The sequence below is a fragment of the Daucus carota genome, chromosome 2 (assembly GCF_001625215.2).
Source record: "Daucus carota subsp. sativus chromosome 2, DH1 v3.0, whole genome shotgun sequence".
Lineage (NCBI taxonomy): Eukaryota > Viridiplantae > Streptophyta > Magnoliopsida > Apiales > Apiaceae > Daucus > Daucus carota.
In genome coordinates, this window is record NC_030382.2 from 20,522,047 (window position 1) to 20,594,135 (window position 72,089).

At 34.5% G+C, this 72,089-nt stretch overlaps 5 protein-coding genes across 5 annotated transcripts; 2 read left to right on the plus strand and 3 right to left on the minus strand.

Moving 5' to 3' along the window:
* Positions 1-8,390: 8,390 nt before the first annotated feature.
* On the plus strand, positions 8,391-11,776 carry LOC135150112 (uncharacterized). Its single transcript, XM_064086265.1, has 6 exons — positions 8,391-8,579; positions 9,517-9,908; positions 10,128-11,230; positions 11,318-11,449; positions 11,536-11,640; positions 11,712-11,776. Exons 1-3 carry the CDS (start codon positions 8,570-8,572, stop codon positions 10,350-10,352), a joined length of 627 nt encoding a protein of 208 aa, XP_063942335.1. The 5' UTR covers positions 8,391-8,569; the 3' UTR covers positions 10,353-11,230; positions 11,318-11,449; positions 11,536-11,640; positions 11,712-11,776.
* A 2,136-nt stretch (positions 11,777-13,912) lies between these two features.
* LOC135150165 (uncharacterized) lies at positions 13,913-15,234 on the plus strand. Its single transcript, XM_064086305.1, has 4 exons — positions 13,913-14,053; positions 14,119-14,265; positions 14,604-14,801; positions 14,892-15,234. The coding sequence occupies exons 1-4, from the start codon at positions 13,916-13,918 to the stop codon at positions 15,027-15,029; spliced, it is 621 nt and encodes a 206-aa protein (XP_063942375.1). The 5' UTR covers positions 13,913-13,915; the 3' UTR covers positions 15,030-15,234.
* Positions 15,235-15,966: 732 nt separating this feature from the next.
* On the minus strand, positions 15,967-49,612 carry LOC108207181 (protein FAR1-RELATED SEQUENCE 5-like). Its single transcript, XM_064086733.1, has 5 exons — positions 49,498-49,612; positions 18,331-19,264; positions 17,422-17,680; positions 16,771-17,328; positions 15,967-16,485 (listed from the first exon to the last, which is right to left on the minus strand). Exons 1-5 carry the CDS (start codon positions 49,610-49,612, stop codon positions 15,967-15,969), a joined length of 2,385 nt encoding a protein of 794 aa, XP_063942803.1.
* Positions 49,613-55,253: 5,641 nt separating this feature from the next.
* On the minus strand, positions 55,254-60,506 carry LOC108207182 (uncharacterized). The gene is made up of 9 exons (XM_017377642.2): positions 60,372-60,506; positions 59,281-59,919; positions 58,547-58,679; positions 58,142-58,453; positions 57,811-57,930; positions 57,553-57,691; positions 56,382-56,692; positions 56,124-56,153; positions 55,254-55,470 (listed from the first exon to the last, which is right to left on the minus strand). Exons 1-9 carry the CDS (start codon positions 60,401-60,403, stop codon positions 55,333-55,335), a joined length of 1,854 nt encoding a protein of 617 aa, XP_017233131.2. The 5' UTR covers positions 60,404-60,506; the 3' UTR covers positions 55,254-55,332.
* Positions 60,507-62,335: 1,829 nt separating this feature from the next.
* Positions 62,336-65,853, minus strand: LOC108207183 (uncharacterized). Its single transcript, XM_017377643.2, has 4 exons — positions 64,672-65,853; positions 63,274-64,580; positions 63,094-63,196; positions 62,336-63,016 (listed from the first exon to the last, which is right to left on the minus strand). The coding sequence occupies exons 1-4, from the start codon at positions 65,851-65,853 to the stop codon at positions 62,336-62,338; spliced, it is 3,273 nt and encodes a 1,090-aa protein (XP_017233132.2).
* Between the last annotated feature and the right edge of the window lie 6,236 nt (positions 65,854-72,089).

Here is a 72,089-nt window from a genome sequence, read left to right on the forward strand (position 1 = left end):
ATCTAGTTTACCGATTCTGTGTCCAAGTCTTCTCAGTGCCCGGGGAAAACTCTTCATTGTCTATCTAATTAACAGAAAGGACCTCCCTGTTTAGGAGTACATTTAATTTATCACTTATTATACCATTCCTAGTTTATACATGTGTGGTTCATGTCAGGATTCTAAGCAATTTACGGTAAGGACCTCCCTGTTTAGGTGTTTATTTATTAATTTAAAAATATATCTTTAAATTTGACTTCTGATGATGGTAATGTCTCATTAAGAATACTGTGATCTTATCTATCCAAATTAACAATATCTTAATTCATATTATTTTATCTGTTTCGTTCATTTAGTACAATAAATCTGTTAATGTTTAGGCTCAACTGAATAATGCAGCTCTAACTCTATTTGCTAGAAATCAAGCCAGGGCCTTGATAAAAACACTGCTGCAAAAATTAATTATATATAGCCATAAATGTGTAAAATATATCACATATATATGTACCCCCACCACAGTCCGCATATATACTAGAAAACAAACATCATTCACTAAACATGATCTCTATATCTTATACTTCACTACATCAATTCAGGTAAATGTCTTGAAACACAAAACTTATAACTAATTAGCTAGCTTGTGACAATTTTTAAACAAATAACAAAGTAATAAGCATAAATTTCACATATTCAAACATTCAATTAGCACAATCAAACAATCAATTAGACAATCAAATATTCTGAAAACAACCAAATAACAGTCAAAAATCCAATAATCGGCAGTCAAAACCCCAGTTCTTAAACAAATAACAAAGTAAAAAGAATAAATTTCACAATCACAAATTATCACGAGTCAAAAGCCCAATAATTAAACCCCTGTAAAGCATGCAATCAACTAAAACCCCAATTAACACCCTAATTTTGTAATTAAAGAAGGTACCAGAAAAAGCCCCAAATTAACCGCTGAAGAACCCTAATCCAAACTCAGTCGCTGAAGAACCCACCGCCCCAATTACCAGCTGAAGAACCCTAATCCAAACTCAGTAGCTTGAACCCAATTAATCCTGTACTTGAAACCCCTTTTCAGAACACGGCCTCGCTTACAACCCGCTGCTAGAGATCTTCAATTTAAACCCGCTTGAGAATTGAGCGAAAGTGAGTCCTGAGCGTGAGAAAGTTGCGAGAGAGAAAGAGCGAGAGATGTGCGGGAGGGATTGCAAGAGATATGTGCGAGAGAAGGTACGTGGTTTGAGAGGGAGAGGGTTCGAGAGACTGTGTTTAGAGTTTGAGAGAGACACTGTGTTTAGAGTTTGTCCGCGAGAAAGATTTTAAGTTTTATTTAACCCGCTGCAATGAAATATTTGTATATTTACTGAAACCCGCCTTTAGTAAATTATGTCCGGCCTATTTTTATTAAGTTTGGCTACATTTTTTATATGGAGCAATGGCTACACGTAATTCAGTGTAGCCATAGATATCAAATCTTGTATACGGTCACATTTATTTATGTTAATGGTAACAATAAAAAACAGTGTAGCCATAGATCAATTTTGATCAATTTTTAGGCATGTAAGGCTACACTTTTGCTTGTAACACTGAAAAAATTGTGGTTGAATCCAATATATGGTGTAGTGAAATTTTATCATTTAAATTTTAATATATTCGATTTATGGAAAATTTAATTTGAAAATTAAGTTCTTATAAAATATGATAACAAGTTAATCAATAATTAATAATACATAATGTTCATTACATAAAAAAAAGTCTATTACTAATTAAATTCAACTAAAACTTATATTAGAATTACTCTCTCTCTCTCTCTCACACACACACACACATATATATCATTAAGTTATATATAATTATATAATCATAATTTTTTTTAAAATAACAAAGAGAAAATGAAATATTTTCAAGTAATAAATAATGTAACTACAACATATTTACAATGGTTAGAAATACCTTACAAAATGGTTATAATACCATCTATAATACAATTTTAGATTAATAAATTATATTGTTTTTGAGTTTTGAATTTAATTTTAATATTCCCAAAAGTGGGGATGTTAGTTTCACAAGCTAAGCACTTGGCTTCAACTCCACATAATAAAATGGCTACGTTTGAATTCATATCCCAAGTTTGGAAAGCCCCTCTAAACAAAAAGAGTTGGACTTCTAAATTTCTACTTTTTGGTGCAAAACATGAAGATTTATTTTAAAAGATTTATATTTGTGGTATAGAGATATAGAATGGTATAAAGGATTATGATTAATTTAGAAGTAAGATTTCAAAAGGTAATCATAGATTTATGAAAATTCTTTCAAATAAATTTATGATAATATTTAGAAAAAAGAAAGGATTAAGATTATTTAACTCGGATTTTAATGGATTGGTAATAATCCATAGATTTTAATGGATTATATCTGATTTTGATTTTATGCGGATTTTTGAATACTCAAAATCTCAAAACTTATGATGGAATTTTAAACACTATAAAATAGCCCGAACAATCTCATAAAATTCATGTTTTCTAAGTATAATTAAAATTATAATAGAATATAACTAGATTTTATTGGATATAATAAGATCCCAATTGACTACCCCAAGATTTAGATGCAATTTTAAAAATTCGAGTTAAATATACCAATATTATGAATGATTTTTTCTTAATCTCAATTGAATAAGCCTATTTAATTCTAAAAGTAAGATTTATAGAAGGAAATTAAAGATTTGGGAAGCATTTTTGAAATAATTTTAAAGATAATGTTTAGCAAAAAGAATAAAAGATTAAGGGGGTGTATTAAGATGAAAGAAAGTTGTTTTTTCTATTGAGACAATTTTCCACCAGTTTTCAATTTTAGATTAAGTGATTTGTTATTTTTTGCTTAATATATATTCAGTTTATTTCATTTGAGTCGGATCATAAATTTTGACGAGGTCCTATTATGGACCACTTTATATATTGACAACTTTTCTCCAAAATAGAAATTTTTTTAATTAATTTTAACCGCATATTCAATTAAGAATTTAAATGTATGAGAGTAATTTATTTTTTTTGCCACTAAATGTAAAAGAATATTGGACGTATTTAATTGTGATTCTATATTATGCTACAAATTCAACCAGTATTCATTAAGGATTTTAAATTTTCCTTAAAAATTTATGATATTTGGTTGAGATTGTTTTAAATCCATCAAAATCTGTTGGTGAAATTATACAATATTTTTAAGATTTTTGAAATCGTTGTACCATATTTTATCAAAAAACCATACAAACTCAAATCATATACAATGTCTTAAAATTCATAGATTAAAAAAAATCTATGAAATCCTACTTGAATACACCCTCTTAATACTGCACCATTAAGATGTTGGTGTGCCAACTGCACCCAATGCCAACTTTATTTTTTGGCATTTGTCTTTATTAAGTATGCTAAGAGTTTAACGGGAGCCCGATACACGTCTAACGGAAATACTGTGAAACCTCAATGAATAACAGGTATATAACCTAGATCTCCCTTGGTTATTATCCAATTCATTGCCCCATTTTCGACAAGGCCAAACACCATATGTGATGCTACTGGATCACTCCAACTTTCCTGCACTAGTAGCTTCTGCCGATTGTGCAATTTTTCAAAATTTAGTCATAGTTTGATAATAACAAATAACAAAGATTATTCTATACTTGTACTTACCAAAATTTTAAATACCAAAATTTTAAATACGGTTACACCACTTCTAGGTTCTCGGTGAAGAGGAGTGTCGTGTATGGGATCATATGCATTCCCCTTTGCAAACAAGTCCCACTGTTGATCATCAAATATATGGATTCGGACTGAATGTCTTATAATTTTGTAAATAATCTTCGACATTGAGATTTGAGACTCGTGCACCACTAATGACAAACAAAAAACTCTGAAACAATCATAGTACAAATATACTTACCTCCGTTCGTGATCTGTTACTGCTGAAGAAATTAAACACCATTTTAGGTGGAATTGGGAGGAAAAAAGAGCTCGAACCACTTAGCAGGTAGCCATGTGGTAGGCCAGGATCATCGATGACTCTTCTGCTCATCAACTTCACGTTTTCACCAAAATTGCCCTGCAACTCAGTCAATTTACCAGCCTTTGGACCGGTAATCCCAAAATTGCACTTTTATCAGAGATCTTGTCTGAATACTTTTACATAATTGTGGAATATATAATTTATTTTTTTAAAAGAAACCAATAACTAGAGAAAGTAGGAAGGAGGGAACCCTGCATTCTAAACTGTATCTACACCTAACAAGTGATGTAACTAGATGGAAGAACCCTGCATTTTAAACTGTATCTACACCTAACAAGTGATGTAACTAGATGGAAGTCATAAAGCCATTGTTGTTTTAAGAGGTGATCTCCTCTATCGGCAAATGAAGAGGGTTTATAACCAACTACATAACTGATATTATCTTCTCAAGTCCAGCTTTTAATATTTACAATGATTGCCAATTAACAACCAGGTATAGAACTACAAAATCCATTGCTGTATAGTTATGTCAAATTTTAGGCAGTATCTCTCCAATAAGTGACTATACACATTTTGTAATTACAAATATAAAGACAAATGATTAATTAATAATTTATTGGACACAGAGTGTAGTTTTGCTCAGTGTAGTTTTACTAAACTAACTAGCATCAAATCCTGCAGAGACTTCTGAGTCTAGTTTTACTAGTTTTGGATTTCCAATTTTTAAATTATTTAAAAATATAATTATTTAATAAATTTTATATTTGAAAAAATTATTCAGTTTTAGTATTATTATTTTATTCATAATTAATTAGTTTCAGATTTACTACTTTTATAAGAATAAATTATTCTAAAAAGATGATATAAAAATTAATATTTTTTCCCAAATTTAGTGTTTTCATGTTTAATAGATTATATTTTATAAATTAATAATTTAGAATTAATTATTATAATATATTGTTTTCTTCTCAACCATGTCTAAATAATTGTTTGTTTCTTATGAGAATATGTCTTCCAAAAAGACCACCATGTCAGAGTCTAATGAGAGTACATCTAATCCCCATGGACCAGTTGATCCAACCATTAATTACTCAGATGCTAACAACTGCTATGTTTGCTTAGCCGCAGCAGTTTCAACAGCAACATAACCAACAAGAGCAAGAACGAGTAAAGCAACAACGACAGAAGACATATATACATATGGTAACTTTTAAGGCATTCCAAGCGGTGAGTCCTCCTGTTTAAGGGGTCAAGGATCCGCTAGATCCCAAGATATGGCCAAATGAAATGGAGATGTCCTTTGCCCTACTGAAGGAGGGATAATCAAAAGACAGAATTTGCGAGTTATTTTCTAAAACATGAAGCATATAATTGGTGGGAGTCGGTGTATGCAATGGAAGGTACGACCGAAGTTTCATGAGAAAGATATAAAGAATTGCTGTAGAAATATTTTCCTCATTATATTCAAGATCAAATGGGGATAAATTTTTTGGAGCTTAAGCAAGGCAACGGACTGTGGAAGAATACGAAGCTAAATTTACAGAACTAGTAAGGCTTGTGCTTGTGAGTACTGGAAGACAAAAAGGCAAAGAGGTTTTAGCACGGGTTAAAGGCACCATGAATTAACGGGTTACACCTTGCACACACACACACACATATATATATATATATATATATATATATATATATATAATCTTTCTTTTGCAATTATAATTGTTTTACTTCCATTTAATTGTCTTATTAGCATAACTGTTATATTATTCGCACCTATTTTACTCTTACATTCTACATGTTGTACTCAATTCATTTTGTCATATCTTGTACAGAAAAATTTGATCTGATGAAAAGTTTTCATTTGTTTTGTAAAACTAATATGTTAACATTGATAAAGTTGTTTTCTTCTCAACCATGTCTAAATAATTGTTTGTCACTTATGAGAATATGTCTTCCAAAAAGACCACCATGTCTATGCTCAAACTTTAGAGTCTAATAAGACTCCATCTAATCCACCTGGACCAGTTGATCGAGTGATTACTCAGATGCTACAAATGTTAGTTCAACAAAATGCTATGTTAGCTTAGCAGCAGCAGTTTCAAGAGCAACAGAACCAGCAAGAGTAAGAACGAGGAAAGTAGCAACGACATAAGACATATATACATATGTTAACTTTTAAGGGATTCCAAGCCGTGAATTCTCCTGATTTTAAGGGGTCAGCACATCCGGAAGATGCCAAGATATGGCCAAATGAAATGGAGATGTCCTTTGCCCTAGTCAAGGCGAGGGATAATCAAAAAAACAGAATTTGCCGGTTATTTTCTAAAACATGAAGCATATTATTGGTGGGATTCGGTGTACGCAATGGTAGGTACGACCACTCCATCTAATCCACCTGGACCAGTTGATCCAGCGATTACTCAGATGCTACAAATGTTAGTTCAACAAACTGCTATGTTAGCTTAGCAGCAGCAGTTTCAAGAGCAACAGAACCAGCAAGAGTAAGAACGAGGAAAGTAGCAACGACATAAGACATATATACATATGATAACTTTTAAGGCATTCCAAGCCGTGAATTCTCCTGATTTTAAGGGGTCAGCACATCCGGAAGATGCCAAGATCTGGCCAAAGACAGAATTTGCCGGTTATTTTCTAAGACATGAAGCATATTATTGGTGGGATTCGGTGTACGCAACGGTAGGTACGACGGAAGTTTCATGGGATAGATATAAGGAATTGCTGGAGAAAAATTTTCCTCATTATATGCAAGATCAAATGGGGATAAATTTTTTGGAGCTCAAGCCAGGTAACGGGATTGTGGAAGAATACGAAGCTAAATTTATAGAAATAGCAAGGCTTGTGCCAGCGTATGTGAGTACTCAAAGACAAAAAGGCAAAGACGTTTTAACATGGGTTAATAACCATGTTGCATTAGTTCAAAAAAGTGATGATCATAGAAGTGGAGAAAGTGAGAGATGGGAAAAAGAGAAAGCCACAGGCCGTTGAAGGCCAGGCTACGTTAGGAAGGTACCAAGGGTCATTATCTACTAATATGATTTATCATATTGTTATTGTGATATAAGGTTGGTGATGACCAAATCTTTGACCCGGATTTGGAGGGCGTCACATTTAACAAAGGGACCCAAACAAAGTATGAAATTTTAACCACGTCACCATATCTAGACAAATGCCATACCATGTACCTATATATAATATCTTCATAAATCTACACAACAAAGTATGTATAATATTAATGAATGAAAAAATATATTTATGTTATAATGTTATAACTAAAAGTTTATGTTATACTACCGGGAGAATATAAATTTAGAGAAAATTGGAGCATTTTCTTCCTTGTTTATCATCACCAATATGAGGATAGTTGCTGCAAACAAGCAATGAGCCACGTGTATATTAAAATGTTTAAGCTGTAATATTCAAATGTAATGGTACAAAGTTTAAACACAATAAAAATAAGTGAAAAATTAATAAATAACCTATATAACACATTCATAGACTCCTTATTTACTTATGCTATCTATTTTGCTTGCATAGTGGACATAAAAATAAGAAGTTTATACCACTATTGCTGTTTTGGATATTGTATAATGATGCAAAGAAGCATTATTCATATTCTTTTACCGATTTTTTTTCATATTAATAAGAATCAAACACATATTTATAATATATTTATAAATATAATATATTAAAACTAAAATTGAGGAAAATCAAGTTCTTATATGAATATATCAGGAGTAGATCTAGATCACAACAAAATCATCACATATGTATAGGGTAAATATACAATTATTAAGTAAGAGATACACCAAAGGTGATATATCTAGCTACTAAAACGAAGAACAACTAACACGCATATTTACCAAGCATGAGGACCATATATATTATATGTGTTCATGTGGTACATTTAAAATTGTAAAGAGTATATACGTATACCTGTATAACAAGGAGCAGCACAGTGAGATGGAACCCATGAGAGGAGAAGAGATCTGGAGGGGCCTCGGTGAAGAGATCTGGAGAAGGATTTTAGATGGAACCCATAAGATGATGAGAAGGGATGTGGAGAGGCGGGCTGCTACTTAGATTAGGGTTTTCCTGTCCTAGGTAATTATAAGTACCTCCCAAGGTGGGCTGGGCCTAGTCATAAAAAAGTTTGTAGTTAGTTATATTATTTTATAATAAAAACACGAATTATGTCCAATTAGATTAATTAAGTGTGAGTTGGGCTCCTTAGAGTACTTATTCTTTGGAGTACTTGGAGACCCCTTCTACAACCATTAGATTTAAAATAAAATGCACGGCAGAGATGGGTGACAGCTGGATTATTTATTTAAAATAAAAACCAACGTATTGATCTGTTAAAAAACATACGATACCGTATGTGAGAGAATGTCCCGCACTAATAGGGGGTGAACTGCAGTTACCTCTATCTTGTTCCCCTAAGATCGCTCCTCTAAATCAAAACCGACGATTTTCAGAAGATAACCATTGACGACAACCGCGATTCTAGTCGACAGAGGACTCTTCTTGATAAGCATCTACACCTCGAAGATAGTTGAAAACCCTACCAATGAGTTCAGGTCAGTGACAAGCATCCTGAGTTGGGGAACAAGTAAATTTGCTTTTTTTTTCAATTACATTGCTATTATTGTGCTCTGTCGATGCTAAAATTGTAATGCATGCCAGTTTATGTTGAGAAATCGTTGTTTAATTGAGTTACTGAAATACATGGTTGTTCAAGTATAAAGCTTCATTGTCTTGTGTTTGTGGGTAATGCATAATCAGTCTAATGCAGAAGACATTTCTCCGTAATAGTAGAATTGGAGTGTGTTTTTTGTGTAAGTAGGCCATTATCCTTTCCATACGCAGGAAATGTCAATTTTAGGGGACTGAGGAATTGGGGGACAAAGTAATGGGGTTGGGTATTTGATTTTCTGGTGTTCCTGTGAGGCATTAGACTAATTTAGTACTATGTATTAAGGGACAACAATGGATAAGCCCGGGTTGAGTTACATCAACAGTTTTTGATTTTACCCCCCTCAATTTCGGTGTTTACTTTTGTTCTTATGATTATTTTGTGTGCGTATGATGTAATTTTAGTGTTGTAGTATCAAACAGCATTGTGTTTGTGTTAGTAAAATTTGTGGATTGTGTTGTGCCCGTGTTGGTTTTTTGGATTGTGTGGTTATGTTGATTGCAATTTGGGGGACAAACATAAGGTTCATAATTAGTTTAATTATTTGCGCCCTCTCTGTTTTGTGAATTTAGGCGCTGTGCCTTTGTGAATTGCTCCTGTATGGAATGTTCTCTGCTTTTCCATGTTTGATAAAGGGTTTTTTATATTATTTGATATGTGAGGGAAACGATGGAACATGAGAGGAAATAATGCATTACTTTATGTGTTGTTTGGCACTTGGTTGTAGAAATCTATTTGTGCCCAGATTGGGTATTGGTGAAGTGTGATGTGCTTTTTAATCTAAAGTGTACTGTGTCCTTTGTTGCTATCTAATTGTGCAGAGCGAAGAAGGAGTGCTAGACTCATTGAGAGTCCTTGGGTGTACAACTGGCCCAAGAGACCACCGGTTTATATTGCTGTAGACGACGATAGCACAGGACCAGCACATAAACGGCGAAACTTTGAGAACAAAACCGGAGAAGAACAAGGGAAAAAAATGCATTCTGGAGCAGTGGTAACTGGGGTTAATGGAAGGTTAAAGCGTGCAAGTGTAGAAACCAAGGCAGACCGGGGCATTGGGGGAGTGAGCCTTGCAACAGAACTAACTGATGATGATGATGACTTTCAAACGCCAGCCGAGCATTTTGATAAGGTGAAGAGTATCAGAATGCAGAATAAATCCAAGAACAATGAAGGGGATAAGATCAGTAAAAAAAGGAACAGAGCAACCGAGGTAATATAAGTATTGGATCATGATTTCTAGTTTTGTTGTAATAAAGCATTTGATCTATTTCTCATATAGTATCATGATGAATTTGTTGTTGCTAATAAAAACCTGTAAAAGTAGTTGTTAAACGCAGACTATGAAAGTAGAGATAAACAGGAACTTGTACTTAGTTTGTGATGAATATCCATCAATGTACTTTAACTATATTAAATTTGTTTCTCTCAGGTGACAATAATTTCTGCGGTTGATACAGTTGCTGAGGGAAGCCGGAGAAGATGTGTGGACAAGGGCATAGGTCAAAAAGGGAAACATGTTGCCATTGTGGACGGTCGGAAGATTGTAACTTCTAAATATCCCTACAAAGCTAGGGATGATGGGGATCAGGCTCCACCTATTATAAATGACAAACCCAAAAAGGTTCGAGCATATGAAGGATACCTTGAGAAATAAATTCCGCCTTCTATTATCAAGGACATCATTAAGAACTTGACTGTTGAACAAGCTAACTGGGTAAGGAGTACTGGATTCGGTGAACTATTGAGTTTCGATATGTCATGCCATGCACATAAGCTAGGATATAATTTAGTGCAAGCATTTGATGTTGAGAGATGTGCGTTGGTGATGAAATGTGGCACCATAGAAATAAATGATAGGCTTGTTCACAGGGTGATCGGACTACCAAGGGGGCAAATTTTGTTGACAGAATCTGATAGTGAATCTGATGTCGATGTTTGGGGTGGCCAGTTTGGAAAGAAGGCGGGCTGTAAAATTCCTCCGCGTACGGTTAGAGACAGATTAAGTGAAAGTAGGAACGCTGATAGGATTTCAAGCTGAATTTCTTAGTCATGGTGTATAATTTTTTTATCGAGGGGCATCAGAACCGCTACGTGAATAGGGATGTGCTGAGATTGGGGCTAAATTTGGATGCTTGTGGACAATACAATTGGTGTCGTCTACTTATTGATAAGTTGCAAAGTTCATGTACTTACTGGAAAGCTGACATAAAGCGGATATTTACCGGATCTTTACCATTCCGTACAGTAAGTCACATATTTGTATTCACTGCAATTAGTGATACAAAACTTACTTGTCCCACAGGCCAGAAAACTGTTTTACTTTAATAGACCTGCGTTACATGTGCTTGTTTTTCTGTTGTATAGTACCTTTATCTCAGCAAGGTGCGCAACATTAAGTATGTCTACGTTCCTCCGGCGTTCCCTTCCTACAGAGGTTGGTCAGATACGTTGATAAACGAGCGACAGAAAATAGAAATAATGGAAGGTAGTTTCGGAGAGGGCGAAATAGTCCCTCTATCTGGTGAGATCGAGGTAAACTCTCCCAATATGCTAATGACTTTAAATTAAAAATAAACTGGCCTCCGGTGTTGACTGATAGCATGGTTGATTCACTTTCAGGAAGTTGCAGTTCCCGAGTCTCCTGTGCAAAACTTTGGAGATAGAGAAATGATTCATGACGATGAGGTCATTCAAGATACGGAAGACTCGGAGCCGAATAGTGAGCATGAAAGCACCGATGCCTCTGTAATGGTAAACTTGGAGACTATAAGGAGTAATTAGAATTATATGAGTAAGTTAGGTTTATTTAATTGTTGGTAACGTATGTTGAACTGCAGGATGCGATTAAAGAAGTAAATGATATACATACGGGAGGAAATACCATGAATGACCTGACTAAGAACAGTGAAAGTCAATCTTTGAAAACAGGACTAACTGGAAGTGTGAGTACTGTTCTTCTTAATACTATTATTATTCTCTCTCGACTAGAATAATTTAAGGCATTTTCATCCAGGCTGGGAATGGAGATGGGAGCATTCCTGTGGTACCTCAAGTGTCCACCTTAGGGACAAAGGAGGTACGTCTTATTCTATTATTTTGCACCCTAAGATTGATGTGCTGCTTCATCAGGGACATTGCAGTAATTTTGTTACTGTTTTAAGTATTATCGAATTGTGCATATCTTGTACCATTTTTCATATATATATTATTGAATTTATTTGCTTCATAATATTTATCAATTGTGCATATCTTGTACCGTATACAACTGTCTTCATATTTATGTTTGCTTGTAATTGGTAACGATGAATAATGGCGGTTACTTGACATTATGTAGACCGAGACAGTACACTACTAGAGTTTTTTTCTCTGGTCTGACATCAAAGAAAAAACCCATCAAATCTCCTATTTAACTGTACAATACTAGACTGATGGACATAAAAAATAATATAACATTAAACAATCTGTCAAAAGAATTGAAATGCTTCAAAATATAAAAATATGTTGTTCAGTTGGACGGCACTATAAACAATTAGATATTGGCTCAATGTAGGTTGTGGTACCGGGTAAGATAGATGATGTAACTGGTGCAACAAAAACTATCAACACGCCTAATATTGGTGTGAAGAACAGCAGTGTAAGATTCCAAGCATATAATATTTTCCAAGTCTTGCGTAGAACACGACATGGTACGACAAACCTCTTTCATATATTTTTTTTAATCCCTTAACGATTATGAAAATGTACAAAAGGGTAACGTGCTGAAAATTGTTAAAATCCTCCAGCAGGCTACCTTTAACAGAATGGTGATTGTGGTGCGAAATTTCATTGTCCCCCAGGGGACAGGAAACATAACACAAAATCCCTTGTTGCTCGACAATGTAAGAAACTGCACTTAACCATGGTTTTAATTGTACTACGATATATACGTGATCCTAGTTGTTGAGCCTTTATTTTCAGGAGACTGTGATACGTGGTGACTCGGGGCAGCGTGATAACATGGGAGAAAAAATTTCGCCTGGTGTTAGGGGGGGGGGATCATGCAAACCCCCTTTAGTGACACGTTGAGAGCATCAGTAAAATTCTACTTAAAATCATCTACTTGAATTCTGAAATTTAAAATCAACCAATAACATTTGGTTATTTCTAAAAATCAAATCTTATTTTTTTGGGTTTATATTTGTATTCGTAGGTAGCAAGGATTGAGGAAACTTCTTTGCAAGGAACCCAAGGGACAATTGAAGATGCTATTGACCAGCACTTTGAAGATGTAAGTTAGAACTGATTTCTATTTTTACAATATAATGTTCACAAAACTTGAACGGTAAGAAGAAATTTATTGTTTCCTTAAACAGAAATGCATGGGGGAGTTCCGCAAGAATTTTCATGATATGAAGAGTGCATACGAAAGATGTATAGATAACTTTGAGGTGCTATTAGCCTTGTACCCGAATAATGCAGAGCTTAGTAAACTACGGGATGAAAACCGCAAATTTTTCCAACTATTCGAGGAAACAAGTCCACTGTCAAAGATGATGATGGGAGGGAAAAGGAAGGAGAGGGACAATGCAGTGGAGAAACAGGTAGACGATGGCAGCTTCGCTCCAAGCTTCTCATTGGGCCTCTCACAGATCACACCAAAGAAACTGGGTGACATTATGGATGGATTTCATAATGAAAAAAATAAGGCAGCGGAAAACCAGTTGTTGCAGAGGCCACATAGAGGCATTAGAGTTTCAGAAATGTGCAGGTCGCCATATGTGAGTCGAGTCCTTGACATTTTAGGACACAAGGTAACAAATGAAGAGAGAATTGTCTGGGAGTGGTTGTTTGAGAATAGACTGAACAGAAGGTAATAGACAACATACAGATGACCCCTTGAAAAAATTCATTAGGCGTTACGGTTTTTCATTGGTTTGTAATCCTGAAAATTTTGTGATGTGTGCAGGGAGTATTTGTTTGAATTCCAAAACATAAAGTGCACAAAGGCTAATTTCCAATCTTTGCAGCCAAATTGCTTGGTAGACAGAGCGGTCATAGATGCGTGGACTTATATATTGAATGTCAATGAGGCTTTAAGGTCTAAGACCTCACCGTTTAGGCTTTTCCTAACAGCCAAAACAGCTGTGAGTAATTAGTAGTCAATAAGCCTATATTTGATTCTGTTGTTAGTCTATTGTTGATTTCTAACTTTCAAAATTATCTGGCCAATATGGGCCAATGAATTTGAAGAAGGAATCGTCTGAGCGGCTCTGGAAAATGACTCGTAATGCCATGTTCAAGGAGAATATGGATGTAGGGATGAAGACAATGTTTCATCTGCATAACCGCGTATATGCTGTGAAGGACTTTGACATGGTAAGCCTATACGTAGCGCACTGTGAACAATACAAATGCCTTAATGTTTACCATTGCTTTTGCAGTTCATCTTTCCAATCCATGACTCTTCACATCAATATATAATTTCAAACAACATGAAGAAGCCGATGTGGGATATAATAGACAACCGAGTGCCAATTGCAGGCTTCAATGGCTTTAAACGAATGTATGGCGACCTGCCTTATCGTCTGGTAAGTATAGTTAATGTACTAGCTTATCTTTATTCCTACTATTTATAATTGGTCTCTTAAGACTTATTATGTAAACAATTTGATGAAAAGTGATGAATAAAACTCATTTGTTTAAATGAGTTACAACATTGATGAATGCGACTTAACTGACAATGGAAGATGCACTCAGTATAAGTTAATACAGACAATTAATCTGTAAGTAGAAGTGTACATTATATGGTAATTGAAAATTAGGAGATAACACTGTTCTTGTCAGTTTAAATACTCTAAGGAGCCTATTTTGTCCATCTGAAGTCTCCAAACTTTTTCTCTAATTTGTTAATTTTATATTCCAATAGCATGAATGCTTCTGCGAGTGGATTTCCATGTACAAGCTACCTAAGGAGAGTGAAATTGTGAAGCTAAGCCCGAGAGTGGTGAGGATGGGTTGGCAAACAAAAGAAAACTCTGTAGATCGCAGTATATTTGTCATGCGAGTTATGGAGACGTATATGGGGACTCTGCTCGGATGGACCACCGGCCTAAGGACAGAGAACGTATGTCTTGTTTGTTGCTGGGGTAGTTTAATCTAGTTTATTCTGAACTAGTCTGCTTGTCGTCTAATGACGTTGCTTAAAAATGTGCAGGACAATCAGAAGAGCTTGCTGAACAAGTTGCGCGTGGTGTACGGACATAAAATCCTAACCTGGGAGCACAACAGTAAAAGGGAATATGTGATGGGAGGGGCGACATACTTGAACAAGGGAAAGAAAATTGCAGAATAGTTTTTTTTTTTTGGTATTTTCTTTATTGTTGAGAGAGGGATATTGTTTAAGGTTGACTTCATTTGATCTCTGTGAACTTTAAAGCAAAACGCTTTGTGGCAAAATACTTTAGTCTTGCTAAGCTCTGCCATTTCAAATTATGTTGTCGTTTGCTATGTTTAATAAAAGCTCTACGCGTTATTGCAGTAGTATTCTATGGCTGAAATGTGGTATTTGTACATTAAAGTTTGTATTTATTTCTTTTAAGCTTTCTTGAGAATCTGGCCAGTAGGAATTACATATCTTGGTTGATTGCTTTTGAGACAACATGTTTTCTATATAACCATAACATGGTGGATAAAACATAAGCTTGTCTGCTATCTGTGTAAGAAGAAAGGAACAGTTTTTGTGGCATTACAAGATTACAAAACTAAGAAACAAATGGACGGATCGAGTAATTTTTTGGTGAACACAGACATGAAGTAGATGAACAACTAAACATTAACACCAAGTGACTGCACACCAAGTTGTCAAGTGAACCCAATTTATGTGGAAAACAAAACCGAATCATAAGGAGCAAGGCAATACCAAATTTTCTCCAACCAGAGTAAGGAAGATTATTCTAATTACATAAAGTACCAGATTATTTTGTACAATAGTTTTAAATAAATAATGCCTTATGATTTTTATTTGCTTTGTTAATGATATAGTAGTAATGAGTCTACTAAAGGCACACTTCAAACTTTCACCATTTACACGTGTAGGAGGAGTTACTGCTATCAAATCAACGTTGTCTAACCTGCAGTGTACAAAATAAAAATTCATAAGGACGCAATCTACATTGTAGGGAGAATGTTTAAAATTCAGCAGCAACGAGGAAACGAACACTACAATGAGTTATAAATTTACCTGTAGAATGGAACTAGACTTCATTTGTCTTGCTTGGTTCAGGACATGTTCATGCATTGTGGCGTACAAGTTTACCACAGTTGCTGCATTTTCTTTTTTTCCGATCTTGCTGTGAGATCTCTCTACTGCTCTTGATTCTACTTCCGCACCCCTTGTTCCGACTTATGTCAGGATTCTGAATCATTACCCTGTCGCTTTCGGCAGGGGTGATGAACCTATCAGCTCTGTGAGCCAGACCATAGTCTGTCTGTGCCCTTGTTGTTTCTAAAAAGGAGGTGTTTATCTGTTTCAGATTGGATAGAATTATGTCCATCTTCTCTTCATCGTCCCCGGATATGTTCATTAGGTTCTTAAATTCAAACCACGCACGGGTTCGCTTAAGCTTACTCCTTTCTTTACTGCTACATTCTGCATCAACATGAGTTGAACCAAGGAACGAATGTTCTTGTAGGGCATTTTTTTTCCACCTGGCCTTAAGAAATTGCCGTGGTATAGTCTTTACACTACACTGATGCAAGGCAGCAAATGAATGACGACATAATAGCCTCGCCTGAAGTAAAACTTGCAGCTACAAGTAACATGATTATCACTATGTCTCAAGGAAACCTGTGATATTAACAACAAATAAAAAAAGTGGACGTCTGAAAGTAAGTCATAAAACCGTAATAGACAACTGGGCAACAGCTATTGCAACGGACAAACAAATAAACTTAGATGGACACAACCACATTTTCTAATTTTTAAAAAGAGGTGCTTATATAAAAACCTCAGTTCTAATGCAGCTTATTATTTCTTAAATTTAATTTTATACAATATCTGGGAAGTTTTCAGATTGAGAGAGAGAAATGTGTACCTCAAACACTTGATCATTAAGAAGGACATCTTTAAATTTAAAATGAGAGCAGTCATCATCCCTGAACATCGACTCGACAATTGTGTGGTAGCAGCCAGACTTTATCTCTTCTCGGACCAAATAAAAAAGCTCCATAGTATAAAGATTTGCTGCATCTGATTCAATGGCCAGTGAAATGTCTGTTAAAGGAATTTTTTGAGATTTCTTTTCGTCATCTGCATTCCTCATACGTTGTCTGTCCATAGCACTCTCAAAGCTAGACCAAAACTCTACTAATGTGTCTCCGCTGTCATGATAATGCTGGAAGAAAAAATTAGAGCTTTCAGATCTTGAAGTAGTTTTCAATAAACCAGCCATTTCAATGTCTGAGAAATAAGCTGGAATCCATTGATCTCGAATTCCAAACATTTCAGACAACCATTGGTTTGATTCCAGGTTAAACTCAGCAATAACGGCCTCCCAGCGTTCCTCGAACTGAACAGGCGTGAGATGATCAGAGTAAACCGCCTCCTTTAATTTGCTAACAAATTTTTTATTTGATGCTATCTTAGGACCAATCTAAAACATAAATAAGTATGTTTCAGTGTCCTAGTATATATCAAAAATTTGGAAATCCAAAAATGATAGACTTATGCCATTTAAAAACATAACCTTTGCCGGGAGCTTCGTCATTATGTGCCACATACATAGTCGGTGTGTTGAAGAACTCCACCATTTCGAAATTGCTTTCTTGATGGCTTTGCACTGGTCCGTAATTACAGTTGTGGGAGCACGACCCATGGCTTTCTTGAACGACCTCAACAGCCATTTGAAGTTTTTATAATTTTCCTTGGCTAATAAACCAGCAGCAAAGGTCACATTCTTCCAATGATTGTCCACACCGGTGAACGGTACAAAAACCATATGATACCTGTCATATTAGAGAACAACATGATAGGTAAAAGGTTAATTGGATACTACAAAAATGATAACAAAAAAACTTATTTTACTTACTAGCTAGGTGTGGGAACTTGTTTCTGTTTTTTCATAATTTACTATATCAAGTCCTGGTCTAGTTAAGCTACAGATATCTCAAAATTTGCTTATAGGGGAAAGGTAAATAATTAATTCAGGAGGACTAGATTTACAATCATCATCATTGAAACATGTCCAATATATAACAAAACATAAAAAAAAAGTGTTGCATGATGAGCAACATAGAGAAGACTGCAAACATGTAAAAATTATGGACATTAAGGTATGCAATTCAATGCGCAACCACATATAAATTTGAAGTTAATATATTTAAGTAATTCAAGGAAATGTAAAAAAAGATAATAGACAGAGGATGCTTGCAGAGTATAGGGAACTAATGATATGAAACACATGTCTAGTAGAATGAGCATATATGTTTTTGACAATGGTGACATTTGAAAGTAACAAGGAGAGGTCGAGCAGTTTTCTAACAGAACAATAGCAGAGCTATGACCTAACTTTCTTGGTATATAACTTGACATAATTTTTTGTAACAAATTATGAGGAAATTAAGAGGGTACCTAATGACAGGAACAAGACGTGTACCTGTTAGTTCGGAAGGTGGGATCAAAAGAAATTATGTCTCCGTATACATCATAATTTGCACGACCAATTGCATCTGTCCAGAAAAGCCCTGACAAACGACCTTTATTGTCAAGTCTATAATCATAATAAAAAGCATCGTCAGGTGAGGCCATCCTTGTTTTGAATTTGGACAACAGCTGGTCAGTGTCATGGTCTCCAATACGGACTTTAACATCCCGAGAGAAGTTTTTAAAATCAGCGATTGTGGCACCAACGTCTTCATAAGAACCTGTCATTTCCTTCACTAGACTATGTGCACGTGTTGGTCCTATATTAGCTCTACCACAGTCGACTATAAAATCCTGATAAGCAACCGAAACATTACGATTACAACGTAAGAACATCTTACTACGTCCAGTTGCAAGCGGGTGATTGTGCTCCTCTTCAAAACCCATAATCACAAACCCTCTGACAGCAGCTTGTTTAAGAGTTATCCGAGCCCTACAATTGCATCTTTGTGATGATGTCCTCCTACTCGGACCCTCTATATAATTACCTGAACGGTCCCTCAGCTTATTTGCATACGGGTCGCCACCACGGCTGCACAGCATGTATTTAGCTAAAATATTCCCCAAACGATCAGTTTTCTTGGTAAACTTACGCACATCAAAACCACATTGTCGGCCATATTCCTTGTAGTACAAATATGCATCTTCTAATGTCGGAAAATGCATATTAAGCTGAGGCTTATACTTATCATCACATTTAGGCGTCCATGTTTTTGTTCTGTTAGGAGACAAAACCAATGTAGCCTCAGAGCTATTATCAGCGAGAGGGACCTGGTCATTTTGCTCAGAATCTGACGAGTCCGAGTCACTAGATGGATTTTCATCTGGAGCACTAGATGAATCTTCGGATTCAGAGCTTTCAATGTGTGGAATAACATTATTGTCACCTACGAAAATAACACATATCAAATGCCGGGTGACGGGTGCAATGCACAAAAAAAAAAAAGGATGGCAACAATCTGCGTAGGATTATGTCACCAACAACCATATATATAAATGATTTCAAAACATTATATAAGAAAACACAAAAAATTATTGAACTAAAGAACAATGGAATGAGAATATAACATCAGAAGAATGAACAAGAAATCACGGATTTGTGTCCTAATTTCAGTATTCAGTCAGGAAAATCATGCAGTGAAAATGCTCCTCAAACATCTTCTTATACCTGGGATGATGAAAACTTAAAATAAACTGCTAATTACATCTTAACAGTAATCAATTCTTAATCGAAACCAAACCAACGAAATAGGATCATCACAATAATATTCCGAAAACATACATTTAGTACTAAAACAACGGAACAGCTAGCCGGCGCATTCACATACATAAAAAAACAGAAGATTATAACTATACCTGATTGCTTGTCTCCTCGAACCATTTGAAGATGAAGCACAATATAAAAAATAGGATTGAAAATTTTTAGTGAACACTCTACCACTGGACAGCAGAACAACGATCTGGGCAAGAGGGGAATGAAGTGGTGATGTAGTTTTTACGGGGGAGATTTTCAAGGGAGACAAGGCCATCCGAAAATGGCGCCCCTCCAGTAACGGGCGGCAGTTATGAGGGATATACATAATCTAAAATCAACATACGGCTGTTGTACGTATACAGTCTATTAAACATGTATTTAAAAATTTTAAAAAACCAAATTATGATAAGCGTTGGATTAACAAGAGATTAACGGTCAGGATGGAGTACTCCAGTACTCCAACAATTTACAGTACTCCACTGAACCTAAACCAATTAAGTGTCAATGCAAACTATTGGCAAATTTTTTGCTTTATAAACCATCTATTTTATATAAGTGTCAAACTATCCAAACACTCATAAATTAATTTTGATTAATAGAAAATAAACTATATGTTTATTATTAATAATTTTTAAAAAAAAATTAAAATAACCTTATAGGTTAAAGTTCGTAGTGGTTAGTAATAATATGTTACTATTTTTGAAGATACAAATAAATTATATTGTAGAAATTTTATCATTTAAATTTTAATATATTCGATTTATGGAAAATTTAATTCGAAAATTAAGTTCTTATAAAATATGATAACAAGTTAATCAATAATTAATAATACATAATGTTCATTACATAAAAAAAGTCTATTGCTAATTAAATTCAACTATAACTTATATTAGAATTATTCTCTCTCTATCTCTCTCACACACACACACACACATATATATATATATATATATATATATATATATATATATATATATATATATATATATATATATATAAATATCATCAAGTTATATAAAGTTATATATAATTAGGCTCATGATCAAATAGAAACCACTCTTAAAATAAAAACTAGAAACCAGTTTCCCTACCACTATTTATAACTACGAGTATCACTAATTTATACCGCACTAATCACTGTTTTTATACAGTATGTAAACAGTGATTTTTATTATCAAAATTGAGAAATTCTACTTATCTAAACTATTGATAATCGATTATAGATGATCAATTTCCACCGTAGTAAGGTTCTTGGTGGTAAGAAGCCGCAAGAGAAGTTGTATGATGATGGTAAGTAGTCATTAGTTTTGTAAGTTATGATAGAAAGTGTAGTGATGATAGACAATGGTGGCAAGTCATAGAAACCTCTTGTAATGGTGGTAAGAGGTCCATTACTACGATTTGGGTGAAGATGATGGTCATATACGTTGCATATATGTGTATATATATATTTATATTCGTGAGATTTGCTATATATAAGTTAGTGATATGTTATGTACAAATTAGTGATTTCTGTAGTTAAAAATAGTGATAAAAAACTGTCCAGAAACTGGTTTTTAGTTTTTAGGCTAATTTGGTATCTATTAGAGTAGGACTCTTATTATATAATCATAATTTTTTTAAAATAACAAAGAGAAAATGAAATATTTTAAAGTAATAAATAATGTAACTACAACATATTTACAATGGTCAGAAATACCTTACAAAATGGTTATAATACCATCTATAATAGAATTTTAGATTAATAAATTATATTGTTTTTGAGTTTTGAATTTAATTTTAATATTCCGAAAAGTGGGGATGTTAGTTTCACAAGCTAAGCACTTGGCTTCATCTCTACTTAATAAAATGCCTACGTTTGAATTCATATCCCAAGTTTGGAAAACCCCCCTAGACAAAAAGAGTTGGACTTCTGAATTTCTACTTTTTGGTGCAAAACATAAAGATTTATTTTAAAAGATTTATATTTGTGGTATAGAGATATAGAATGGTATAAAGGATTATGATTAATTTAGAAGTAAGATTTAAAAAGGTAATCATAGATTTATGAAAATTCTTTCAAATAAATTTATGATAATATTTAGAAAAAGGAAAGGATTAAGATTATTTAACTCGGATTTTAATGGATTGGTAATAATCCATAGATTTTAATGGATTATATCTGATTTTGATTTTATGCGGATTTTTGAATACTCAATATATCAAAAATTATGATGGAATTTCAAGCACTATAAAATAGCCCGAACAATCTCATAAAATTCATGTTTTCTATGTATAATTAAAATTATAATAGAATATAACTAGATTTTATTGGATATAATAAGATCCCAATTGACTACCCCCAAGATTTAGATGCAATTTTAAAAATTCGAGTTAAATATACCAAGATTATGAATGATTTTTTCTTAATCTCAATTGAATAACCCTATTTAATTCTAAAAGTAAGATTTATAGAAGGAAATTAAAGATTTTGGAAGCATTTTTTAAATAATTTTAAAGATAATGGTTAGGAAAAAGAATAAAAGATTAAGGGGGTGTATTAAGATGAAAGAAAGTTGTTTTTTCTATTGAGACATTTTTTTCACAAGTTTTCAATTTTAGATTAAGTGATTTGTTATTTTTTGCTTAATATATATTCAGTTTATTTCATTTGAGTCGGATCATAAATTTTGATGAGGTCCTATTATGGACCACTTTATATATTGACAACTTTTCTCCAAAATAGAAATTTTTTTAATTAATTTTAGACCGCATATTCAATTAAGATTTTAAATGTACGAGAGTAATTTATTTTTTTTACCACTAAATGTAAAAGAATATTGGACGTATTTAATTGGGATTCTATATTATGCAACAAAACCTACCGGTATTCATTAAGGATTTCAAATTTTCCTTAAAAATTTATGATATTTAGTTGAGATTGTTTTAAATCCATCAAAATCTGTTGGTGAAATTATACAATATATTTTAAGATTTGTAAATGTTGTACCATATTTTATCAAAAAAACATACAAACTCAAATCAGATACAATTTCTTAAAATTCATAGATTAAAAATAATCTATGAAATCCTACTTGAATACACCCTCTTAATACTGCACCCTTAAGATGTTAGTGTGCCAACTGCACCCAATGCCAACTTTATTTTTTGGCATTTGTCTTTATTAAGTATGCCAAGAGTTTCACCGGAGCCGGATACACGTCCAACGGAAATACTGTGAAACCTTATAACCTAGGTCTCCCCTCGTTATTATCCAATTCATTGCCTCATTTTCGACAAGGCCAAACACCATATGTGATGCTAGTGGATCACTCCAACTTTCGTGCACTAGTAGCTTTTGCCGATTGTGCAATTTTTCAAAATTTAGTCATAGTTTGATAATAACAAATAACAAAGATTATTCTATACTTGTACTTACCAAAATTTTAAATACCAAAATTTTAAATACGGTTACACCACTTCTAGGTTCTCGGTGAAGAGGAGTGTCGTGTATGGGATCACATGCATTCCCCTTTGCAAACAAGTCCCACTGTTGATCATCAAATATATGGATTCAGACTGAATGTCTTATAATTTTGTAAATAATCTTCGACATTGAGATTTGAGACTCGTGCACCACTAATGACAAACAAAAAACTCTGAAACAATCATAGTACAAATATACTTACCTCCGTTCGTGATCTGTTACTGCTGAAGAAATTAAACACCATTTTAGGTGGAATTGGTAGGAAAAAAGAGCTCGAACCACTTAGCAGGTTGCCATGTGGTAGGCCAGGATCATCGATGACTCTTTTGCTCATCAACTTCACGTTTTCACCAAAATTGCCCTGCAACTCACTCAATTTACCAGCCTTTGGACCGGTAATCCCAAAATTGCACTTTTATCAGAGATCTTGTTTGAATACTTTTACATAATTGAGGAATATATAATTTTTTTTTAAAAGAAGCCAATAACTAGAGAAAGTAGGAAGGAGAGAACCGTGCATTTTAAACTCTATCTACACCTAACAAGTGATGTAACTAGATGGAAGAACCCTGCATTTTAAACTGTATCTACACCTAACAAGTGATGTAACTAGATGGAAGTCATAAAGCCATTGTTGTTTTATGGGGTGATCTCCTCTATCTGCAAATGAAGAGGGTTTATAACCAACTACATAACTGATATTATCTTCTCAAGTCCAGCTTTTCATATTTACAATGATTGCCAATTAACAACCAAGTATAGAACTACAAAATCCATTACTGTATGGTTATGTCAAATTTTTAGGCAGTATCTCTCCAATAAGTGACTATACAGATATTGTAATTACAAATATAAATACAAATGATTAATTAATAATTTATTGGACACAGAGTGTAATTTTGCTCAGTGTAGTTTTACTAAACTAACTAGCATCAAATCCGTAATTACAAATATAAAGACAAATGATTAATTAATAATTTATTGGACACAGAGTGTAATGCAGACACTTCTGAGTCTAGTTTTACTAGTTTTGGATTTCAAGTTTTTAAATTATTTAAAAATATAATTATTTAATAAATTTTATATTTGAAAAGATTATTCAATTTTAGTATTATTATTTTGTTCAAAATTAGTTAGTTTCAAATTTACTACTTTCATAAGAATAAATTATTCTAAAAAGATGATATAAAAATTAATATTTTTCCCAAATTTAGTGTTTTCATGTTTAATAGATTAATTTTATAAATTAATAATTTAGAATTAATTATTATAATATTGTTTTCTTCTCAACCATGTCTAAATAATTGTTTGTTTCTTATGAGAATATGTCTTCCAAAGAGAGCACCATGTTAGTGTCTAATGAGACTACATCAAATCCCCATGGACCAGTTGATCCAACCATTAATTACTCAGATGCTAACAACTGCTATGTTTGCTTAGCCGCAGCAGTTTCAACACCAACATAACCAACAAAAGCAAGAAGGAGTAAAGCAACAACGACAGAAGACATATATACATATGGTAACTTTTAAGGCATTCCAAGCCGTGAGTCCTCCTGTTTAAGGGGTCACAGATCCGGTAGATCCCAAGATATGGCCAAATGAAATGGAGATGTCCTTTGCCCTACTGAAGGAGGGATAATCAAAAGACAGAATTTGCGAGTTATTTTCTAAAACATGAAGCATATAATTGGTGGGAGTCGGTGTATGCAATGGAAGGTACGACCGAAGTTTCATGAGATAGATATAAAGAATTGTTGTAGAAATATTTTCCTCATTATATTCAAGATCAAATGGGGATAAATATTTGGAGCTTAAGCAAGGTAACGGACTGTGGAAGAATACGAAGCTAAATTTACAGAACTTGTAAGGCTTGTGCTTGTGAGTAGTGGAAGACAAAAAGGCAAAGAGGTTTTAGCACCGGTTAAAGGCGCCATGAATTAACGGGTTAAACCTTGCATATATATACATATATATATATATATATATATATATATATATATATATAATCTTTCTTTTGCAATTATAATTGTTTTACTTTCATTTACTTGTCTTATTAGCATAACTGTTATATTATTCGCACCTATTTTACTATTTTACTCTTACATTCTACATGTTGTACTCAATTCATTTTGTCATATCTTGTACAGAAAAATTTGATCTGATGAGAAGTTTTCATTTGTTTTGTAAAACTAATATTTAACATTGACAAAGTTGTTTTCTTTTCAACCATGTCTAAATAATTGTTTGTTACTTATGAGAATATGTCTTCCAAAAAGACCACCATGTCTATGCTCAAACTTTAGAGTCTAATAAGACTCCATCTATTCCACCTGGACCAGTTGATCCAGCGATTACTCAGATGCTACAAATGTTAGTTCAACAAACTGCTATGTTAGCTTAGCAGCAGCAGTTTCAAGAGCAACAGAACCAGCAAGAGTAAGAACGAGGAAAGTAGCAACGACATAAGACATATATACATATGATAACTTTTAAGGCATTCCAAGCCGTGAATTCTCCTGATTTTAAGGGGTCAGCACATCCGGAAGATGACAAGATATTGCCAAAGCCAGAATTTGCCGGTTATTTTCTAAAACATGAAGCATATTATTGGTGGGATTCGGTGTACGCAATGGTAGGTACGACGGAAGTTTCATGGGATAGATATAAGGAATTGCTGGAGAAAAATTTTCCTCATTATATGCAAGATCAAATGGGGATAAATTTTTTGGAGCTCAAGCCAGGTAACGGGATTGTGGAAGAATACGAAGCTAAATTTATAGAAATAGCAAGGCTTGTGCCAGCGTATGTGAGTACTCAAAGACAAAAAGGCAAAGACGTTTTAACATGGTTTAAAGGCATGGATTAAGGGAAAGCGAGCTATTTTAGAGTTAGATAACCATGTTGCATTAGTTCAAAAAAGTGATGATCATAGAAGTGGAGAAAGAGAGAGATGGGAAAAAGAGAAAGTCACAGGCCGTTGAAGGCCAGGCTGCGTTAGGAAAGTACCAAGGGTCATTATCTATTAATATGATTTATCATATTATTATTGTGATATAAGGTTGGTGACGACCAAATCTTTGACCCGGATTTGGAGGGCGTCACATTTAACAAAGGTGACCCAAACAAAGTACGAGATTTTAACCACGTTACCATATCTAGACAAATGCCATACCATGTACCTATATATAATATCTTCATAAATCTACACAACAAAGTATGTATACTATTAAGGAATGAAAAAAATATATTTATGTTATAATGTTATAACTAAAAGTTTATGTTATAGTACCTGGAGAATAAATTTAGAGAAAATTGGAGCATTTTCTTAATTGTTTATCATCACCAATATGAGGATAGTTGCTGCAAACAAGCAATGAGCCACGTGTATATTAAAATGTTTAAGGTGTAATATTCAAATGTAATGGTGCAAAAATAAGTGAAAAACTAATAAATAACCTATATAACACATTCATAGACTCCTTATTTACTTAAGCTATCTATTTTGCTTGCATAGTGGACATAAAAATAAGAAGTTTATACCACTATTGCAGTTTTGGATATTGTATAACGATGCAAAGAAGCATTATTCATATTCTTTTAGCGATTTTTTTTCATATTAATAAGAATCAAACACATATTTATAATAAATTCATAAATTTATAAATATAATATATTAAAACTAAAATTCAGAAAAATCAAGTTCTTATATGAATATATCATGAGTAGATCTAGATCACAACAAAATCATCACATATGTATAGGGTAAATATACAATTATTAAGTAAGAGATACACCAAAGGTGATATATCTAGCTACTAAAATGAAGAACAACTAACAGGCATATTTACCAAGCATGAGGACCATATATATTATATGTGTTCATGCGGTACATTTAAAATTGTAAAGAGTATATACGTATACCTGTATAACAAGGAGCAGCACAGTGAGATGGAACCCATGAGAGGAGAAGAGATCTGGAGGGCCTCTGTGAAGAGATCTGGAGAAGGATTAGGATGATGGAACCCATAATATGATGAGAAGGGATGTGGAGAGACGGGCTGCTACTTAGATTAGGGTTAGGATCAGATGGAACCCATAAGATGATGAGAAGGGATGTGGAGAGACGGGCTGCTACTTAGATTAGGGTTTTCCTGTCCTAGGTAATTATAAGTACCTCCCAAGGTGGGCTGGGCCTAGTCACAAAAAAGTTTGTACTTAGTTATATTATTTTATAATAAAAACCCGAATAATGTCCAATTAGATTAATTAAGTGTCAATGCAAACTATTGGCAAATTTTTTGCTTTATAAACCATCTATTTTATATAAGTGTCAAACTATCCAAACACTCATAAATTAATTTTGATTAATAGAAAATAAACTATATGTTTATTATTAATAATTTTTAAAAAAAAAATTAAAATAACCTTATAGGTTAAAGTTCGTAGTGGTTAGTAATAATATGTTACTATTTTTGAAGATACAAATAAATTATATATTAGAAATTTTATCATTTAAATTTTAATATATTTGATTTATGGAAAATTTAATTTGAAAATTAAGTTCTTATAAAATATGATAAAAAGTTAATCAATAATTAATAATACATAATGTTCATTACATAAAAAAAAGTCTATTACTAATTAAATTCAACTAAAACTTATATAGAATTATTCTCTCTCTCTCTCTCACACACACACATATATATATCATTAAGTTATATATAATTATATAATGATAATTTTTTTTAAAATAACAAAGAGAAAATGAAATATTTCCAAATAATAAATAATGTAAGTACAACATATTTACAATTGTTATTTTACACCAACTATAAGAAAGATTGTAGAAGGGGGTTGAATACAATCTTTTACAAATTAAAAGATTCAAGGAACAATACACTTAATCACAGTAAAACAGAAAACACCAAGTATTTAAAAATACGGGTGGATTGAATGATCCACCCGTGAGATTTTATATAGAAGAATCTGTGGATTGATTACAATTCGCACAGCTGCTGGTTCATCACTCAAACAAGTTCTAACTCTCAGATTTTTCTCTCAAGTAATTTGAACAAGTTCAACTGATGCTTCTAACTTGGTTATATACTCCAAGTTTTACAAAGCTTTTAGCTAGATTACAAAATGCACTCTAATCTAAAAACAATGCTGCACAACTTTGTCTTATGCATGCTTTCTGAGATGTCTTCATCTTTGACCATCATCTTGATTTGATCCAGATTGCACTGCATGAGATAAGTATGTTTCTGCTTCTTCTTTATTTTCCTAATTAGGCTTCCATGTCTATTTTAGTGTAATTCGATCCATGTGATTTGTCAGACTTAAGCTCTAGTCACTTTCAACTACTCTTTGCTTCATCAGTTGAAAGTTCTGGTTGCTTTCAACTGCTCTTGACTTTATCAGTTGAATGCCAGGCTCATCAGTTGAATGAATTACAAACTCCATCAGTTGAATGCTGTTCCAGTCTCATCAGTTGAATTCCTCAGCATCATCAGTTGAATACTTTGTCTTCAGTTGAATGCTTGATTTTCATCAGTTGAAACATCATCCAGTCTTCATCAGTTGAATAGTTACATCTCATCAGTTGAATATCCTTCACTTAGATAAAATTACATGGCATTGGATATTTACAATTAGCCATCCTATTCTACCCATCCGTTGATAATTCCCAAAGATAAGAAATATAACAATTACAACTGAAATTTGATAAAGATTCTAAGTAAGACATGTTACAAAATGTTTATGTTATCATCAAAGATTATTGATTCCTAACAACCTCCCCCAATTTATGACTGGAGAAGATGCAGACATAAATTCTACACTTGATGATAACAAAACATTAATAAAATGAAATGCAGAATTTAAATACAAGAGTTAGAAAAGTTTACAGATGATTATGCTCCTCTAGACTGAGCAGTTACTTGTTCCTAGAAGATCTTCTTCTTCTGGACTTAAGTTTTTCTTCAAGAATATTAATCTGTTTCTGAAAGATCCTGTAGAACCATTCTTCATCACTATCTTGTCTGTTGAGCTTGGATTGGAGAGTCTTCAGAGTATTCAAGCTAGCAACCTTGAGTTGATCTTTAGGTCTGAAAAATCTCCTAACACCTTGATTGTCCCTAAATTCCATGACTGGAGTAGGTTCATGGTGAATTTTCTTTCCAGTGTAGGGAATTTTCAGCCTTCTTTGCAGACTAGCATCTGAGGACCATTCCTTCCTGATCTCAAGGATTCTCTTTAGTACCATTTGCTTTGCAGGTGGTGTAAATCCTCCTGTCCTCTTCATAGATCCATATATTTTTGTTAAAGAGCCGAATCCCTCAGAATTCAGAACTCTGTGAAGAGGCCAGATGACATCACCTTTGTTTTTGTAAGAGAACACCAATCTTTCAGGTAATTTTGAAGTTGCTTCTATTCCTCTTACTTCTTGAAGATCATCCAGCTCCAGCTCCAACTCAGAAATTTTTTCAATGTTAGCAATAATGAGATAGTCATCAGGATTTTCAGGTTCTTTTGGAGGTTTAGGAGGGTTAGCCATCCTCTTAGCCACAGACTTGACTTTCTTCTTAGGCTTGGAAGTTTCTTGAACAAGAAAAGCTGGAATTGGGATATCTTCCAAGTCAATTGGCTCCTCCTTTGGCATTATTGGCTCATCATGGAAGTTGACATCTGGATGTACTACTGTGGTGTCCTTGATTGGATAGGAAGGCTTTGAGATAGGCTTTTCTGGCACTTCTTCTCTTCTCTTGGCTGCCTCAGGCATCTTAGTTAGATTTGACTCTCTTTTTCTTTGGAGAAGATTCAAGAGGCAATCTTTTCTCATTTAGAAGCTCAGCTGCCAACTCCTCTTCCAGCTCAATAGCATACCTTTCATCAACCTCTATTTCTTGATTCAAAGAGAGTTGAGATTCAAACTCCTCTTTTTCACATTCTCTGGCTACCTCTTCAGCTTTTGCAAATGAGTAGTGAGGATGGCCAGTTCCAATAAACAGCTTTTGGCCTTCTCTGTAGATGATGGCAAAATGAGCTTTTAAAGCCACATCTGTACAGTCTTTGTAACTTTTGATCTCTTGGCCCAAAAGCTTGTATTCATTTTTGTCAGGCCTGGCTAGTGGAAAGTAGATTGAGCTTGAGTCTTTTCCAGGCCTGGAGTAACCACAATTGTTTGGAAATAGAATGGCCTTGAACTCATTCAAAAATGATGGCTCACCCTTTTCTTTCTTGGAAGGAATAACAATCTCAGGTGTAATCACCCTGAGAATTGTAGTTGTGGTTGGAAAAGAGATTTGAGCTGTGGTGGCTGCAGAAGATTTCTTGCCCAACTGAGCCACTCTCTTTGCAATAGAGTCTAATTCTTTCATCCTTTCAATCTTTTGCTTTTCCCTTTCAGTGTGGAAAGGAGGAGGAATTTGGCTGATCAATTCTGCAGGAGTTGGTAATTCTTTCTCCCCCTTTTTGTTAGCAGCAAGTGTAGGGGATGGACTGGGAAGTGAAACACCAGAGGCAAGAAGAAGATGTTGAAGAAGTCCAGTCTGAATTCTTTGATGCTGCAATATCTCTTCCATTCTAGAGTTTAAGATATGGACATTTCCTTCCAGAACTTCCACTTGCTTTTCCAATTGGAGTTGCTTTTGCTCAGATTCAGAAAGAGCTGATTTGACTTTAGCTGGAAGCTTTTCATCAATTTGCTTGGTCAGATCAGTCTTAACAGAGGCAATGAGAGAATTTAGATGCTCTATTTCATGCTGAAAATGGAGAGATTGATATTTGTGAAGCTTGAGGTTGTCTAGAGCCTGACTGGCAATAGTGGCAGAGATGGCTGGAGGGGAGGATGAGCTTCCAGATTGTGGTTGAAGAATGGTGGAAGCTTGCCTTTGCAGCTCCATGCTAACAACAATTGCATTGGCAGACTGCATGGAGAGCCAGGAGGGTAGAGAAGTTGTAGGTTGTTCAACAAGAGATTCCTCAAGAGCATCATTGAGGTCTTCATCACTATCATCATAATGAAAATCATCTCCAGCATTGGCAGGCAGAGCTGTAAGTGCCTCCTTTGCTCTAAGCATAGAATATGTAGTGTGAATCAGATTTATGTGCCTCTCAGCTGCTTGATTATCCAATCTGGCAAAATCTTGAATAGAAGACATCCCATGAGTAAAAGTCTCAGGGTCTAGTGAAACACTATCCAATATGGATCTGTATTCAGCTTGAAAATCTTGTTCACTAAACCCTTCATTGACACCTGCATTTCTCTCAATTTCTCTCTTTTCTTGCATCAAGGGCTCCCCTTGGCTCACCACACCACTTACCTCTCCCTCACTTACCCTTACTAAAGGGTCACTCTTATCCTCTCCTTTTTCCTGGCTAGAAGAAAATGCCAGACTCTCCACACCCTCTCCTTTTGCCAGCTCACTAGGCTGCCTCTCCACTCCATAGCTCACTCCACTCAATCCTAGAAGTGTTTGTGCTACCATGTGATCAACTGCTGTAGAAAGAGGTAAATTAATTGAAGTAGCAGCAGTTGTCAACTGATGAGGGACATCAGTTGAAACATGAGTAGAGGAGGCATTCAACTGATGAGAGCTGTTAAGCAGATCAGTTGAAGGACAAACACTATTCAACTGATGAAGGAGATCATTTGAAGAAAATGAAGAAATAGGTTTAGAGGCTGTGATAGTTGGGTCTGTGGTGATTGATTTTAAAGGAAAATCCACAGAACACACTGTCACAGAAGAAGGAAGTGGAAGAGAAAGATCCAACAAATCATCAAAATGATGATGATCAATCTCAGAGGGGGGCTTCTCCATGAAATCCAAAGATGGAGAATTTACAAGTGTGGTGTGAATTAATTCCAAATCCACAGAAGAGGTTGGGGATTGTGTTTGAGTAGTAGAGATGGTAAGATCATAAATATGGGTGATTTGTTGAGATGAAGAAGGGGGCTGTGACTCCACATTTATTGGAGTCACATCAATCTGACTTTGAGAAATTACAGGCATAAAATCCAGAATGGATGCCTGTGTGTGTGCAGAGTGCTTAAGTTTGTCACTTCTCATCTTCTTTCTCCCATAAGCTTTGATTGGTGAAGAAGTGGTGTCCCTCCCCCTTTTTATCTGTGTCCCTGGTTGGGGACTATTTTCAATAGCAACATCCTTTTGGGAGGATGCTGCTAGGGATGTGTTTAATTCCATATTAACATCTACAGTCTTTTGGGAGACTGCAGAGTGGCCAGGCTGGTCAACACACACCTCTCCATCCTTATCCTTAGGGCTTCTTTTATGTTCACCCTTTCCCTCCCCCTCACAACCTCCAATCACACTCCCCTCAGGTTTGTGTTTCTTGGATTTTACAACAGATGCCTTTTGGGAGGCATCTGAGGTTGGTTTAGAAGATTTGGTTTTAGAAGGTTTTGCCACTTGTGTGGACTGTTGATGGGCCTCTTCAACAGCCCTGATGGCAGAAAGCAAAGAAGGTGAGGGTTGAGAAAGAGTAGTAGGAAAGCCATGTACCTCTTTTTCCTTTCCAGCCTCCATTATTGGCAGGTACACCACCTCCAAGGAGGGGTATAGATTCATCCTAAAGAGGTCTTTAAAGACTCTCTTTTCCTGCACAAAACTGGGAAGCTTGGCTTCCTTGTTAGTGATAACTAGCTTTTCATTAAGATGATTAGCTAGCATCATGAGAAATCTAACATAATAAATATTCCTAGGTCTACCAGTTTTATCACCTAGTTTCTCCCCAATTTCTTGGATCATCAAACCACCAAAGTTGAAATATTCATTAGTCAGGTACATGTAAAGCATTTGTAAAATCTGGGAAGTAAGAGCATTGAAATTACTAATTTTACCAGAGAATGCCTTAATAAATGCATCACACAAATAACTCCATTCTCTCCTCTTCTTTTTATATTACCTAAGGCATCAGTTGGCAAAACATAATTCATGGCATAAAGTAAATTAACCAACTGGATATCACTAGGCAGAGATAAAACAGTATCTTCAGGAATCTTAAAGCATGCTTTCATAACATCAGCATTAACAGAATGAATTTCATTATTGATAGAGAAGGTTAGAGTTTCATTCTCACTATTAAACTCCGCAGAGGTCCACATCTCCTCCACTATTTCATGGTAGATGGTAGGAGCTTCAAGCATAGCATAAGAGAGCTGGCTTGACTTGATGAACTCCATCATCTTGTGATACTCCTTCTCCTCTACAGCCTTGGTATCCACAAATGATGCGAAGTTGTTCTTCTCATAAATGAACCCACTTGGTGCAGTATACTTTTTCATTGGTGTCATTGCAGTTACAGAGAAAACTTGAAGGAAAGTTAGAGCTTGCTTTTGCACAGAGAGAGAAGAGAGCTTTAAGAATTCGAAAGAGTGAGATGAAAAGAAATGAAAATAAATTAAAACACTTAAATACTTTCACAGAAAATTGCTGTGATTGGCTGAGAAATTACCGTTGAGAAGAAATTACTCTTATTGAACTCTACAACAATTACGCACACGATCGTGTGTATAAAGTAGGAGAGAGACAAAAGAAATTTCAACGGCTCAGATCTGATAATGCTTTCAACGGATGGAATAAGCGCCTCTTTAAACTTCCTATTCAACTGATGAAGATCAGTTGAAAGCGTCTTCAACTGGTGTCATCAGTTGAATGAAAAACAAAACAAGAGGATATTGTTTCAAACATCAGTTGAAACAATTTCACTAGTTCATCAGTTGAAATATTATAGACTTTATCCAGAATTATAACTAATTCAATTTTGATAAATCAAAATTAATCAAATTCTGGCTGCCAAATTACAGAAAAATTCACTCTAAATTAGGAGAAATTTAACATACCTAATTTACTTACCAACCTTGTGAATGTGGATTCATCAAGAGGCTTTGTGAAAATATCTGCAATCTGTTCTTCACTTGGAACAAAATGCATTTCAACAGTACCAGCCATCACATGTTCTCTTATGAAGTGGTATTTGATGTCAATGTGCTTGGTTCTTGAGTGTTGTACTGGATTTTCAGTTATAGCAATAGCACTGGTGTTGTCACAAAATATTGGGATTTTTGAGAGATTTAATCCATAATCAAGTAATTGATTTCTCATCCACAATAATTGTGCACAACAGCTTCCAGCTGCAATGTACTCAGCCTCAGCTGTAGAGGTTGATACAGAATTTTGCTTTTTGCTAAACCAAGAAATCAATCTGTCACCAAGAAATTGACAGGTGCCTGTTGTACTTTTTCTATCAATTTTGCATCCTGCAAAATCAGCATCTGAATATCCAATTAGATCAAATCCAGAGTCTTTAGGGTACCAAATACCAAGATTTGGTGTTCACTTAAGATATCTGAATATTCTTTTTATAGCAATAAGATGTGATTCTTTAGGATCAGATTGAAATCTAGCACAGAGGCATGTAGAAAACATAATATCTGGTCTACTAGCTGTCAAATATAAAAGAGAACCAACCATGCCTCTATAATTAAAGATGTCCACAGATTTCTCATTAGGACTTAACTCTAATTTGGTGGCTGTTGGCATGGGAGTCTTAGCTTCTTTGCAATCCAATAAATCAAACTTTTTAAGTAGATCATAGATGTACTTAGTTTGATTTATGAATATACCTTCCTTTACTTGTTTAACTTGTAAACCAAGAAAGTAGGTGAGCTCTCCCATCATGCTCATTTCATACTGACTTTTCATTAGATTTGCAAATTTCTTGCAAAGTTTCTCATCTGTAGAACCAAAAATTATATCATCTACATAAATTTGAACCAGAATAAAGGCACCATTTACATTTCTGTAAAATAGTGTTTTATCCACAGTTCCTCTGGAAAAAAGATTATCTAACAAGAATTGAGACAGAGTGTCATACCATGCCCTTGGTGCTTGCTTTAGTCCATAGAGTGCTTTTAATAAAAAGTAAACATACTCTGGAAATTCTGGATCTTCAAAACCAGGAGGCTGACTGACATATACCTCCTCTTCCAGTTCACCATTTAGAAAAGCACTCTTGACATCCATTTGATAAACTTTAAAGTTTGCATGAGCAGCATAGGCCAGGAAGATTCTTATTGCTTCCAATCTTGCAACTGGTGCAAAGGTCTCATCAAAATCAATTCCTTCAGATTGAGAGTATCCTTTAGCAACAAGCCTTGCCTTGTTTCTGGTGACAACTCCATTCTCATCCACCTTGTTTCTGAATACCCACCTTGTTCCTACAATTGTTCTGTTTTTAGGTTTGGGTACCAGCTTCCATACATTGTTTCTCTCAAATTGATTTAATTCTTCTTGCATAGCAAGAACCCAATTAGCATCTTTGAGAGCATCTTCTATGACTTTAGGTTCATCCTGTGAAAGGAATGCACTGTACAAACACTCATCTTGAGTTGCTCTTCTTGTTTGTACAGATGCATTTGCATCTCCAATAATTAGCTCAAAGGGATGATCCCTTGTCCACTTTCTTTGTGGTGGAAGTGATTGTCTTGATGATGTGGCTTCATTATTGAAGTTCAAGTTTCCATGTTGGAAAGCTCCCCCTAAATTTGACATCTCATTATTTCTAGACTGATTGAAACTTTGAGACATTCTTTCAACTGATGATCCTTGAGGTGTTTCAACTGATCCCTCCAATGTAGTTTCAACTGATGCTTCAGTTGAATTTCCAATGGCAGTTGTTTCTTGCACCGGAGAGTCATCAGTTGGAACATTAATTCCAGGATTAATTCCAACATTTTGAATAATGTCATCATCATCACCACTGTCATACAGATCACCTTCACCTTCATTCTCAAATCTGAGATTATCATGAAATCCTTCATCTGAGAATCCTTGAATCTTCTTATCATCAAAAACTACATGGATTGATTCCATAACAATGTTGGTTCTCAGATTATATACTCTAAATGATTTTCCATCAAAGTATCCAACAAAAATAGCTTCATCTGCCTTGGCCTCAAATTTTCCAAGATTTTCACCTTGATTTCTTAGAACATAACATCTGCATCCAAATACATGAAGAAAGCTAATTGTTGGCTTCTTTCCTTTGAAGAGTTGGAAGGGAGTTAGATTATGAGGTTTGGTAATTAGTGAAATGTTTTGAGTGAAACAAGCAGTGTTCACAGCTTCAGCCCAAAAATAGGTTGGAAGTTGAGCTTCATTAATCATGGTTCTTGCAGCCTCAATAAGAGTTCTATTCTTCCTTTCAACAACACCATTTTGTTGTGGAGTTCTTGGTGCAGAGAACTCATGAATAATTCCCTCTTCTTCACAAAATTCTTTCATCACAGAGTTCTTGAATTCTGTTCCATTGTCACTTCTTATCCTTCCAACTTTGACATCTGGATTGTTGTTTAATGCCTTGATATGATTGATGATGATTTTCCCAGCTTCATCCTTAGAATGCAGGAAGAAAGTCCAAGTAAATTTTGAAAAATCATCAACAATCACTAAGCAATATTTCTTCTTTGAAATGGACATTATGTTGACTGGTCCAAATAAATCCATATGCAAGAGCTGAAGGGGCTTCACAATTGATGAAAGAGATTTGCTTTTGAAAGAGCTTCTCTTTTGCTTTCCTAGCTGACAAGCTCCACAAAGTCCATCTTTGGAGAATTCCAGCTTAGGTAGACCTCTTACCAAGTCCTTCTTTACTAACTCATTCAAGGTTTTGATATTTAGATGAGACAATCTCTTATGCCATAGCCAACTGTCATCTGAGCTTGCTTTGCTGAGAAGGCAAGTGATAGATTCAGACTTTACAGAATTAAAGTCAGCTACATACACATTTGCTTTCCTTTGTCCAATCAGAACCACATTGTTGTCATCTCCTTTGGTGACAACACAGGCTGCAGGAGTGAAATTAACTTTGTAACCTTTGCCACAGAGCTGACTGATGCTAAGAAAGTTGTGCTTAAGACCAGACACCAATGCAACTTCATCAATGATGACATTCTCTTTTGCAATCAAGCCATATCCCATAGTATATCCTTTGTTGTCATCTCCAAAGGTAATGCTAGGGCCAGCTTTCTCCACAAACTTTGTGAGCAGGGAGGAATCACCAGTCATGTGCCTGGAGCATCCACTATCCAAGTACCACAAATTCTTCTTGTGGTTTCCCTGCACACATTTCACAAACAGATCAAGTTGATTTTGGTACCCAAATTGCTTTGGGTCCAGATTTGTTAGTCTTAACAGCCTTTTCCACTTTCTCAACCTTTTCCTTGGATTGAATTGGTTCAATCTTTGTTTTTGGTTGAGAAATTGGAATATCAACTCTGTTTTCAAACACAGGTCTTTGGGGTATGCATACATTGTTCATTCCATGCAAATTTGAATGAAATTGAGGCATGTTAAAGGCATTAAAATAAGGATTGAACATATATGGCATGTTAGGCTGAGAATAAGGATTGTGAGGCAATAAACCAGGCATCATATTCATAGCAGATAAATTCATGTGAGGAACAGATGTCATAGGAATAGGCAGAGATAAATTAGGAGCAATCACAGTTTTACAATTAGCAGATAAATGATTTACACTACCACACTTACTGCAGGTTTTCCTAAGAGCACTAGCATTGGGAGTGTAATTGGTGTGCTTGTTAACTCCTATTTTGCCATTTCTATTTCCTTTCTTCTTTCTAGTCTCCTCAGATTTATGCTCACTAGTATCCAACTTCTTCTTGTTCTTGTTACTGGAATTAAGAGTGTTATTAACACTATCACTGGTCTCAGAAGAACTATTCTCACCTTTAACAAAATTCCAAATAATGTAAGTACAACATATTTACAATTGTTATTTTACACCAACTATAAGAAAGATTGTAGAAGGGGGTTGAATACAATCTTTTACAAATTAAAAGATTCAAGGAACAATACACTTAATCACAGTAAAACAGAAAACACCAAGTACTTAAAAATACGGGTGGATTGAATGATCCACCCGTGAGATTTTATATAGAAGAATCTGTGGATTGATTACAATTCGCACAGCTGCTGGTTCATCACTCAAACAAGTTCTAACTCTCAGATTTTTCTCTCAAGTAATTTGAACAAGTTCAACTGATGCTTCTAACTTGGTTATATACTCCAAGTTTTACAAAGCTTTTAGCTAGATTACAAAATGCACTCTAATCTAAAAACAATGCTGCACAACTTTGTCTTATGCATGCTTTCTGAGATGTCTTCATCTTTGACCATCATCTTGATTTGATCCAGATTGCACTGCATGAGATAAGTATGTTTCTGCTTCTTCTTTATTTTCCTAATTAGGCTTCCATGTCTATTTTAGTGTAATTCGATCCATGTGATTTGTCAGACTTAAGCTCTAGTCACTTTCAACTACTCTTTGCTTCATCAGTTGAAAGTTCTGGTTGCTTTCAACTGCTCTTGACTTTATCAGTTGAATGCCAGGCTCATCAGTTGAATGAATTACAAACTCCATCAGTTGAATGCTGTTCCAGTCTCATCAGTTGAATTCCTCAGCATCATCAGTTGAATACTTTGTCTTCAGTTGAATGCTTGATTTTCATCAGTTGAAACATCATCCAGTCTTCATCAGTTGAATAGTTACATCTCATCAGTTGAATATCCTTCACTTAGATAAAATTACATGGCATTGGATATTTACAATTAGCCATCCTATTCTACCCATCCGTTGATAATTCCCAAAGATAAGAAATATAACAATTACAACTGAAATTTGATAAAGATTCTAAGTAAGACATGTTACAAAATGTTTATGTTATCATCAAAGATTATTGATTCCTAACAACCTCCCCCAATTTATGACTGGAGAAGATGCAGACATAAATTCTACACTTGATGATAACAAAACATTAATAAAATGAAATGCAGAATTTAAATACAAGAGTTAGAAAAGTTTACAGATGATTATGCTCCTCTAGACTGAGCAGTTACTTGTTCCTAGAAGATCTTCTTCTTCTGGACTTAAGTTTTTCTTCAAGAATATTAATCTGTTTCTGAAAGATCCTGTAGAACCATTCTTCATCACTATCTTGTCTGTTGAGCTTGGATTGGAGAGTCTTCAGAGTATTCAAGCTAGCAACCTTGAGTTGATCTTTAGGTCTGAAAAATCTCCTAACACCTTGATTGTCCCTAAATTCCATGACTGGAGTAGGTTCATGGTGAATTTTCTTTCCAGTGTAGGGAATTTTCAGCCTTCTTTGCAGACTAGCATCTGAGGACCATTCCTTCCTGATCTCAAGGATTCTCTTTAGTACCATTTGCTTTGCAGGTGGTGTAAATCCTCCTGTCCTCTTCATAGATCCATATATTTTTGTTAAAGAGCCGAATCCCTCAGAATTCAGAACTCTGTGAAGAGGCCAGATGACATCACCTTTGTTTTTGTAAGAGAACACCAATCTTTCAGGTAATTTTGAAGTTGCTTCTATTCCTCTTACTTCTTGAAGATCATCCAGCTCCAGCTCCAACTCAGAAATTTCTTCAATGTTAGCAATAATGAGATAGTCATCAGGATTTTCAGGTTCTTTTGGAGGTTTAGGAGGGTTAGCCATCCTCTTAGCCACAGACTTGACTTTCTTCTTAGGCTTGGAAGTTTCTTGAACAAGAAAAGCTGGAATTGGGATATCTTCCAAGTCAATTGGCTCCTCCTTTGGCATTATTGGCTCATCATGGAAGTTGACATCTGGATGTACTACTGTGGTGTCCTTGATTGGATAGGAAGGCTTTGAGATAGGCTTTTCTGGCACTTCTTCTCTTCTCTTGGCTGCCTCAGGCATCTTAGTTAGATTTGACTCTCTTTTTCTTTGGAGAAGATTCAAGAGGCAATCTTTTCTCATTTAGAAGCTCAGCTGCCAACTCCTCTTCCAGCTCAATAGCATACCTTTCATCAACCTCTATTTCTTGATTCAAAGAGAGTTGAGATTCAAACTCCTCTTTTTCACATTCTCTGGCTACCTCTTCAGCTTTTGCAAATGAGTAGTGAGGATGGCCAGTTCCAATAAACAGCTTTTGGCCTTCTCTGTAGATGATGGCAAAATGAGCTTTTAAAGCCACATCTGTACAGTCTTTGTAACTTTTGATCTCTTGGCCCAAAAGCTTGTATTCATTTTTGTCAGGCCTGGCTAGTGGAAAGTAGATTGAGCTTGAGTCTTTTCCAGGCCTGGAGTAACCACAATTGTTTGGAAATAGAATGGCCTTGAACTCATTCAAAAATGATGGCTCACCCTTTTCTTTCTTGGAAGGAATAACAATCTCAGGTGTAATCACCCTGAGAATTGTAGTTGTGGTTGGAAAAGAGATTTGAGCTGTGGTGGCTGCAGAAGATTTCTTGCCCAACTGAGCCACTCTCTTTGCAATAGAGTCTAATTCTTTCATCCTTTCAATCTTTTGCTTTTCCCTTTCAGTGTGGAAAGGAGGAGGAATTTGGCTGATCAATTTTGCAGGAGTTGGTAATTCTTTCTCCCCCTTTTTGTTAGCAGCAAGTGTAGGGGATGGACTGGGAAGTGAAACACCAGAGGCAAGAAGAAGATGTTGAAGAAGTCCAGTCTGAATTCTTTGATGCTGCAATATCTCTTCCATTCTAGAGTTTAAGATATGGACATTTCCTTCCAGAACTTCCACTTGCTTTTCCAATTGGAGTTGCTTTTGCTCAGATTCAGAAAGAGCTGATTTGACTTTAGCTGGAAGCTTTTCATCAATTTGCTTGGTCAGATCAGTCTTAACAGAGGCAATGAGAGAATTTAGATGCTCTATTTCATGCTGAAAATGGAGAGATTGATATTTGTGAAGCTTGAGGTTGTCTAGAGCCTGACTGGCAATAGTGGCAGAGATGGCTGGAGGGGAGGATGAGCTTCCAGATTGTGGTTGAAGAATGGTGGAAGCTTGCCTTTGCAGCTCCATGCTAACAACAATTGCATTGGCAGACTGCATGGAGAGCCAGGAGGGTAGAGAAGTTGTAGGTTGTTCAACAAGAGATTCCTCAAGAGCATCATTGAGGTCTTCATCACTATCATCATAATGAAAATCATCTCCAGCATTGGCAGGCAGAGCTGTAAGTGCCTCCTTTGCTCTAAGCATAGAATATGTAGTGTGAATCAGATTTATGTGCCTCTCAGCTGCTTGATTATCCAATCTGGCAAAATCTTGAATAGAAGACATCCCATGAGTAAAAGTCTCAGGGTCTAGTGAAACACTATCCAATATGGATCTGTATTCAGCTTGAAAATCTTGTTCACTAAACCCTTCATTGACACCTGCATTTCTCTCAATTTCTCTCTTTTCTTGCATCAAGGGCTCCCCTTGGCTCACCACACCACTTACCTCTCCCTCACTTACCCTTACTAAAGGGTCACTCTTATCCTCTCCTTTTTCCTGGCTAGAAGAAAATGCCAGACTCTCCACACCCTCTCCTTTTGCCAGCTCACTAGGCTGCCTCTCCACTCCATAGCTCACTCCACTCAATCCTAGAAGTGTTTGTGCTACCATGTGATCAACTGCTGTAGAAAGAGGTAAATTAATTGAAGTAGCAGCAGTTGTCAACTGATGAGGGACATCAGTTGAAACATGAGTAGAGGAGGCATTCAACTGATGAGAGCTGTTAAGCAGATCAGTTGAAGGACAAACACTATTCAACTGATGAAGGAGATCATTTGAAGAAAATGAAGAAATAGGTTTAGAGGCTGTGATAGTTGGGTCTGTGGTGATTGATTTTAAAGGAAAATCCACAGAACACACTGTCACAGAAGAAGGAAGTGGAAGAGAAAGATCCAACAAATCATCAAAATGATGATGATCAATCTCAGAGGGGGGCTTCTCCATGAAATCCAAAGATGGAGAATTTACAAGTGTGGTGTGAATTAATTCCAAATCCACAGAAGAGGTTGGGGATTGTGTTTGAGTAGTAGAGATGGTAAGATCATAAATATGGGTGATTTGTTGAGATGAAGAAGGGGGCTGTGACTCCACATTTATTGGAGTCACATCAATCTGACTTTGAGAAATTACAGGCATAAAATCCAGAATGGATGCCTGTGTGTGTGCAGAGTGCTTAAGTTTGTCACTTCTCATCTTCTTTCTCCCATAAGCTTTGATTGGTGAAGAAGTGGTGTCCCTCCCCCTTTTTATCTGTGTCCCTGGTTGGGGACTATTTTCAATAGCAACATCCTTTTGGGAGGATGCTGCTAGGGATGTGTTTAATTCCATATTAACATCTACAGTCTTTTGGGAGACTGCAGAGTGGCCAGGCTGGTCAACACACACCTCTCCATCCTTATCCTTAGGGCTTCTTTTATGTTCACCCTTTCCCTCCCCCTCACAACCTCCAATCACACTCCCCTCAGGTTTGTGTTTCTTGGATTTTACAACAGATGCCTTTTGGGAGGCATCTGAGGTTGGTTTAGAAGATTTGGTTTTAGAAGGTTTTGCCACTTGTGTGGACTGTTGATGGGCCTCTTCAACAGCCCTGATGGCAGAAAGCAAAGAAGGTGAGGGTTGAGAAAGAGTAGTAGGAAAGCCATGTACCTCTTTTTCCTTTCCAGCCTCCATTATTGGCAGGTACACCACCTCCAAGGAGGGGTATAGATTCATCCTAAAGAGGTCTTTAAAGACTCTCTTTTCCTGCACAAAACTGGGAAGCTTGGCTTCCTTGTTAGTGATAACTAGCTTTTCATTAAGATGATTAGCTAGCATCATGAGAAATCTAACATAATAAATATTCCTAGGTCTACCAGTTTTATCACCTAGTTTCTCCCCAATTTCTTGGATCATCAAACCACCAAAGTTGAAATATTCATTAGTCAGGTACATGTAAAGCATTTGTAAAATCTGGGAAGTAAGAGCATTGAAATTACTAATTTTACCAGAGAATGCCTTAATAAATGCATCACACAAATAACTCCATTCTCTCCTCTTCTTTTTATATTACCTAAGGCATCAGTTGGCAAAACATAATTCATGGCATAAAGTAAATTAACCAACTGGATATCACTAGGCAGAGATAAAACAGTATCTTCAGGAATCTTAAAGCATGCTTTCATAACATCAGCATTAACAGAATGAATTTCATTATTGATAGAGAAGGTTAGAGTTTCATTCTCACTATTAAACTCCGCAGAGGTCCACATCTCCTCCACTATTTCATGGTAGATGGTAGGAGCTTCAAGCATAGCATAAGAGAGCTGGCTTGACTTGATGAACTCCATCATCTTGTGATACTCCTTCTCCTCTACAGCCTTGGTATCCACAAATGATGCGAAGTTGTTCTTCTCATAAATGAACCCACTTGGTGCAGTATACTTCTTCATTGGTGTCATTGCAGTTACAGAGAAAACTTGAAGGAAAGTTAGAGCTTGCTTTTGCACAGAGAGAGAAGAGAGCTTTAAGAATTCGAAAGAGTGAGATGAAAAGAAATGAAAATAAATTAAAACACTTAAATACTTTCACAGAAAATTGCTGTGATTGGCTGAGAAATTACCGTTGAGAAGAAATTACTCTTATTGAACTCTACAACAATTACGCACACGATCGTGTGTATAAAGTAGGAGAGAGACAAAAGAAATTTCAACGGCTCAGATCTGATAATGCTTTCAACGGATGGAATAAGCGCCTCTTTAAACTTCCTATTCAACTGATGAAGATCAGTTGAAAGCGTCTTCAACTGGTGTCATCAGTTGAATGAAAAACAAAACAAGAGGATATTGTTTCAAACATCAGTTGAAACAATTTCACTAGTTCATCAGTTGAAATATTATAGACTTTATCCAGAATTATAACTAATTCAATTTTGATAAATCAAAATTAATCAAATTCTGGCTGCCAAATTACAGAAAAATTCACTCTAAATTAGGAGAAATTTAACATACCTAATTTACTTACCAACCTTGTGAATGTGGATTCATCAAGAGGCTTTGTGAAAATATCTGCAATCTGTTCTTCACTTGGAACAAAATGCATTTCAACAGTACCAGCCATCACATGTTCTCTTATGAAGTGGTATTTGATGTCAATGTGCTTGGTTCTTGAGTGTTGTACTGGATTTTCAGTTATAGCAATAGCACTGGTGTTGTCACAAAATATTGGGATTTTTGAGAGATTTAATCCATAATCAAGTAATTGATTTCTCATCCACAATAATTGTGCACAACAGCTTCCAGCTGCAATGTACTCAGCCTCAGCTGTAGAGGTTGATACAGAATTTTGCTTTTTGCTAAACCAAGAAATCAATCTGTCACCAAGAAATTGACAGGTGCCTGTTGTACTTTTTCTATCAATTTTGCATCCTGCAAAATCAGCATCTGAATATCCAATTAGATCAAATCCAGAGTCTTTAGGGTACCAAATACCAAGATTTGGTGTTCACTTAAGATATCTGAATATTCTTTTTATAGCAATAAGATGTGATTCTTTAGGATCAGATTGAAATCTAGCACAGAGGCATGTAGAAAACATAATATCTGGTCTACTAGCTGTCAAATATAAAAGAGAACCAACCATGCCTCTATAATTAAAGATGTCCACAGATTTCTCATTAGGACTTAACTCTAATTTGGTGGCTGTTGGCATGGGAGTCTTAGCTTCTTTGCAATCCAATAAATCAAACTTTTTAAGTAGATCATAGATGTACTTAGTTTGATTTATGAATATACCTTCCTTTACTTGTTTAACTTGTAAACCAAGAAAGTAGGTGAGCTCTCCCATCATGCTCATTTCATACTGACTTTTCATTAGATTTGCAAATTTCTTGCAAAGTTTCTCATCTGTAGAACCAAAAATTATATCATCTACATAAATTTGAACCAGAATAAAGGCACCATTTACATTTCTGTAAAATAGTGTTTTATCCACAGTTCCTCTGGAAAAAAGATTATCTAACAAGAATTGAGACAGAGTGTCATACCATGCCCTTGGTGCTTGCTTTAGTCCATAGAGTGCTTTTAATAAAAAGTAAACATACTCTGGAAATTCTGGATCTTCAAAACCAGGAGGCTGACTGACATATACCTCCTCTTCCAGTTCACCATTTAGAAAAGCACTCTTGACATCCATTTGATAAACTTTAAAGTTTGCATGAGCAGCATAGGCCAGGAAGATTCTTATTGCTTCCAGTCTTGCAACTGGTGCACAGGTCTCATCAAAATCAATTCCTTCAGATTGAGAGTATCCTTTAGCAACAAGCCTTGCCTTGTTTCTGGTGACAACTCCATTCTCATCCACCTTGTTTCTGAATACCCACCTTGTTCCTACAATTGTTCTGTTTTTAGGTTTGGGTACCAGCTTCCATACATTGTTTCTCTCAAATTGATTTAATTCTTCTTGCATAGCAAGAACCCAATTAGCATCTTTGAGAGCATCTTCTATGACTTTAGGTTCATCCTGTGAAAGGAATGCACTGTACAAACACTCATCTTGAGTTGCTCTTCTTGTTTGTACAGATGCATTTGCATCTCCAATAATTAGCTCAAAGGGATGATCCCTTGTCCACTTTCTTTGTGGTGGAAGTGATTGTCTTGATGATGTGGCTTCATTATTGAAGTTCAAGTTTCCATGTTGGAAAGCTCCCCCTAAATTTGACATCTCATTATTTCTAGACTGATTGAAACTTTGAGACATTCTTTCAACTGATGATCCTTGAGGTGTTTCAACTGATCCCTCCAATGTAGTTTCAACTGATGCTTCAGTTGAATTTCCAATGGCAGTTGTTTCTTGCACCGGAGAGTCATCAGTTGGAACATTAATTCCAGGATTAATTCCAACATTTTGAATAATGTCATCATCATCACCACTGTCATACAGATCACCTTCACCTTCATTCTCAAATCTGAGATTATCATGAAATCCTTCATCTGAGAATCCTTGAATCTTCTTATCATCAAAAACTACATGGATTGATTCCATAACAATGTTGGTTCTCAGATTATATACTCTAAATGATTTTCCATCAAAGTATCCAACAAAAATAGCTTCATCTGCCTTGGCCTCAAATTTTCCAAGATTTTCACCTTGATTTCTTAGAACATAACATCTGCATCCAAATACATGAAGAAAGCTAATTGTTGGCTTCTTTCCTTTGAAGAGTTGGAAGGGAGTTAGATTATGAGGTTTGGTAATTAGTGAAATGTTTTGAGTGAAACAAGCAGTGTTCACAGCTTCAGCCCAAAAATAGGTTGGAAGTTGAGCTTCATTAATCATGGTTCTTGCAGCCTCAATAAGAGTTCTATTCTTCCTTTCAACAACACCATTTTGTTGTGGAGTTCTTGGTGCAGAGAACTCATGAATAATTCCCTCTTCTTCACAAAATTCTTTCATCACAGAGTTCTTGAATTCTGTTCCATTGTCACTTCTTATCCTTCCAACTTTGACATCTGGATTGTTGTTTAATGCCTTGATATGATTGATGATGATTTTCCCAGCTTCATCCTTAGAATGCAGGAAGAAAGTCCAAGTAAATTTTGAAAAATCATCAACAATCACTAAGCAATATTTCTTCTTTGAAATGGACATTATGTTGACTGGTCCAAATAAATCCATATGCAAGAGCTGAAGGGGCTTCACAATTGATGAAAGAGATTTGCTTTTGAAAGAGCTTCTCTTTTGCTTTCCTAGCTGACAAGCTCCACAAAGTCCATCTTTGGAGAATTCCAGCTTAGGTAGACCTCTTACCAAGTCCTTCTTTACTAACTCATTCAAGGTTTTGATATTTAGATGAGACAATCTCTTATGCCATAGCCAACTGTCATCTGAGCTTGCTTTGCTGAGAAGGCAAGTGATAGATTCAGACTTTACAGAATTAAAGTCAGCTACATACACATTTGCTTTCCTTTGTCCAATCAGAACCACATTGTTGTCATCTCCTTTGGTGACAACACAGGCTGCAGGAGTGAAATTAACTTTGTAACCTTTGCCACAGAGCTGACTGATGCTAAGAAAGTTGTGCTTAAGACCAGACACCAATGCAACTTCATCAATGATGACATTCTCTTTTGCAATCAAGCCATATCCCATAGTATATCCTTTGTTGTCATCTCCAAAGGTAATGCTAGGGCCAGCTTTCTCCACAAACTTTGTGAGCAGGGAGGAATCACCAGTCATGTGCCTGGAGCATCCACTATCCAAGTACCACAAATTCTTCTTGTGGTTTCCCTGCACACATTTCACAAACAGATCAAGTTGATTTTGGTACCCAAATTGCTTTGGGTCCAGATTTGTTAGTCTTAACAGCCTTTTCCACTTTCTCAACCTTTTCCTTGGATTGAATTGGTTCAATCTTTGTTTTTGGTTGAGAAATTGGAATATCAACTCTGTTTTCAAACACAGGTCTTTGGGGTATGCATACATTGTTCATTCCATGCAAATTTGAATGAAATTGAGGCATGTTAAAGGCATTAAAATAAGGATTGAACATATATGGCATGTTAGGCTGAGAATAAGGATTGTGAGGCAATAAACCAGGCATACATATTCATAGCAGATAAATTCATGTGAGGAACAGATGTCATAGGAATAGGCAGAGATAAATTAGGAGCAATCACAGTTTTACAATTAGCAGATAAATGATTTACACTACCACACTTACTGCAGGTTTTCCTAAGAGCACTAGCATTGGGAGTGTAATTGGTGTGCTTGTTAACTCCTATTTTGCCATTTCTATTTCCTTTCTTCTTTCTAGTCTCCTCAGATTTATGCTCACTAGTATCCAACTTCTTCTTGTTCTTGTTACTGGAATTAAGAGTGTTATTAACACTATCACTGGTCTCAGAAGAACTATTCTCACCTTTAACAAAATTCTTTTTAACAGGACCATATTTCTTGTTAAGCTTCTTGAGAACATTCTTGTCAACTGATGAGTTTTTGTTCAACTGATGACTCTCATCAGTCGAGACTTTGCTTTTCAACTGATGATCATCATCAGTATTCTCATCACTTGAACTGTTCTCAGATACCTCAAGCACTTTCTTATTCCTCTTCCATTCATTTTCTACAAAAGTCTCTCTACCTTGCATGTTAATGATATTGGTGGAAGCATCTCTTCCAGATTTCCATTTGGCAATAATCTCTTGTTCCTTATCAAGCTGCTTTCTTATGATCTCTTCTCTTTTCAGAACAACCAAGAGATCATCCTTGGCTGTCTGACACTCAATTTTCAGCTTCTCAAACTCAATAAATTGAGCTTCTAAGGCACTGTTTCTATCACTAAGGAAGGTGTTAGCTTCCTTAATCCTACTATTTTCCTTAGTGAGAGATTTTAAAGAAACATGCAAATGATACAATTCTGTAGACATTTCATTTATGGTAGCATTGCATTCATCTTTAGTTAACTCAACTAGGTTTGTAGTAAATACCTGACTACTGCTTCCAGTGTTTTCTTCCTGATCTGTGGAGTTGGCCATTAGAGCTAGATTGACAAACTCCTCCTCTTCATCAGAATCATCTCCAGCTGCCCAATCATCCTTTGTGATGAATGCTTTTTCCTTTTGTTTGAGAAGTTCATAATATTTCTTTTTGTAGTCAATGTTTTCACTTGACTTCTTCTTAACTTTAGGCTTTCTGCACTCATTTGCAAAGTGACCTGCATTCCCACAGTTGAAGCACTTGAATTTTGATCTGTCTACCATGCTTCTATCAGACTTGGGATTGCCTTTAAATGATTTTGCAGAATTAAAATTCTTTTTGAATTTTAGTTTGGAGAATCTTCTTGACAGGAAGGCTAGATGCTCATCAATTCCATCACTTTCTTCACCAGAATCAACTACATCTTTCTCTTTTCTTTTTCCTTTGCTTGACTCTGAGCTCTCCTCTTTGACCAACTTCTCAGTTTCTTCAACTTGAGACTTTCCCTTGTCCTTGACAGTATCCTCTAGAGATGCAACTAGAGCCACAGATGAATGCCCTTTCTTTTGGCTTTTCTCAATTTCTTCATCTTGCTCCATTTCAAGCTCATAAGTCTTTAAGGTTCCATACAGTCTCTCTAGAGTATAGTCTTTAAATTCTTGTGTATTTCTGAGAGAGACTGTCATGGGTTTCCATTCTTTGGGAAGAGCTCTTAAGAATTTCAAGTTTCAATCCTTAACTTGATATACTCTTCCAAAGAGCTTTAGACCATTTAACAGTTTTTGAAATCTGTTAAATGTATCACTCAAACTTTCACCAGCCTTGAAATGGAATGACTCATATTGTTGAATCAGAAGCTGCATTTTGTTCTCTCTCACTTGCTCATTCCCTTCACAGATGGTCCTGATGGTGTCCCAAACTTCTTTGGCACTTGTGCAGCTGATAACACTATTAATCATTTCTTGATCCAAACCATTGAACAGAAGGTTCATGGTTTTCTTGTCCTTGTGCACTTCTTCAGTATCTTCTTGAGAATATTCATGGATAGGTTTTGGAATCATCTTACCTGCCATGTCTTCACCATCAGCTCCCATACTGGTGCAGATCTTCGTGGGGACATGAGGTCCTTTTTCAATGCAGTTCACATAGCTTTCATCAATGGACAACAAATGCAGATGCATTCTCACTTTCCAGTGAAAATAGTTGTCTTTGTCAAGAACAGGAATCTTCACTCCAGCATCCTTCTTTCCCATCTTTCTTTAGCAGTGTTGATCTTTTTCCCTGTTTGTTAGGAACCTGGCTCTGATACCAATTGTTATTTTACACCAACTATAAGAAAGATTGTAGAAGGGGGGGTTGAATACAATCTTTTACAAATTAAAAGATTCAAGGAACAATACACTTAATCACAGTAAAACAGAAAACACCAAGTATTTAAAAATACGGGTGGATTGAATGATCCACCCGTGAGATTTTATATAGAAGAATCTATGGATTGATTACAATTCGCACAGCTGCTGGTTCATCACTCAAACAAGTTCTAACTCTCAGATTTTTCTCTCAAGTAATTTGAACAAGTTCAACTGATGCTTCTAACTTGGTTATATACTCCAAGTTTTACAAAGCTTTTAGCTAGATTACAAAATGCACTCTAATCTAAAAACAATGCTGCACAACTTTGTCTTATGCATGCTTTCTGAGATGTCTTCATCTTTGACCATCATCTTGATTTGATCCAGATTGCACTGCATGAGATAAGTATGTTTCTGCTTCTTCTTTATTTTCCTAATTAGGCTTCCATGTCTATTTTAGTGTAATTCGATCCATGTGATTTGTCAGACTTAAGCTCTAGTCACTTTCAACTACTCTTTGCTTCATCAGTTGAAAGTTCTGGTTGCTTTCAACTGCTCTTGACTTTATCAGTTGAATGCCAGGCTCATCAGTTGAATGAATTACAAACTCCATCAGTTGAATGCTGTTCCAGTCTCATCAGTTGAATTCCTCAGCATCATCAGTTGAATACTTTGTCTTCAGTTGAATGCTTGATTTTCATCAGTTGAAACATCATCCAGTCTTCATCAGTTGAATAGTTACATCTCATCAGTTGAATATCCTTCACTTAGATAAAATTACATGGCATTGGATATTTACAATTAGCCATCCTATTCTACCCATCCGTTGATAATTCCCAAAGATAAGAAATATAACAATTACAACTGAAATTTGATAAAGATTCTAAGTAAGACATGTTACAAAATGTTTATGTTATCATCAAAAATTATTGATTCCTAACAACAATGGTCAGAAATACCTTACAAAATGGTTATAATACCATCTATAATAGAATTTTAGATTAATAAATTATATTGTTTTTGAGTTTTGAATTTAATTTTAATATTCTGAAAAGTGGGGATGTTAGTTTCAAAAGCTAAGCAGTTGGCTTCATCTCTACATAATAAAATGCCTACGTTTGAATTCATATCAGAAGTTTGGAAAGCCCCTCTAGACAAAAAGAGTTGGACTTCTGAATTTCTACTTTTTGGTGCAAAACATGAAGATTTATTTTAAACGATTTATATTTGTGGTATAGAGATATAGAATGGTATAAAGGATTATGATTAATTTAGAAGTAAGATTTAAAAAGGTAATCATAGATTTATGAAAATTCTTTCAAATAAATTTATGATAATATGTAGAAAAAGGAAAGGATTAAGATTATTTAACTCGGAATTTAATGGATTGGTAATAATCCATAGATTTTAATGGATTATATCTGATTTTGATTTTATGCGGATTTTTGAATACTCAAAATCTCAAAAATTATGATGAAATTTCAAACACTATAAAATAGCCCGAACAATCTCATAAAATTCATGTTTTCTAAGTATAATTAAAATTATAATAGAATATAACTAGATTTTATTGGATATACTAAGATCCCAATTGACTACCCCCAAGATTTAGATGCAATTTTAAAAATTCGAGGTAAATATACCAAGATTATGAATGATTTTTTCTTAATCTCAATTGAATAACCCTATTTAATTCTAAAAGTAAGATTTATAGAAGGAAATTAAAGATTTGGGAAGCATTTTTGAAATAATTTTAAAGATGATTTTTAGGAAAAAGAATAAAAGATTAAGGGGGTGTATTAAGATGAAAGAAAGTTGTTTTTTCTATTAAGACATTTTTTCACCAGTTTCAATTTTAGATTAAGTGATTTGTTATTTTTTGCTTAATATATATTCAGTTTATTTCATTTGAGTCGGATCATAAATTTTGACGAGGTCCTATTATGGACCACTTTATATATTGATAACTTTTCTCCAAAATAGAAATTTTTTTAATTAATTTTAGACCGCATATTTAACTAAGATTTTAAATGTAAGAGAGTAATTTATTTTTTTTGCCACTAAATGTAAAAGAATATAGGACGTATTTAATTGGGATTCTATATTATGCTACAAAATCTACCGGTATTCATTAAGGATTTTAAATTTCCATAAAAATTTATGATATTTAGTTGAGATTGTTTTAAATCCATCAAAATCTGTTGGTGAAATTATACGATATATTTTAAGATTTTTGAAATCGTTGTACTTAAATCCTAAAGAATCAGCCATATTTTATCAAAAAACCATACAAACTCAAATCAGATACAATTTCTTAAAATTCATAGATTAAAAATAATCTATGAAATGCTACTTGAATACACCCTCTTAATACTGCACCCTTAAGATGTTGGTGTGCCAACTGCACCCAATGCCAACTTTATTTTTTGGCATTTGTCTTTATTAAGTATGCCAAGAGTTTCAGCGGAGCCCGATACACGTCGAACAGAAATACTGTGAAACCTCAACCAATAACAGGTATATAACCTAGGTCTCCCCCGGTTATTATCCAATTCATTGCCTCATTTTCGACAAGGCCAAACACGATATGTGATGCTACTGGATCACTCCAACTTTCCTGCACTAGTAGCTTCTGCCGATTGTGCAGTTTTTCAAAATTTAGTCATAGTTTGATAATAACAAATAACAAAGATTCTTCTATACTTGTACTTACCAAAATTTTAAATACGGTTACACCACTTCTAGGTTCTCGCTGAAGAGGAGTGTCGTGTGTCTGATCACATGCATTCCCCTTTGCAAGTCCCACTGTTGATCATCAAATATATGGATTCAGACTGAATGTCTTATAATTTTGTAAATAATCTTCGACATTGAGATTTGAGACTCGTGCACCACTAATGACAAACAAAAAACTCTGAAACAATCATAGTACAAATATACATACCTCCGTTCGTGATCTGTTACTGCTGAAGAAATTAAACACCATTTTAGGTGGAATTGGTAGGAAAAAAGAGCTCGAACCACTTAGCAGGTTGCCATGTGGTAGGCCAGGATCATCGATGACTCTTCTGCTCATCAACTTCACGTTTTCACAAAAATTGCCCTGCAACTCAGTCAATTTACCAGCCCTTGGACGGGTAATCCCAAAATTGCACTTTTATCAGAGAGATCTTGTTTGAATACTTTTACATAATTGTGGAATATATAATTATTTTTTTTTAAAAGAAGCCAATAACTAGAGAAAGTAGGAAGGAGAGAACCCTGCATTTTAAACTGTATCTACACCTAACAAGTGATGTAACTAGATGGAAGTCATAAAGCCATTGTTGTTTTATGAGGTGATCTCCTCTATCTGCAAATGAAGAGGGTTTATAACCAACTACATAACTGATATTATCTTCTCAAGTCCAGCTTTTAATATTACAATGATTGCCAATTAACAACCAAGTGTAGAACTACAAAATCCATTACTGTATGGTTATGTCATATTTTAGGCACTATCTCTCCAATAAGTGACTATACACATTTTGTAATTACAAATATAAAGACAAATGATTAATTAATAATTTATTGGACATAGAGTGTAGTTTTGCTTAGTGTAGTTTTACTAAACTAACTTGCATCAAATCCTGCAGAGACTTCTGAGTCTAATTTTACTAGTTTTGGATTTCCAGTTTTTAAATTATTTAAAAATATAATTATTTAATAAATTTTATATTTGAAAAGATTATTCAATTTTAGTATTATTATTTTGTTCATAATTAATTAGTTTCAGATTTACTACTTTCATAAGAATAAATTATTCTAAAAAGATGATATAAAAATTAATATTTTTTCCCAAATTTAGTGTTTTCATGTTTAATAGATTAATTTTATAAATTAATAATTTAGAATTAATTATTATAATAATGTTTTCTTCTCAACCATGTCTAAATAATTGTTTGTTTCTTATGAGAATATGTCTTCCAAAGAGACCACCATGTCAGAGTCTAATGAGACTACATCTAATCCCCATGGACCAGTTGATCCAACCATTAATTACTCAGATGCTAACAACTGCTATGCTTGCTTAGCCGCAACAGTTTCAACAGCAACATAACCAACAAGAGCAAGAACGAGTAAAGCAACAAGGACAGAAGACATATATACATATGGTAACTTTTAAGGCATTCCAAGCCGTGAGTCCTCCTGTTTAAGGGGTCACAGATCCGGTATATCCCAAGATATGGCCAAATGAAATGGAGATGTCCTTTGCCCTACTGAAGGAGGGATAATCAAAAGACAGAATTTGCGAGTTATTTTTTAAAACATGAAGCATATAATTGGTGGGAGTCGGTGTATGCAATGGAAGGTACGACCGAAGTTTCATGAGATAGATATAAAGAATTGCTCTAGAAATATTTTCCTAATTATATTCAAGATCAAATGGGGATAAATTTTTTGGAGATTAAGCAAGGTAACGGACTGTGGAAGAATACGAAGCTAAATTTACAGAACTAGTAAGGCTTGTGCTTGTGAGTACTGGAAGACAAAGTTTTAGCACGGGTTAAAGGCTCCATGAATTAATGGGTTAAACCTTGCATATATATATATATATATATATATATATATATATATATAATCTTTCTTGTGCAATTATAATTGTTTTACTTCCATTTAATTGTCTTATTAGCATAACTGTTATATTATTCGCACCTATTTTACTCTTACATTCTACATGTTGAAATCAATTCATTTTGTCATATCTTTTACAGAAAAATTTGATCTGATGAAAAGTTTTCATTTGTTTTGTAAAACTAATATGTTAACATTGATAAAGTTGTTTTCTTCTCAACCATGTCTAACACTACAACAAAACTGGGTTTTTACGACGGAAGTTAAGGCGCAAGTCCGTCGTAAGTTCTTACTTTACGACGGACTTTTTCCGTCGTTTTTGGTCAAGTCGAAAGTTGCAAAATACGTCACAATTCCAAACATGCGTCGTAAGTATTAAAACCGTCGTAAGTTATTGAATTTACGACGGAACTTTCCGTCGCAAGTATGTTGTGGACCCCAAATCCTTGTCTGGATAAATTTTATCTTACGACGCACTGTCCGTCGTATGTTAACTATCTTACGACGGAAGTTTCCGTCGCATGTCTGTTGTGGGCCCTGGTTTTCCTTTTGAACAAAGTTGAACTTGCGACGGAACGTCCGTCGGTAGTTATCTTACGACAGAAGTTATGTATGAACATCCGTCGTAAGTTTGAAGAAAAACTGAAACTTATGACGCATTGTTCCGTCGTAAATTTAAAACTCATATAAAATAACCTGCTGTATTTGGCTTTATTCCCACCATTTTATGGCATTCAAATTTTTTCCACACCAAATCATGTTCAACATCTTTTACTACTATAACAAACACTTCAACTAATATAAAACAATCCAAGAAATAAATATGCAATACCATAGTTTCATTAAATAACATCCTAATAAATATTTGTACCAAAAGTAGAACATCATACAAACATCCATACGAAGTCAAGTTACATTTATAAAACTAAATATTATTATCCCTTAATAACTGGACCACCCCTAGGCACAACAATATAGGGATGATTCATGTCACGGTCTTCGGAGTCGGTGCTCTCATCATCCCTCCCGTTTTGATCAACATCAGCACCATCCCCAATGTCAATAGCCTTGCCCTACAATATACATACAAAATAATTTATTAAAAAGTTGATAGAAACATATATACACTAAATGGAAACATGCTGAAATAGTAAATATATATATAAAGCTATTCATTAAGTACAGGGGCGGACCTATATATTGTGCACTGGGGGTAGGTGCCCCCAGTCAACAGCCAATATAGGATAAAGTTTTCTTCCTGTTAGTAAGGTACTCCGTTGAAATTAGTCTAAGTTCTGCTATTTAATTGTCATTTCTCATATATGTAAGAGAACTCTTCAAAGCATATATATAGCTTTATATATATATTCCTTGGCATAATTACAAGGCAATAGTTTTCTGCTTTGTAAGTTTTTAATAATTAGCTCAGCAAAATTAAAACAAACTTAAACTATAATATTTATATGTATATTAATAAAATAAAATGAGGACCTAACATAATAAATAAGGTTTTTGATATTTAATTAAGTTTACATGAACTACAACAAACTGGCTTATTGTGGTTGGATAAATTTATTAACTACAACAGTTAACCACAACATGAAGTGCTTGTCAATTTAATTTTAATGTGATAATCATTTACATAATGGTCAAGAGTAAAAGACAATAACCATTTAACAAGTGTTTTCTATAGACTAAAGTTGACAAGTGCTTAATTGACATTTACCTTATCAGCTCCAGGTTGATCAGTCTTGTCCTACAATATACATACAAGATAACTAATTAAAAAGTTGATAGAAACAAATATACACTAAGTGGAAACATGCTAACATGCTAAGATAGTCCAAGAATTTATAGCAGATAACTTAATTCATTAAGTAAAATAAGTATTCAAGACTGTATTTATGCCAAGAGCAAAAGGAAATAATCATTTGACAAGTGTTTTTTCTGGACTAAATCTGACAAGTGCTTAATTGATATTTACCTTATCAGCTCCAGGTTGATCATTCTTGTATAGATTGTTGAGCACATCAACTGCAACTCGGATGATTGCATGTCGTGTCTCTTTCACAGTTGGATGGTCAGCAGGAAGTGAAGTGTACCCTTCCACCATATTATGCGCTAATAGGCGAATCTGCTCTGGTGTGAGAGAGTATTCCTCTGGATTGGCTCGGGCCTGGGTGAGGGTTTCATCTACAACTCGCAGGAACAAGTCATCTTGAAGACGGTTCAAAGAAGAACTGCCAGAATTTCCCTCCCCTTTTCGAGGCGGTGGGACACCTTCCTCATCAGGCCCTGAATAGCATACATGTTAAATTAAATAACATAAAGCTGATATTTTCGAGCTGTAATGTGTGAAATATATATTTAGAAAAAATAAATAAATAACAGAATAAGTGGTTTCAACCAATCTTATGGTCTGGTTTGAACTAATTAACCCTGCATAGCTTTTTTGGTTTTACTGATTGTTGTACATTTGGGTTGACATTTATTAACCAATCATATATATATATATATATATATATATATATATATATATATATATATATATATATATATATATATATATCATATGTGGATTGAGTTAGTTTCACTCTGAACCCGGACCAAGCTGAAGTGTGGGAAACTAAACACCCCTAAAATTGCTTACACATTATTATTGATTTTTTATCATAATTTTTTACCAGAAAAGTAAATTACCCTATGTACATTAATTACAAGTTATTTTTTATCTCACTTTACAGGAGATGACCTTTTGCGCAACAGGGTAGTCATAGGAACAGAATTTTCTGCCAAGGATATGGTAACCATCATTGCTGCCCATACTCTGGTACAAGCAGCCTTTAGCCTAATAACTTTTATACTTGTATATAAACCGCGAGGCTCTTTTATACTTGTTATAAAATTGATGTATTTCCTCCAGAAGTATGAAGCACAAGGGACAAGCAATCCTCCTATCTTTGGCGTCTCTAACTTAAAGTGGGTACTTTAGATGGTCTTAGTTTTTTAATTTGTTCTAAATATTTTTTCAAATTGGTGGTTTGATATATATTATAAATTGTTTGTGTGTCATAGGCCCTGAATAGCATACATGTTAAATTAAATAACATAAAGCTGATATTTTCGAGCTGTAATGTGTGAAATATATATAATACCATAAATATCAGAGGCACGGAGCCGCGGATGACCAGGAATCCTGTTCTTCTTAACACCTCCCACTGCCTTTACCCAAATCTGGAGATGGGTGTTCTTAGGATCAATACCATTCTTCAAACATATCTCTTTATAGCGTTCCTGAAAATAGAAAATTAGTAGATATATGTGTGTGTGTGTGTGCGCGCGTGTATTAGACAAATAACAGTGTGTGTGCATGCAAGACTTCAATTAAAATGCAGTATAATATAAATACTTACAATAATATTTTTTGCTTCCTTTGTAATCCACTTCCCCTTCTTTTCCTTATTTTTATATGTGTGACAGTCCTTGTAGACTTCAGTTTTATCCAGCTTGCCATCATGTTTTTTCATATAATCCTATTTATGAATTATACAATTACTCTGGTCAGTTTCCGGCTGCTTGTATATTGAACTACAATACTCTGGTCTACTAGATAGGACACGATGTAGAGATGTTTTGTAAGTCTGCATAGAAGTATGCCATTGCCTTTTGATATATATATTTTGATATGATATAAGTGTTATGAATATGACATATTTATAATATTCAATAAAATAAAAAACATACCCGTGCACGACGGTCAAAAGAACGCGCGCCTGAGGTGTGAGGTGCTTTCACCTTTTTCCGAGCAGCCTTGCCAGCATCTGACCTTTTTTTGAATTCATCACTAACCCAGTACTCGCATAATCTGGACCAGACACCGGGTTTCACATAAGGAGGCCTATAATTTGCATAAGTCCCTCCATGAGTAGAAATCCACTCATCAGCTCTTTCCTTATCATCAGCAACTGTATGACGCAAGTTATTGCGCATGTGTCCGCATATAGAAGCCCTTGCCTCCTGCTCAGTGGACACTTTTGGATCCCATGTGTAGTAGCGCTGGGAAATTGAACAAACGGACCATTAGCAATCATGAAAAATATATCTATAATCGGATAAACTTGAAAATATATATATGAAAAAATGACATACCAAGAACTCCTCTGTACATGTATGCCAGAATTCCGGAGATTTCTTATCGATATCTCTCGTGCCTACACAACCATCTGGCCAAAACACACGTGTAATTGCCAATATATTGCGCAACGCCTTTGAACAATCTATCCTGAAATGTTGCAAGAGAACTTAGCATATAACAATCTTTTTATGGTATTAATAATGATGATAGTTAAAACAGTAGGTTAGTTTCTTTCTACAACAATATTGCAAGTAAAAACAATCAAAATCTAACAAATAATATTATTTTTGGTTGAGAAATTAGCTCCATATATGACTCAACAAGGAATACATGGATATAATGACTACTCTGTAGTTTGTACTCATCATGTCTTGAATACATAAAGCAATGTCTTTTGATATTGCTGATTTTGTAAACCTATGATTATTTTTCATAGTGTAGTATACTTTACATTACTATATTATATTGTAAAATATTTTAGAAATTACTGCTTTGAGGCAATAAAGATGTGTAGTTCTGCAACGTTTAACAACTTTTAATAACTACAAACACCTGCTATCCCGTATTTGTTACAAAATTTTGTAGTAAATTCATATTCATCTGCTAAAGAATAAAATCAAACACTAATACTAGATTTAGCTGTAATGATACTGAATAGATAATACTACAATACACGGAAAGATATATAAGTATAGCGCAAGTGACAGGAAGCAGCAAGTGATGAGGAGCATTCACGGAAATAACTTACTGGTTACCCTTGATGCGAACTACTGTAGGTTTTGCAGGGTATGTTCCAAATCCACCAGGAGAATAGCCACGTGTCCTATGGCTACGGGGATCAGCTTCTTTCCCAAGTGGTACAATCCGCCTCCCTTCATCATCCCAGTGAACACATTCAGAATTTTCTCCGTCTCTATCTCTAACCCTACGTTTGCGTCTTTTACTAGTTTTATCTCTAGCACCAGTACACTCCGCTTCATCACTAGCACCAGTAATATGCTCCCCAATAACACTTCTGTCAGTGTCTCCTCTATCACCACTGCCACTACCTCGGGTTCCACTACACTCTGTATCTCCCTCACCCCCACTTCCTCGAACACCACTACCACTCCCCCGGCCATCAGCACCATTTTTGTCTCTCTGGCCACCAATGCCCTGATCACCAGTTCCACTCCCTCCACCACCAGTCCCATCTGTGTCTCCCTGGCCACCATGGCCTCGTCTAGTATCACTTGTGCCCCGACCCTCTAAACATTCTGGGCCAACCTGACCACCACTTCCTCGGCCACTACCAGCACCCCTGCCTTCCAAACCTACATTTCCCCGCCCACCACGAGAACCCCCCCTTGCATTCACAGCCCTTCTCCCGGCCATCACTCCTATGACACTGAAATGAAAACAACAAGATATTAGATCTCTAAAATATATATACAAGAGCATAAAAGACGTACACATATATACATACACTGAGACCAGTAAAATGAATCTAAGAATTAAATAAACTAGCATATATAAAACCAGTTGTAATCTGTAGAATGGCACATAAATGTGTGTACTCGGCCTAAATATGCACATAAATCTGTAGAGAGATTCAGTAATCTCTGTCTCTCTCTCTCCCCCCTTCTCTCTCTCTCTATCTCTCTCTCCCCATTCATACACGATCATATCACTGTATATATGCACATAAATAGCTACCCACTCAAGGATACAACATATATATAAAATAACATCAGTTTTTGATTCATAATATACAGATACCAAGCAGAAATAGTGGTGATTAATAGACAATCGTATATATACATGCATGTGATCGAAAGTAAAAATAAAAGAGGTTCATACCTAGCAATCAGCGCGACCCATTCAAGAATCATTGCGACGACAGCTTAAGAGTAGAGAGATGTAACCCACAGCTTAACAGTACTTCAGAGAGTAATCGCCAGAGAGAGATGAGAGAGACAAGGAAGAAAGAGTGAAATGAAAAGACGAGCTATGTTAGGGTTTTGAGTAAAAATCCCCCCACGGCGTCGTTTTAGGTGTTGTAAGGCGGTCAATTTCAACTTTTTCCCCAAATTATTACCGCCAAGGCTTACGCAGTAAGCTGAGTAATATTTTATTAATATTTCTACATTTATATTATATATCAAGATTTAATTATTATTTAACTTATTAATAATTAAATATATATATATATATATATATAATAAGAATGCAATTATACATTATTTTATGCTATTACCTACCAATTATATTATTCAATATGTTTAAAATTTTAAGTTTTTTAATTTATTTTATAGTTTTAATAACAAATATAAATATATTAATTTTTTAGAACATAAGAAAAATGCATACAAATATTAAATATTTATAAATTTCACATTTAACTAAATTTTAAAAATTATTATATTGGGATTACATATATTTTATTGCCCATTAAACGAATTTAATTTCTTTTTTTTACTCGAATCATAACAGTATTTACACAATAAACTCACAGTTCATTTAGTTACACAGATATCACACAGTTATATGAAAATCAATATAATATTAATGTTGTAAGTACACAGCTATCATACAGACATCACACAACTATAAAACAATACATATAATATTAATGTTGTATGTACACAGTTATAACACACAGATATATAATATTAGTATGTACTTGAACACGTGCATCTACCAAAATATTAATACTGTTGTAATGATTTTTGTATTACTAATAAGTTGTTAGTGTCTAAAAACAATATTATTAAATTCATCGTTCAAAATACAAAACAATCGTTTATACCATAGTTGATATAACTTGTTTAAATCCGAAATTACATGATTAATTGTTGTTAATTAATTTTGATACTCGTATTTGCTATTGTTAAATTTAAGTTTTATGTAATAAAAGTTAGTTGATTACAAAGGGACAATCCTCACAACTAAAATAATAGCTTTCATTATTAAAAATAAAGTTTATATGAATAAACTTACGACGGACACCATAAGTCCGTCGTAAAAACACCAGAATTTACGACTAAAGATGAACATCCGTCGTAAATAACCCAGAACTTACGACCGACATCAAATGTCTGTCGTATTAAAGCCAGAACTTACGACTGAACTCATAAGTCCGTCGTAAGTAACCCAGAAAAATATTGCAGACTGCAGCAGCCTGCAGCTTTCCACACACACTGCCTTAATCAAACTTCATTTTTAAATCCTAACTCATCCAGTACATTGATATAACCTTTATTTAAACATAAACTAGATAACATTAGAGCAAAAATAAAAATCAATTACAAGCTTATCATGCAAATTTCGAAAAATTTACCAAAAATGAATTTTAATTCGATTAAATTAGAAATCTGCCTCTAGTACTAAAACGCTTCAATTTTTTCACACAAATACATCATATTTGACTGACTGAAAATATCAATGCTTTCAAATTGAGAAACATGTCAAAATTCTGAGAAAACATAGTTCATCTACTTAAAAATAGACGAAAATTCATTTAAATTATATTAAATTAGAGATTTGCTTAACAATATCAATATCCCGCATTTCTTTTTATATGAACACATCATATTGGACTTCATTAAGATATACAAACCTTTAAATTCACTAAAAAATCATAGTTGTGAAAAAACTTAATTTCACGTTAAATTACGTTAGACTTATTAAATTGTAAATTCGCTTAGAATGATAAGATCATCACGTTAAATTTCACTAAAAATAATAAAAGTAAGATCTTTTTGACAAAAGTACATTACATTGGTCTTCACTAAGATGTAAAAACATTTAAATTAGCTTATTTTTTATTCACTTTCAACTTCAATACTATCATAACCATCTTCATCATCTTCTCCTTCTTCACTTTCCGCTTCTTCTTCTTCTTCTTCTTCTTCTTCTTCTTCATCATCACTTTCATCTTCATTTTCTTGTCCTTGTTCTCCTTCCATTTCGTATTGTGAAAAATCGATAAATAACGATCTTGATGAAAAGTCTATCGGCATGGCATTTGATACGTCTTCTTGAAGGGGTTCCATGTTAGCAATATTAGTTTTGCCGCTCAATACTTGAGGTCTACATGTGATGATTGTGTGAATATTACTATCCGGATTTTTCACACTAGGAGCATAGTACACTTGAGTGGCTTGACTTGCTAGAATGTAAACATCATTTCCTTTCAATTTTGAGTTAAGATCAATTAGGAGCACTCCATTTTTGTCTTTTTTTACACCCCTAATATGATCATACCATTGACATTTGAATAAAATCACTTGATTTCCACCACAGTATGTTACTTTTAGAACCTCTTGCAAAGTCCCATAGTAATTGCTTTCACTATCACCGTAACAACTGCCCTTGACAAGTACCCCCGAGCTTGATCTTCCTAGGTTGAATGAGTATCCATTAACCTTGCATCTTTTATAGGATATCACATAAGAAGTCGGGCCTTGTAATAAATGTTGTAATTGTTCGTAGTTGTTTGGTACCTGAAATGAAAAAGTCTTGTCAAACACATATATGAAATATTATTAAAAGATCATATAAGCTATTAGGCCTCTAATACCTTATTTTGCAACCACGTGACAAAATTATCCTTTAACAATTTATCCATATCTATATCACTCAACAATGGTGCACCTTGACTTCGAATCTCATCTTCAAACATTCTGAAAAGTGATCATTACATGTTAGTAAGAAATAATTAATTATTGTAGTTATAAATAAAAAAGTCTCAAATTCTTACGTAATATAAGGTGCCACTTCATGCATATTAGTGAGGATGTAATGTGCTGCAACGCGCAAGGAATCCATATCTAAATGATAACCTTTATAAGCTCCCAAAAGCTGTACCGGATATGTGAAGGCTAATAGTTTTTCTGGATCCCGTGAACGATCATCAACCATATTCCTCCCTAACATGTTGTGCACTGTGTCAACTTCAGACTCAAAGTACATAGAACAAAAATGTGTGAGCTCCTCATATATGTATTTTTCTGCAATGGATCCTTCAACGCGTGCTTTGTTCCCCACCTTTTGCTTCATTCTGCGTTGTAGTCTTTCAATATTATACATCCATCGGGATGGGACGGGGCCGCCGAGTATACACTCCTCAACTAAATGAACAAGAAGATGCTCCATTGGATCAAAAAGAGCCGGAGGGAATATAGTCTCCATAGTACAAACAATCCCAACAATGTTTCTTTCCATTTTCCTCAAATCTGATGCAAGAAGTGTGGTTGAGCACAAGTCTTTGAAAAAATTTGACAAGTCATAAAGTAGTTTGTTCACATCATCTGGAAGAAGTTCACGAAAAGCTGAAGGCAACAACTTCTGCATAAATACGTGACAATCATGTGACTTCATGCCTTGAAATTTCAATTGAGATATCTTACAACATCTCTTCAAGTTTGACGAACAACCATCTGGGAGTTTCAATCTATGCACCCATTTACATAGTAATTTCAACTGATCTCGGGTGAGGTTGTATTTAGCTTTTGGCTTACGTGTACCGTTAAGCCATAACTCGCGCATGATACCCATTGCTTGCAAATCCATTCTTGATCTTATAGTATCCTTTGTTTTGACACTATCAAGAATAGTGTGGAAAATGTTATCAAAGACATTTTTCTCTGTATGCATGACATCAATACAATGCCGCAAACGCAAAGAATCCCAATATGGCAGGTCAAAGAAGCTAGTGACATGTGTCCAGTTGTGTGAATCACCAAATCCATGGGCCCTTTCCTTGCTGTGTGGCTTCCCAGGTTGTGGAAAAGTTATACTTGCACACATGTCACGAATGACAAAACCTTTCTTTCTTTTTCTGCGCTTTTCTAAGAATCCCTTATGTAATCCATAAAAACTGGATTTCCTACTATGCGGTAGTTGCTTAGCTTTAACTTCACCCATACACACATGACAAGCCATCTTTCCATGGGTTGACCACCCACTAACCATTCCCAATCCTGGAAAGTCACTGATAGTCCACAACAAAGCTGCTCGCATCATAAAATTAGTCTTTGTAGAAGCATCAAATGTACGTACACCGACCTGCATTTATAATTAAAAGTAAATAAAAAGTAATATACATTTTTAGTTGAAGAAGTAATGGATAAGGAGCATCAAATGTGTGTACACTAACCTGCCATAAATCAATCAACTCATCAATCAATGGTCTAAGATAAACATTTAGATTCTTTCCAGGATCATTTGGCCCAGGTACTAGCAGTGTCATGAACATATATGGATCCTTCATACACATAGTATGTGGAAGGTTATACACAAGTAGTACAACTGGCCACACTGAGTATACTGTAGATGTAGCATTACTGTACGGGGGAAATCCATCAGTTGCAAGACCAAGTCTGACATTACGAAAATCTGCTGCAAAATCAGGATACATCTTGTCAAATTCTTTCCATTCTTTTCCATCTGCAGGATGACTAAGAACCCCTTCATCCACAGTTCTATACTTGTGATATTTCATATGCTCAGCAGTGCGGGTAGACATGTACAAACGCTGCAATCGAGGAGTGATTTTAAAATATCTTAATACCTTCCTCGGAATGGTATTGTTCCCAGCATGTGTTGCAGCTTTGTATCGACTCAGATTACAATACTTACAATTTTCCAAATCCTTATCATCACCATAAAACAACATACAATCATTCTCACATGCATGTATTTTTTCATACCCCAAACTCAGCTTCTTAACTATCTTCTTGACAGCATAGTAATTGGAAGGGAGCTTATGCCCCTCCGGAAACACGTCCCCAAGTAAAAGGAGCAACTCATCAAAGGCTTTATCACTACATTGGTTACGACTCTTCCAATGTAGTAATCTCGAAATAAACTTCAATTGTGTGTACTTTATATTGCCCGGATATATTGGCTCCCCAACATTGTTTACATTGTCTAGAAATTTAGTTGCTTGCTCGTTCGGGTCCTCGGAAATGTTATTCTCTACTTCCAAAGCTTCCGGCCCAAAAGCATCCCTCAACATCTCATATTCATCATACACATCTTCTTGATCATTCACTTGTTCATTTCTCGACCCGCTAGCTTCGCCATGATAATGCCATGTGGTATAACTCTCGAGAAAACCGGTTGCAATTAAGTGAAACTCGACATCGGGAATTAGTTGATGTAATTGATTTCTACATGTATTGCAAGGACATCTAATAAGAAGATTTGGATCATGAGGTTTTGTAGAATTGCTTCTCGCAAATGCCAAAAAATATTTAACTCCCTCATTATATTCATCCGTAAAACCATAACCACCGGGAATTATTCGTCGAGTGATCCAACTTCGGTCATAAGACATCTATATATGCATGAATAATATATATCCATATCAATTTCAATATGCATATAAACAAAAACACATACCAACACAAATAAAACAAATATAAATATTAAAGAATAAGTAAAGATTCATCATATACTTACATTGATTGGAGTGATAATCGTTGTTGTTATATCATATTTTGTGTGAAATCGTAAAAAAAATTATGTTGCTTTTGTAGAGAAGTGAAATTTAGAAAGAAGGGGAGGCAGTAGCTGCTTTGTGATTATTGACGCTAACTTACGACGGATAGCAACAGGACCGTCGTAAGTTCATTTAAATATATTATCTTGCAACGGTCAATTCAAATGTGGCGGATGGCATTAATTACAGCTGTTGAATTAAAAATTTAAATTAATGAAAGTTACGACGGATATGTTCCGTCCGTCGTAAGTTGTAGCAAAACGACGTCGGGCTAGCCAGGGGCATTTTCTGATTTCTTCTCAAAATTAAGGAAAAATATTTAAATAATCAATCATACGACGGACCTGTTATCCGTCGTAATAAATTACGACGGATACTATATGTCCGTCGTAAGTTTCCGCGCCCAGCAGATCCGTCGTAAGTTATCCGTCGTAAATGGCCTAGTTTGTTGTAGTGTAAATAATTGTTTGTTACTTATGAGAATATGTCTTCCAAAAAGACCACCAAGTCTATGCTCAAACTTTAGAGTCCAATAAGACTCCATCTAATCCACCACGACCAGTTGATCTAGCGATTACTCAGATGCTACAAATGTTAGTTCAACAAACTGCTATGTTAGCTTAGCAGCAGTTTCAAGAGCAACACAACCAGCAAGAGTAAGAACGAGGAAAGTAGCAACGACATAAGACATATATACATATGATAACTTTTAAGGCATTCTAAGCCGTGAATTCTCCTGATTTTAAGGGGTCACCACATCCGGAAGATGCCAAGATATGGCCAAAGACAGGATTTGCCAGTTATTTTCTAAAACATGAAGCATATTATTGGTGGGATTCAGTGTATGCAATGGTAGGTACGACGGAAGTTTCATGGAATAGATATAAGGAATTGCTGGAGAAAAATTTTCCTCATTATATGCAAGATCAAATGGGGATAAATTTTTTGGAGCTCAAGCCAAGTAACGAAGATTGTGGAAGAATACGAAGCTAAATTTATAGAAATAGCAAGGCTTGTGCCAGCGTATGTGAGTACTCAAAGACCAAAAGGCAAAGAGGTTTTAACATGGGTTAAAGGCATGGATTAAGGGAAAGCGAGCTATTTTAGAGTTAGATAACCATGTTGCATTAGTTCAAAAAGTGATGATCATAGAAGTGGAGAAAACACCAGATATTAAATATACGGGTGGATTGAATGATCCACCCGTGAGATTTTATATAGAAGAATCTGTGGATTGATTACAATTCTCACAGCTGCAGGTTTAACACTTGAACAATATTCAAATTCTAGCTCTCAGATTTTTCTCACAAGATTTGAACAAGTTCAACTGATGCTACTAACTTGGTTATATACTCCAAGTTTACAAAGTCTGGCTAAAATACAAATTTTGCACTCTAAACTAAACTTTGCTGCACATCTTTGTCTTATGCATGTCTTCTGGGATGTCTTCATCTTTGACCATCATCTTGATTTGATCCAGATTGCATTGCATGAGATAAGAATGTTTCTGGTTCTTCTTTATTGTCCTAATCAGGCTTCCATGTCTATTTTGGTCAAATTCGATCCATGTGATAAAGTTGTTTTCTTCTCAACCATGTCTAAATAATTGTTTGTTACTTATGAGAATATGTCTTCCAAAAAGACCACCATGTCTATGCTCAAACTTTAGAGTCTAATAAGACTCCATCTAATCCACCTGGACCAGCAACAGAACCAGCAAGAGTAAGAACGAGGAAAGTAGCAACGACATAAGACATATATACATATGTTAACTTTTAAGGGATTCCAAGCCGTGAATTCTCCTGATTTTAAGGGGTCAGCACATCCGGAAGATGCCAAGATCTGGCCAAAGACAGAATTTGCCGGTTATTTTCTAAAACATGAAGCATATTATTGGTGGGATTCGGTGTACGCAATGGTACGTACGACGGAAGTTTCATGGGATAGATATAAGGAATTGCTGGAGAAAAATTTTCCTCATTATATGCAAGATCAAATGGGGATAAATTTTTTGGAGCTCAAGCCAGGTAACGGGATTGTGGAAGAATACGAAGCTAAATTTATAGAAATAGCAAGGCTTGTGCCAGCCTATGTGAGTACTCAAAGACAAAAAGGCAAAGACGTTTTAACATGGGTTAAAGGCATGGATTAAGGGAAAGCGAGCTATTTTAGAGTTAGATAACCATGCATGTTGCATTAGTTCAAAAAAGTGATGATCATAGAAGTGGAGAAAGTGAGAGATGGGAAAAAGAGAAAGCCACAGGCCGTTGAAGGCCAGGCTACGTTAGGAAGGTACCAAGGGTCATTATCTACTAATATGATTTATTATATTGTTATTGTGATATAAGGTTGGTGATGACCAAATCTTTGACCCGGATTTGGAGGGCGTCACATTTAACAAAGGTGACCCAAACAAAGTATGAAATTTTAACCACGTCACCATATCTAGACAAATGCCATACCATGTACCTATATATAATATCTTCATAAATCTACACAACAAAGTATGTATAATATTAATGAATGAAAAAATATATTTATGTTATAATGTTATAACTAAAAGTTTATGTTATACTACCGGGAGAATATAAATTTAGAGAAAATTGGAGCATTTTCTTCCTTGTTTATCATCACCAATATGAGGATAGTTGCTGCAAACAAGCAATGAGCCACGTGTATATTAAAATGTTTAAGCTGTAATATTCAAATGTAATGGTACAAAGTTTAAACACAATAAAAATAAGTGAAAAATTAATAAATAACCTATATAACACATTCATAGACTCCTTAATTACTTATGCTATCTATTTTGCTTGCATAGTGGACATAAAAATAAGAAGTTTATACCACTATTGCAGTTTTGGATATTGTATAATGATGCAAAGAAGCATTATTCATATTCTTTTACCGATTTTTTTGCATATTAATAAGAATCAAACACATATTTATAATATATTTATAAATATAATATATTAAAACTAAAATTGAGGAAAATCAAGTTCTTATATGAATATATCAGGAGTAGATCTAGATCACAACAAAGGTGATATATCTAAGAACAACTAACAGGCATATTTACCAAGCATGAGGACCATATATATTATATGTGTTCATGTGGTACATTTAAAATTGTAAAGAGTATATACGTATACCTGTATAACAAGGAGCAGCACAGTGAGATGGAACCCATGAGAGGAGAAGAGATCTGTAGGGGCCTCGGTGAAGAGATCTGGAGAAGGATTAAGGTCAGATGGAACCCATAAGATGATGGGAAGGGATGTGGAGAGGCGGGCTGCTACTTAGATTAGGGTTTTCCCGTCCTAGGTAATTATAAGTACCTCCCAAGGTGGGCTGGGCCTAGTCACAAAAAAGTTTGTACTTAGTTATATTATTTTATAATAAAAACACGAATAATGTCCAATTAGATTAATTAAGTGTCAATGCAAACTATTGGCAAATTTTTTGCTTTATAAACCATCTATTTTATATAAGTGTCAAACTATCCAAACACTCATAAATTAATTTTGATTAATAGAAAATAAACTATATGTTTATTATTAATAATTTTTTTAAAGAAATTAAAATAACCTTATAGGTTAAAGTTCGTAGTGGTTAGTAATAATATGTTACTATTTTTGAAGATACAAATAAATTATATTGTAGAAATTTTATCATTTAAATTTTAATATATTCGATTTATGGAAAATTTAATTTGAAAATTAAGTTCTTATAAAATATGATAACAAGTTAATCAATAATTAATAATACATAATGTTCATTACATAAAAAAAGTCTATTACTAATTAAAATCAACTAAAACTTATATTAGAATTATTCTCTCTCTATCTCTCTCTCTCTCACACACACACACACACATATATATATATATATAAATATCATCAAGTTATATATAATTAGGCTCATGATCAAATGGAAACCACTGTTAAAATAAAAACTAGAAACCAGTTTGCCTACCACTATTTATAACTACGAGTATCACTAATTTATACTGCACTAATCACTGTTTTTATACTAAACAGTGTTTTTTATTATCAAAATTGAGAAATTCTACTTATCTAAACTATTGATAATCGATTATAGATGATCAATTTCCACCGTAGTAAGGTTCTTGGTGGTAAGAAGCCGAGAGAAGTTGTATGATGATAGTAAGTAATCGTTAGTTTTGTAAGTTATGATAGAAAGTGGAGTGATGATAGACAATGGTGCCAAGTCATAGAATCCTCTTGTAATGGTGGTAAGAGGTCCATTACTACGATTTGGGTGATGATGATCATATACGTTGCATATATGTGTATATATATATTTATATTCGTGAGATTTGGTATATATAAGTTAGGTAAGAGGTCCATTACTACGATTTGGGTGAAGATGATGGTCATATACGTTGCATATATGTGTATATATATATATTTATATTCGTGAGATTTGCTATATATAAGTTAGTGATATGTTATGTACAAATTAGTGATTTCTGTAGTTAAAAATAGTGATAAAAAAGTGTCCAAAACTGTCCAGAAACTGGTTTTTAGTTTTTAGGCTAATTTGGTTTCTATTAGAGTAGGACTCTTATTATATAATCATAATTTTTTTAAAATAACAAAGAGAAAATGAAATATTTTCAAGTAATAAATAATGTAACTACAACATATTTACAATGGTGGGAAATACCTTACAAAATGGTTATAATACCATCTATAATAGAATTTTAGATTAATAAATTATATTGTTTTTGAGTTTTGAATTTTATTTTAATATTCCGAAAAGTGGGGATGTTAGTTTCACAAGCTAAGCACTTGGCTTCATCTCAACTTAATAAAATGCCTACGTTTGAATTCGTATCCCAAGTTTGGAAAGCCCCTCTAGACAAAAAGAGTTGGACTTCTGAATTTCTACTTTTTGGTGCAAAACATAAAGATTTATTTTAAAAGATTTATATTTGTGGTATAGAGATATAGAATGGTATAAAGGATTATGATTAATTTAGAAGTAAGATTTAAAAAGGTAATCATAGATTTATGAAAATTCTTTCAAATAAATTTATGATAATATTTAGAAAAAGGAAAGGATTAAGATTATTTAACTCGGATTTTAATGGATTGGTAATAATCCATAGATTTTAATGGATTATATCTGATTTTGATTTTATGCGGATTTTTCAATACTCAAAATATCAAAAATTATGATGGAATTTCAAACACTATAAAATAGCCCCAACAATCTCATAAAATTCATGTTTTTTAAGTATAATTAAAATTATAATAGAATATAACTAGATTTTATTGGATATAATAAGATCCCAATTGACTACCCCCAAGATTTAGATGCAATTTTAAAAATTCGAGTTATATATACCAAGATTATAAATGATTTTTTCTTAATCTCAATTGAATAACCCTATTTAATTCTAAAAGTAAGATTTATAGAAGGAAATTAAAGATTTTGGATGCATTTTTGAAATAATTTTAAAGATAATGTTTAGGAAAAAGAATAAAAGATTAAGGGGGTGTATTAAGATGAAAGAAAGTTGTTTTTTCTATTGAGACATTTTTTCACCAGTTTTCAATTTTAGATTAAGTGATTTGATATTTTTTGCTTAATATATATTCACTTTATTTCATTTGAGTCGGATCATAAATTTTGATGAGGTCCTATTATGGACCACTTTATATATTGACAACTTTTCTCCAAAATAGAAATTTTTTTAATTAATTTTAGACCGCATATTCAATTAAGATTTTAAATGTACGAGAGTAATTTATTTTTTTTGCCACTAAATGTAAAAGAATATTGGACGTATTTAATTGGGATTCTATATTATGCAACAAAATCTACCGGTATTCATTAAGGATTTTAAATTTTCCTTAAAAATTTATGATATTTAGTTGAGATTGTTTTATATCCATCAAAATCTGTTGGTGAAATTATACAATATATTTTAAGATTTGTAAATGTTGTACCATATTTTATCAAAAAAACATACAAACTCAAATCAGATACAATTTCTTAAAATTCATAGATTAAAAATAATCTATGAAATGCTACTTGAATAC

Excerpts from the sequence above, each read along its gene's own strand:
- LOC135150112 (XM_064086265.1), top strand. Across the intron at positions 9,909-10,127 it reads AAAGGAACAGAGCAACCGAG|GTGACAATAATTTCTGCGGT; the intron begins GTAATATAAGTA and ends TGTTTCTCTCAG.
- LOC135150165 (XM_064086305.1), top strand. The coding sequence starts at position 13,916 with ATGAATTTGAAGAAGGAATCGTCTGAGCGGCTCTGGAAAATGACTCGT. Across the intron at positions 14,054-14,118 it reads CTGTGAAGGACTTTGACATG|TTCATCTTTCCAATCCATGA; the intron begins GTAAGCCTATAC and ends TTGCTTTTGCAG. Across the intron at positions 14,802-14,891 it reads CCGGCCTAAGGACAGAGAAC|GACAATCAGAAGAGCTTGCT; the intron begins GTATGTCTTGTT and ends AAAAATGTGCAG.
- LOC108207181 (XM_064086733.1), bottom strand. The coding sequence starts at position 49,612 with ATGCATCTGCATTTGTTGTCCATTGATGAAAGCTATGTGAACTGCATT. Across the intron at positions 17,329-17,421 it reads TGACGAAGCTCCCGGCAAAG|ATTGGTCCTAAGATAGCATC; the intron begins GTTATGTTTTTA and ends TTTATGTTTTAG. Across the intron at positions 16,486-16,770 it reads TTAATGATCAAGTGTTTGAG|CTGCAAGTTTTACTTCAGGC; the intron begins GTACACATTTCT and ends TGTTACTTGTAG.
- LOC108207182 (XM_017377642.2), bottom strand. The coding sequence starts at position 60,403 with ATGATTCTTGAATGGGTCGCGCTGATTGCTAG. Across the intron at positions 58,680-59,280 it reads GTTCGCATCAAGGGTAACCA|GATAGATTGTTCAAAGGCGT; the intron begins GTAAGTTATTTC and ends GCAACATTTCAG. Across the intron at positions 57,692-57,810 it reads AGGAAGCAAAAAATATTATT|GAACGCTATAAAGAGATATG; the intron begins GTAAGTATTTAT and ends TTCTATTTTCAG.
- LOC108207183 (XM_017377643.2), bottom strand. The coding sequence starts at position 65,853 with ATGTCTTATGACCGAAGTTGGATCACTCGACGAATAATTCCCGGTGGT. Across the intron at positions 64,581-64,671 it reads AGTTGATTGATTTATGGCAG|GTCGGTGTACGTACATTTGA; the intron begins GTTAGTGTACAC and ends TTATAAATGCAG. Across the intron at positions 63,017-63,093 it reads TCACGTGGTTGCAAAATAAG|GTACCAAACAACTACGAACA; the intron begins GTATTAGAGGCC and ends TTTTCATTTCAG.